This window comes from Mesocricetus auratus, unplaced genomic scaffold, assembly GCF_017639785.1.
Source record: "Mesocricetus auratus isolate SY011 unplaced genomic scaffold, BCM_Maur_2.0 Super-Scaffold_100676, whole genome shotgun sequence".
In the NCBI taxonomy this organism is placed as follows: Eukaryota; Metazoa; Chordata; class Mammalia; order Rodentia; family Cricetidae; genus Mesocricetus; species Mesocricetus auratus.
In genome coordinates, this window is record NW_024429266.1 from 9,682,277 (window position 1) to 9,754,365 (window position 72,089).

A 72,089-nucleotide genomic window follows, 5' to 3' on the forward strand; every position below is an offset into this window, starting at 1 on the left:
GCATCAACCGTCTTTAGGAGGAAAATTGAAACAATAACAACAACAATAACAACAAAAAGATGTCCCCAACCATTTTTGTCACAGAGTAGTTCCTCTTAGAAATACAACATCTAATTCCTGGAACTTCTCCCGCCGAGCTGAGGAAGGGAGAAGTGCTTCAGTTTGGGATCCTCGGAGACACTCTTCTTCTGGAAGAATGACAGAGACTGGGCTGCTCAGCTCAGGTCTTGCTTATCTTCTTTTCCTCCGCTTCAGCATTCCCTGGAGCTGGTTCCTGGATTCTCTGGATCTGTGGTTCAGGGCTGGAAGACGATAGATACTTTCTTTCTTTTTTCTTTCTTTCTTTCTTTCTTTCTTTCTTTCTTTCTTTCTTTCTTTTTTGAGAAAGATCATAGAGAAAACAGTTGAGGAAAAGTAAGAATAAATCAAAACAGAACGTCTCCACTAGGGACCCAAATTTAAAGGGGAATGGTGAAGTATCTATTGTTCCTAGTTACTCACAAGAGTCGGGGGCCACAGGTAGCCACTACAGCAGCCCCGGGGCTTCAAGTGGGGGTGTGACAGTGCCCCCAAGTTTCCCATTGGGGTGTACTTCTTAGTATTTGCCCCTGTACCTCAAGTTTTCAGCCATTGCCTAGATTTCTCTTTTCTAACTCCAAAAATATTTAAAACCTGGAATCCAAACACTCGAAAGACATGGATTTGGGACATGCATACACCTAATTCTGGCTTTAAAGAGAGCGGAGCCCGGGTTTACCGGAGGAGTGGGGCCTGTCTGGGGAGAGACGGGGAGGGGCCGGTGCTCTATGCTTCTTCGGCTCGGCTCGCGGTGCCCCTGCCCCTGCTCTCTCCTAACCCCAAAGGCAGCAGCTTTTCTTCCAGGCTTCTAGATTTCGTAAGTAACCATTGTTGGGGTAAGGTAATTGTGTGCGTTTTCAGGTAGAATTTCGACTCTTCTTCTTCTTCTTCTTCTTCTTCTTCTTCTTCTTCTTCTTCTTCTTCTTCTTCTTCTTCTTCTTCTTCTTCTTCTTCTTCTTCTTCTTCTTCTTTTCTTTTCTGTTAGATTGGGCGGCACCCGCGGGAGCTGGGGACGGAATTACCCAGGCGCCCATCACCTGGAGGAGGTTGCATGGAAGCCGAGAGTGCCCCATCTGGAGTGTGTAGTCTGAAAGTCGGGTGGTGCTCTAGGGTGGTCTAAGGCTCCTTTGTCTTCGCTACCCTCTCCCTCTAGTTTCTGACCATTTATCTCGTGAAACTCTCGCTTCCACCAGCAGCCATAATGTCACAAGCCCTGTGAAGTTTCGTTTATGTGGAAAGAGCAGCTGCAGAGAGAAGCCCCCACCCCCCTCGTCCCTGGCATGCCCTTGGACCTAAGGCTGCCTTTCGGGGCGGAGCGCGTGGTTTTGTGCTGGGGGCTGCTTTTGGGCTACTGGGGTCTTTCTGGGAGCGCTTGATGCTAGCCAGGGAAGCTCGGGGGCTGAGGTTTCTGAGGCGCAGAGAAGGGTAAGAGTGGAAGATTAGTGGACCTCTGGCCTGGCTGGAGTCTGGAGGGGTAGGCGAACGAGGGTCGCAGGCTCGCACAGCCAAATGCAGATGAACCGAGCCTTTTCTGGGGCTTGCTCACCCGAGTGCCTCTTCTAAGGCTTGCGCCCCAGTTCCAAAGCTTGCAGTGCGTGGACTCCAAGCACTAGGTGCTCTTTGAACAGATCCAGGCTTTTCTTTACCCCTTGCAGGAGTCCCCTCAGTGAGGAGCCCACTGAACAACAGTACCAAAGCCTCCGAAAAACATAGGCAGAGGTGACTATCACTAGGCAGGAGTAGGCATCTGACGCTTAACCCCCCACACACACCAGGGACAGAAACACAGATGGGCACAGAAACACTGCTGTCTGTTTTAAATCTCTCTGTCTCTGTCTCTCCCTCCCTCCCTCCCTCCCTCCCTCCCTCCATCCCCCTTCTGTGTGTGTGTGTGTGTGTGTGTGTGTGTGTGTGTGTGTGTGTTCCATTCTCTGTGTGACAAAAGGCAAAACCGGCTAGGAGCCTGCACCACCTTATTCTGCGGGTGGGACACTTGTCTCCCTCGCATTTGTCTGGCGCCACTTTCTGCAGACAGAAACCACTGAAAACCGGATCCACCTTCGGTGTTTGCTATCCTCTGCAGAAAGGGGGGAGGACTGAATTCGAGGAGTATGCCACCCCACTCCCCACCCCACTTTCCAACCCCACTGGGGCCAAAGCTCTCAGGTTCTGAATGACATCAAGGCCAAGTCTTTAAGGAAGATTCTAGCAGACTCAGCCAAGGAAATCACTCCCTACCTTCATGCACTCCTCACCCCTACAAGGGTTGGAGGAAGCTGTAGCTCCAGCCCTCACAAATCCCTGAGGCCCTCCAAACCCCAGAAGGGACCAAAAGAAAACCCAGGAACTGTAGAATTTTTTCTCTGGCTATTGTCCCTCCCCAGCCCCTTGGCAGGGATGGTGGCTGGGCCAAACTGCACCAATGGAAAAGGCAAGGTAATAGTGTTAGTCCCATGCAGGCTTTCTTCTAGATAGGTAGCAGAGATCCAAGAACCCTGGAACTGGGCCTAAGCTCCTCTGAGCAGCCTCCTCGCTGCCTTTTGATGCTGGAAAGTCCTCAGAGGCAAAGTAGGAACCTTGGTCTTCAGCAGGGGATGTTCTACAAGCCCCTACCCCACGTACATTAGAATTGAACATTACACTTTATGGCACTTTAACCAGGTCAGGAATCCGACCTCCTTTCCAAGCTATGACATCCTTAAGCAGACTGCTGGGATAGGCTTGAGCAGACTGCTGGGATAGGCTTGGGGCAAGCAACAAAAGAGGTGGAGAGTGGACATCCCTCCTTCCATCGAAGTTCCTTCCTAGCTCCCCCCTCTTTGAGGAACAGGTTTTCCCTGCCATATAGTGACACTGCGCTGGAGAAGGCCAAGGGGGCCCTAAACATGCAAGACATTGCCTTCTCCCTTCCTTAGCCTCAGGGCGTTAGAGTAGGCAACACACGACCTCAACAATGGTCTTCATGGAGAACAAGAGTCGGGCTCTAAGACCTTTACCTGAAGGTGCTATGTTAGGGAGGGGAGATGAAGACCTGGGTTCAACAGATCTTCATCACCATGGCGTTTCCAAATGTCTTGATATTGGTTCAGGGTCCCCAAGGCAAACGGAGGTTCTTTTACAAGGCATTACCTAATCCTCTGGAGAGTCCAGGCCACTTTTCCAGAGTGGGATGCACTTGGTAAGGTACCCTCTCACCTGGGTTCACACAGAATGACAGGCTGGCCCCTTACAGGCACGCTCAGGAGTGTTGGCTCCTGGAACCCTTTGCTTCCCCATCCTCCATCATTTTAGAAAACAAAGATGGACGTTTCCATACTATGATTACTTCTGATGCCCCCATTCTAGGGATGAGGCAGGGTGCAGGGCAGAGTCCCTTGGGTGAAGCAGGGGTGGAGGCGGTGGTGGAGTGTGTCCCAGAGGTGGCTGGTCACCACCCTGGTCCCCTACTTGTGATGTCCCACGCTGTGCAGCAGCTGGATTCTGAGAGTCCTGTTTGTCTTTCAGCTTGGTCATCTCTGTTATTCTGGGCAGGAAACAGAACTGCAATGGTACTTGGGGATACTGAGGTACCAACGCACTCTCCCCCTTTCCTTCTCTCCCTTCCTCTCTAACCTCAGGTTTAACTTCAGCAGTGACAGATAACAGGCTGAAATCTTTGCTGTGGTTTGTGGAAGACCTCAGGGTTGTTCTACCGATTTTCTCACCTTCCTTTTAGTGTGATGGTAGTTAGGGTAAGTGGTTAGAGCGTGTAGCTGGGAGCCAGTGCTCTTGATCCCAGGGCAGTATAGAAGGATCCAAATTAGCCCCAGAAGCATTCATTCACTCATAGGTTCAGCAATTAGCTGCAAAGACCTTGAGAAATTCATCTAACCCTTTAGCGTCAAGTTCCCCCAGCTCTACATACAAGTAAATGAACCTAAGTCATAGATTGCCACGAAGACCAGTTGCATTAAAAAAAAACTTCAAAGAGGGAAGTAGCCAGTATACAATTAGACACAACCCATTCTTTTATTGTTTACTTATTACAGCATTTGTTGAGATATCTGTTAGTGTTTGCATAGTAGTCAAAAAAGAAATGGAGGTAATTCTTGCTCACCCAGAAACAAAATCATCTGGAGCTAACAAAGCTTATGAGTACCAGGCTACTTTGTCTGATGTTCCCTGGAAATCTTCTAAGAGTTCCAGTGAATGCAGGGGTGGGGGGTGGGTCATCTGTCCCCATGGACAGATCTCACTGACACTTCCCATACTCCAGGAACAGCACCTGGTGCCTCACAGAGGACAGGCATTCGGTACAACCCTTGCCGGTGTGATCCAGAGTTTGAAGGGGAAGATGCTGGAGTTTGCTGACACATGATTTGAGGGATGTTAAAGCTAGAATGGAGTCCCTGGAGGGAAAATTACATGCCTGCTGTTGAAATATATCAGGACAAATGACACTTTGGGAGTTTTGAGATCTTAACTAATTGCAAGGAGGGAGTCAGGAAATTAATTATATGGCTTTCAAGGGTGAAAACACCCTCAGATGGTTATGATAGTGATGGTAATGATTTGTGATGTTGGGATTTGAACCTAGTACTTCATGCTTGTTAGGCAAAAGGTCTACCCTAGATAGCCCCATGGGGTCTCTGCTAAGTGGTTGAAGAGTCTAACACTTAACAGAGTACTTGGTGCCCCGGAGGTGTTTACTGGAGAAATTAATGTAATTATTGTGGCTCTTGTCTTTAGTATGAACGAGTTGCATGCACAAGAGCAAGCCAAGCGACTTGGCAAGGAGCTGGAAGGGAGTTGGAACAGCACGATGCTAGGGACCTTGGGTTCCTGAGGCCGCCGCAGTGCAGCCATGGGAGAGCACACAGGCTGGGTTCTGGGTGCTCTGAACTGGCTCCTTGCACATCCTTGGTCTCGCCGTGGAGGTGGAAGCTGACTGTGGAGGTGTTAAATGATGTCCGAGGCCAACCTTCTTTTAGATGACCAAAATAAGAGCCAGGACGGAAACCTAAAAGCTTTGGTTCTTTTCTTCTGGTTCGAGAGCACTGGACCCCGAGGGAGAACTCTATCTTCAAACAGGGGAGTAGAGCACGGAGTCTTGAGAGCTGGGAGCCTTGTTGGTCACCCTCAACTAGATAAACCCAGAGTGGTGGACCAAGCCTGTAAGCACGCAGGAGATGAAGGTGCAGGGAGCAAGCAGTTCAAGGTCCGGTCCGGGCTAAATGCAGGCGATTCTGTCATATTCGTTCCCCCTACCGCCCCGTTTTCTGGTCTGGAAGTTTCAGCCTCACATTGATTTGACAGGGCTGTTTATTTTTGTTTCTCTGAATCTGGGAGAGGTGCTAGGCTCCCGGCCAGCGCAGTTCTCAGCGCGTTTTGGAAGCGGGAGAAGCTGAGCACATGAACTAAGCGGGAACCGGGCTCTTCTGGGAACCGGGCTCTTCTTCTGGCAAAGCCTACGTGCATCTATACTCAAGATTATTCACCAAGCTACAGGCGGCCCCAAGCTGTCTCCAAAGGAGCAGAGGCGCGCAGACTTCATCGCCGAACAGGTTCTCTGTTTTTGACTGGTTTGTCAGCGGTTCCACACCAGGGGGATAGTTCCAGATCCTCCACAGTCCCGGATTCTCAGCCCTGGAGCAAGGCTTCTTCTAGTCCCTAGCAAGCTGGCTCCTGACCACGGTGGGGAGGAGTTGTGCACCCCACCTTGGACGCACTCAACAATCTAAATCCTGTCCCCTTTGGCTCCTTTTCTGTTTGTAGGGTAGTCTGTCTTCTTTGAGGCAGTCAACGTGGCACTCCACAATTCACACCCCTTCCCCCTTCTCAGCAGCTCCTGAAGCTTCTCCTATAACTCTCTTAGACCTAGATTCTCCTTTAAGGCCGGGGTGGGGGGGCACCTTAATAAAAGTATTAGGCTAAAGATGCATTTCGTGCAATCTTGAAATAAAGATTTCACAGCACAGTTTAGACTTTGCCAACTCTCCTTTCTTCCCTCTCCTCTGTTTTTCCAACCTGTTCATGTCTCCAGCTCCTTCCTCTTCCCCATTTACTCCCAGCGTTCTGGACTTCCTTCCCTTCTGAAGTGGTTCAAAGCCCCTCCCTATTGAGATTGCAGGAGGCACCTCACCTCCTTCTGCTGAGGAAGCATGTGAGTGAAGGAGCATCCTGGGATAACTCCCAGGGTGGTGCAGGATAGCCTGTGACCAACAGACATGGGAAAGTGGGCTTTTCAGAAAGCTTATTTAGAAACTAACGGGTGTGCACAATTCCTAAGGGAGTCCCTCTGCAGCATTCCATTCTCCCCAGAGGTATTGTTGGAAAGGTCTAGATACCTGGGCAACCTGCACTCTCGGCACCATCCATACTCCAGCACCGACTCTATTACACACCAACCTCTTCTGGGTTGGGAGCAATTGGTGTCTGGGAATGGACAAATGTGTGGATGTTTGAGGTCTCTTTGCTTAGCCCAAGCTTTTACCAGCTAGAAACTGGAAGCTTCTTACCCATTTCCCTGCATCCTGGTCCCCTGCCTTTTCCCTGTGAAAAAGAAATGTCATAAGAAAAGCAATCTCACCTTTCCCCTGCCCATTAACCTTTCTGTTCCAGCTCCATTGCTACCTGTCCCCTCAGTTGACTCTGTAACCTGAAGGCAGATGGATGAGAGATTCGAACCAGATACTGAGTAGGATCATAAACCACACACAGCTCTCATGGCAACCAGAGGGCACGGCATCTGGGAATCTGCAAACTGTTTAATTAAGCTGTTATCCCTAGTGCGCCATCACACTGAATGTTTGAAGTCACCAATGGGATGTGAGTGTAAAGAACTAAGGAGAGAGGTTGGGGGGCGGGGCAAGACGTGGGGGCGGGGCAAGCCTGCAATCCAGCAACCATGGTGGTGAGTCGGGAGATTTGGGCATTGAGACAACCCTGGTCTACATTGTAAGACACCCCCTCTCAACAACAACAAAACAAAACATTAATCTCCCTGTATCTAAGTTTCTTGTCCCAATCCCAGAACAAGGGAACTCAACGATTCTCCCTTCAGAGGAGGAGAAAGAAAAGCCCGAGTCAAGCTTTGTTTTCTCTTTTTGAATTATTTTGGTTATTATTTCAAACACACACTTTATAAACCCAAGTGCAGATTCAATGCGACTATAGGAAGAACTTCCTTTTGATGGCAGTAGTGTGTGTGTGTGTGTGTGTGTGTGTGTGTGTGTGTGTTGTAACCCAGAGACACTTATGCTTACTCTCCATCACTAAGCAACATTCCCAGTCCTTAATGAACGGTGAGCTGTGGCATCCCTTGGGAAAGTGACCTCTAGCTGTGTCCCGTACAATGGAGTGAGGAAAGAGCCCACAGCAAGGACATCTTTTAGCAAAGGGTTGTTTACTGTGTGCATGTGTGGATTTACAGCATAGGAACTCGCATGGAAGACCTTCCAGACTTCTTCCCCGCCCCCCTTCCTCTCTCATATGATCTTCACCTCCTGTCTTCCATCTCCTTTCCACTCCACTGAATTCTCCAAATCTTCCCTCCTAGGTAGGTAGTGTCTGGGAGCTTCCTGGAGGTGATATCCGGAGCCTCAAAGCTGCTAGAAAAGCAGCGGAGACTTCTGCACGGCCCGCTCAGGGTTGCTGGGAGGACCTGAAGCGCTTGACCACAGGCTGCAGTTAACTAGTGCTGGAGGGGGTGGTGGAGCTGAGAGACCTCTGAGCGCCACGCCGGGTGGGGCGGGGAAATTTATGGTGTGTATACACTTTCTGGCTCCAGAGCCCCGAGCACCAAAAAGCCCGAGGCCCTGGGAGTTCCAGGCCCTAAGTTGAGGCTGTGGAGGGAGCCACCACCACCTATAGTGTCCAACCAGAATTTTCCATTCTGTCGTTGCTTTGCAATCACCCTCTTGGAGGGAACAGCTGCAAACTCCATTCCAGGTCATGGACTGCACAGCCCTGCTGCCGCGGAACAAGCCTAGGTAGCCGGAACAGTGGCCCTCCCTGGGAGAGGGGCTTGTCGGTACTGGCTGCAGTTGGGTGATCCAAAGTGAAGACAGTGAAGACTGGTTACCAGGCCTGGAATGTGAGGCCCTTTGCTGTTTTCCTATTAGGATAGTGTTGAGACCTAGACTTGAGAGGCTGCCTGGACCACACAGATGCGATTCTCATTCGTGCCTCCTGTAAAGAATAACCCAAAAAGTCAGGGAAGGTGCGAAAACTCCATGGGTCTTCGGTGACAGAGGCTGGAGAATCGGTCTGGGACAGAAGCCCGTTTGAGACCAGGGAGGTCCCATTTCATTTGGCCGGGCTGATTTTGGAAAGCCAGCCCAGCGGCACAGGAGCTAGCTGCACGCACTAAGTTGGGCTGTCAGCTCTCGGTAGACTTCTTCATCCACACTGCCCTAAAGATGGTGTAACGGTTGAATTCACAGGACCAGTCACGGCTTTCAATTTGTACACAGTGAAGTGTTGCTTGCCTATGTGCTGGGCACTGTTCTAAACCTATATTTCAATGATGTTATTACTTTTATTGCCCTCGTTTAACTGATAGGTAATTAGATTAAGACAGTTAAATGAACTGGGGAACAGACGCAATGTAAATGGCACCCGGAAGAGATTATCTCTGTCTCTCCGGCTCTGTCTACCTCTGTGTCTGTCTCTCTCCAGTCCAGGTTACCTAAGTCTTCGACAGTAATAATGAAACAACTATTTCTGCCAACTCTAAGACTCAAGCAGGCGACAAGGAGCTGAATTACAGGAGCGCTAGGGTCGTTTTAGCAGCTCACGTCACTCAGCTCAGGGGGCATCCAGCTGCTCGGCCCTGGCGCAGGGAGTTCTGAGCTTAGAGGGTCAGCCAACGCAGGTGGTCCTGCAGATAAAGCGGAGCTGTTTAGCAATTACCCCCGGGGCGTGCTAATTGAGTCTGCCTGACACCAGCTTTGCGCTCTCCCCTGGCTTTGATTTACTGTCGGGGTCAGGTCTTCGCGTCCAATTACGCTGCTGGAAACCGGCTTGCTTGAAGCCAGCGCTCAGGATGCCCATGGCCACACAGTCCAGGATGTCATTTATTTTTTTCCGTGTAGCCTGGGCTGGCCTCGGACTTGTTTTGCATTCAAGGGTTGGCTTAGAACTTTTGATCACCACTCACTGCAGTGCTGGGGTTTCAGGCAAGCCAGGTTTGTGCTGTGCCGAGAGTGGAACCCAGGACTTGCCCGTGAGCACAGTCTCTACTTAATTTCTTAATGCCTTTTCTCTGCACGAGGCAGGTGGGCAGTCGTCTACCTGTTTGGCTACTCCTGGAAACTTTTCTTGGGGTAACAGGGTACGACTTGGAGCTGACGACTTATTTGGATCAAGTGCTAGGGGAATAGGGTGAAACTTATGAAGGAATGGTGGGGAAAAAAAAGGAAGGGAAATTAGGGAGGAGGAAATCATAACGATAGGTGGAATTTGAATCGTTTCTCAGAGAGTGGGCGGAGTTGACACACTGTTCGGCTGGACCATAAATTAATAGATTTATCCCTCAATCAGGGAGAAGCGATTAAGATATTCTTGGCTTCGCCTGTGGGAAAAGAATTCCTTTGATTAAGTTGCCCCAGAAGACACCGTGAAACCGTCACTGGGCCCTGAAAGGTCTTCCCTTTCCTGTCTGCTGGAAGGAGAGCAAGGTTGACTCTAGGGAGAATGCTTTTCCTTGTTGCCCAACAGTTTGAATTTGGCTTGAGGAGCTTCTTTCTATTTCTGTTTGATCTCCTCCCCTGGGGTTTGGGGACTTAGTGGGCTGAATCTCCACAGCCAGCCCAGCCACTGCTGTCACTGCCCTCCAGCAGACTGCAAGGACCCAGAGGGAACACTTGGCCTCTCTGTGTTCCACCATGCTGAGTACCTGGCACTGGGGAGCCAGGGTAGCAGTGGCAAAAGGAGGAAAAGTGGAAGGAGGCATCCCCTACAGGGAGGACGGCTGAGTCCCCCAGAGCTTGGCAGAGAAAAGCTCTGTCAGGCCCCCAAGACTCTTACAGTGTGGTCCCTGGCCCCTGAAGGATCCATTCAGGAGATCCCGGAGGTCAAAATTATTTTCACAATAAAAGGTTACTGCCTTTCCCACAAGTCTCCCAGGGGCCACGTTTGTGGTGGTGACATCATAATGTGCATTTAAAATGTTTTACAAACATTTCAGGTTTTTTTAAATTTTACTTTGGTAAAATGATTTTCAGAAATAGGTTTCCATATTGCAGTATACCTGTTGCAGGACTGTTACTTTAACACAAAATGAAAACTAGATTTTTGTCAACTGCAGCTGCCATATTTGAATTGCATCATAGACTCATGCTATGGATATAGACCTTGCTATCATAGTAGTCTGCTGCTCACAGACAATGTACAAAAGTAGATACAAGCACACAGACACCAGGTACAATCTCACACTGTGAGGCAGAGGCAGTCGGTTGAGGAATTTGAGATCTGGTCTACATTGTTAGTCTGAGGTTAACCTGGGCTACCTGAGACTTGGTTTCAGACGAGCATATCATGATAAAAACGGCAAAACAAACACCTCTTAGTATCCACTGTCACTTTTATAGACATTCTGAGGTCAGTGAAGTCTGAGACCCTCACTTGCCGGCTTCCTTCCAGAGGAGAAAAGAGACTGTGTGGATTGTTATAAACTTGCTGTTTTTGTAATCTTGGACTGCTTTTGTTACTTTGTAATCTTGGACTGCTTTTGTTACTTTGTAATCTTGGACTACTTTTGTTACTTTGTAATCTTGGACTGCTTTGTTACTTTGTAATTTTGGACTGCTTTTGTTACTTTGTAATCTTGGGCTGCTATTTGTTACTTTGAATTCTAAGTTTTGGTCTAGTCTTATTTTAAAATTGAAAATAAATCTTTTTCATACAATATATTCTGATCACAATTTCTCCCCCCTCCTCCCAGATCATCCCCACTAATCCAATTCCACCCACTCCCTCTCTCACTTTTTAGAAAGCAAAAAATCCAAACCAGAATAGAACAAAACAGAGAAAACAAAACAAAACAAAAATGAAGAAAAATATGAGAAGCACATATACAGGCTCTAGAGATACATGCCCACACAGAAAACCCTTACAAACATAATATCCAAAACCATATATATATATGTGTATATATATATATATATGTATATATATATATATATATATATATATACAAAAGACCAGTAAAGTTTAAAAAAACTTTCTCAAAATACCACTGGACTCGTTTTTTGGGGCTTGGCCATTTATTGCTGGGCATGGGGCCTGTTATTGAGTGTGGATTGTGTACCCAGGGAGATGCCATTGGAGAAAACCAATGTTTTCTTTTCAAGAGGTTGTCAATTGGGGATAACCAAGCTTCTGTAAATATGAGCAAAATAGGGGGCTGGGGAAATGACTGAGTGGCTAGGGGCATCTACTTCTCTTCCCAAGGACCCAAGTTTTAGTTCTTAGACTATGCCAGACAATTTACAGCCCCAGGGACTCCAATACTCTCTTCTGGCCCCTGAGGGCACTGTGCTCATACCTACACATAAATACATAACCATAATTTTTAAAAAGTCTCTAAAATGGGGAAATAGGAATAGTAGTAATAATAATACCACCTTCTTTTGGGTTGTTGTGCAGGACACATTACATAGTTAAGTTAAACAGTAACCATTCCTTTGTTTAAACAGAAACCTCTATTGGCATTAGCTGTTACTACATACATAAAGGGTGACAATAAGGTGTGTGTATATAGTTTAGTATTGTTAAGGGAGTCACATTATAGGATAACAATATTCAGAACATTTTTTATTTGGCAAAGCTGGAAGTCTACCATTAAAAAACGTCCTCATAAGCCAGGTGTGATGGTGCCCAGAGCAGGCAGATGCCTATGAGTTTGAGGCCAGCTTGGTCTACAAAGTGAGTTCCTGGACAGCTAGGAACCCAAAACAAAACAAAACAAATAAACAAACAAAAATCCCAAAACAAAACAACTAACTAAACAAACAAACAAAACTACCTATATGGGAGGCTCATGAGGACCCACCCCTCACAGGGGGACTGTGGATGGTTAATGAGTGTGTGTGGGGGGGAGTCATTTTCTCCAGTAATATAGCCACTGTAAGTTGTCAGTAAGTAGTCCTCTATGCATACCCATGTCAGCAGCCACCATTAAACTCAGAGGGGGACATCAAAATGGGGGTCTTGCTGAGAAGAAGAAAGCCTTGAGAGAGAGTTGGGGGGAGAGGGTAATGGAGGTGAAAATGCCTCCAGTTAAGAATACAGGTGAATAAAATTGTCAAAGAATGAAAAGACCTCCCCACAAACAGCATTTTTATGGATGGGAGTCAAACCCCAGGCTTTTCTTACAAACTAACCATCCTGGCTGGAACAGGGAAATTCCCAGGAATCCACAAAGATTCCAGCTAAGACCAGGAGAGGGTGCGTGAACTGGCCTTCCCCTCTAATCAGATTGATGACTACCTTAATCATCATCATAGACCCTTCATCCAGCAAGTGAGGGGAGCAGAGGCAGAGATCCACAGCTAAGCACTGGGCTGAGCTCCCAGAGTCCAGTTGAAGAGAGGATGATGATATGCGCAAACTGGTCAAGACCATTTTGGGGATACTCACACAAACACCTGACCTGAGCTAGTGGGAGCTCACTGACTCTGCACTGACAGTGGGGGTGGGAGTGGAGTGGGGGGATGGGAGCTGGGGGACCCTACATAGTACCAACTAGGTACTCTGACTGCTGGTGATAGTTGTGAGGCTTGGGCAATCTGTGGGGGTCACTGACAGTAGGACCAGGATTTATCCTTAGTTCTTGAATGGGCTTTTTGGAGCCCATTCCCTACAGAGAGAGAACTTGCTCAGCCTAGATACAGGGGGAGGGGCCTTGGTCCTGCCCCAAATGATGTGACAGACTTTGTTGACTCCTCATGGGAAGCCTCACCCTCTCTGAGGAATGGATAGTGGATGGGGTGGGGAGGAGGTAGGGGGAGCGAGAGGAGGGGAGGGAGTGGGAACTGGGATTGGTATGTAAAACGAGAGAGATCATTTTAAAATTAAAAAATGCTGAAAAAAAGAATCAAAGTTATCTCTCAAAGTAGCTGGAGTAGTTGGGAAAGAGCAGTTATATGCTAATGATGTGATGTAATCAGGTCTCATCCATTCCTTGAAGTGCTGAACATACCCTTGGGTGGTTCTGGGGTGACCACTAATCCTGGATCTAGGGAGGAGGGGATGGATGATGAAGTGGGTCACTGTGTGGTCCATGAGTGCTTGAAACTCCTGCTGAAGGGTCTCCTATACCCTCTTCTTCAGAGAAGAAGGGTGGGGAGAGAGGCAGGGGCTAGTTCAGGAGATAGTAAATTAGCTGTGGTGGAAGATGGGAAATGTCGCCACAGGCTCAGGGCTTTGAGCATTTGGTTCCCAGTAGGTGGCGCTGTTTCAGGACGTCATGGAACCTTTAGGTGGTACAGCCTGGCAGGAGGAAGTACGTCACCGAGGATGGGCTTTGAGGGATCATATCCTCACTGCACTGTCTGTTCACTCTGCTTTGTGTTAGCAGGGAAAGATCTGATTTCTCCCAGCTTTCTGCTTCCTGATCACCGTGTTTAACACAACAGAAAAGTAACAAATACTCTAATTCCTTTGCTGTGGCTGCTGGAGAGCTTGATGATCCTCTCCGCTGGATAACTTGCTGCAAATGTCCAGGGGTAAGACATGGATTTGGGGTACTACAATCAATTTTGACTTTGCATTCTCTCTCCCTTCTTCCGTCCCACCCTCCTCCTCTTCTTCCTTGCTCCCACTCCTCTTGTTTTATTTTAAATCATGTGTCTTTGTGACCTCATGTGGTTCCTAGCGAGGCAAGAAGAGGGTATCCAGTAACCCAGAATCCGAGCTACAGGTGGTTGGGAGCTGTCTGATGTGGGTGCTGGCAACTGAACTCAGGTCCTCTGCAGGAGCAGCACTGGCTTTTAAACCATGGGGGCTACCTCTCCAGTCCTAGCTCTCTCCTGCCTCCCTCCCCCTTCCTCTCCCCTCCCTCCCCTTCTCTTCTGGTTTCTGTGGTTCCAGATAGCTCAGGCTGGTCTGGAACTCACTTTGTAGCTAAGGCTGTCCTGGAACTCCACAACCCAAAGACTGGAATTACTGGCATGCACCAACATGCTCAGCTTCTCATTTTCCTTTTCTCACTGGGCACATTTTATCATACCATTTAAGTATCAGACCGCAAATTCTGTCTACAAACAAAATAGAATATAATAGATGCAATTCTTCCAGGAAGTAGAAGACATACTCTGTGGGTCATTTTGGAGGAACTTCGATGGACTATTTCTGGAAGTGCAGAAGCCACCAAGAGATGTTCCCACTAGTAAGAGCAGGCTGGGGAGGGGTATTAGTTCCTTTCTTGGGCTACTGTCCCAAATTAGCATCGACCTAGTGACTTAAAACTTCATAGTATTATTTGCTCAGCATTCTGGAGGCCAGAAGGCTGAAATGAATTTCTGGGTAAAGACATGGTTTTGACAGGGACAGATCCTTCCGGATGTACCAAGGGGAGAAAGGTGCTGTGTAGCTTCAGGCTGCTGCTGGCATTCCTTGGTTTATATCCTTGTCACTCCAATCCTGGTTTCTCTGGTGACACTGACTTCTGTTCTTCATCGAAGTTCCTTATGCCCTCCTCTTGTGTGTGTGCGTACATGCGCGTACATACACGTGTGCACATGGAAGTCAGAAGTGAACCTCGGGTGTTAGCCTTAGGAACTTACATTATCATTTATTAATTTTTGTTATGTATGTGGTATATGTGTGCACAGTGTATGCATTTGTTTGTGTGTGTGTGTGTGTACATGTACATGTACCTGTGTATGCTTGGCATGCATTATTCTCTTGAGACAGGGTGTCTCACTGAACCCAGAGCTACACCAGCAGCCAGTAAGCTGCAGGGACCCTCTTGTCTCCATGCCTCACAGTGCCACATCTGGATTTTTTATTTGTATTTTTTAGTATGGATACCTGGGATCTGAATTCAGGTACTGATGTTTGCATAGCAGGTGTTCTTACCCATTGAGCCATTTTCCCAGTCTTCTTCATATTGGGAAAAGGTCTCTCATTGGCCTGGGGTTCACCCATTAGGACAGGCTGACTGGTCAACAAACCTCAAAGATCCTCTTGCCTTCCCCTCCCCAGTGCTGGGGTCATGGGTGTGTGCCAGCACACTTAGTTTCTAACATGGATTTCGAGACCCAAATTTAGGCCCACATGCTCACAGCAGGCGCCCACTATCTTATCTCCCCAGTCCCATGCCTTCTGTAAGTAGATTTGTGTTTCATTTAGCGCCAACATACTATTCCAGCATCAGTTCCTATCTTTAACTTGACTACGTCTGCACTCTCTTTTGCCACATAAAATTACTGGGATTAGGAATGTGCTAATTAGTTCTGTCAGCTTGACAGAGTCTAGAGATGCCTCAGAAGAGGGAATCTCAGTTGAGAAATTGCCTCCATCAGATGGGCCTGTGGGCAAGCCTGTGGAGCATTTTCTTGATGGCTGATTGATGCGGGAGGGCCCAGCCTATTGTGGGCGGGGCCATCGCTGTGGGTTTGAATTGTGTAAAGAAGGTAGCTGAACAGGCGAGAGGGAAGACTAGTAAACAGTGTTTCTCCATGGTGTCTGCATCAGTTCCTGCCTCCAGGTTCCTGCTCGAGTTCCTGACCTGGCTGTTCTTGGAGATATAGCCTGTAAGCCAAGCAAACTTTTTCCCCTCTCAAACCATGTTCGGTCAGTGTTGATCTTCATTTTGGTCATGCTCCCTGAGGCTTCCCTTCTTCCAGTTAACAGGCTGTGGGATGAGAGATGGAGACACGTTTCAGTCCAGGCTTTGGGTTTCTCTTTCTTATCCTCAGTGGCTTAGCCTAAAGTGAAGAAGAGCTGTTTGACTGACTTGAACGGGAGTGAAGAGGGACGGATCTCTAAGCGACGCAGCAATCAGCGCTCTGAAATCAGCACCAGCCCTGGGTCTCCATGAGAAGGCTACAGTACTAAGCAATTTCACTCCCCACCCCCATCTCGTCTTCAGCTAGCCCACGCTGTTCCTGAGACTTGCATTGGATTTTGATATTTTGACAGCTTGCACAGCTTATCTGTCATTTCAACAGTGACAGTTAAAATCACGCTTGGATCAACAGGGGACCGGAACCTGGCTCGGTAGGTAAGTGAGCCTACCGGGCTGCTGCAGCCCCAGCTACCCACAATCCTCAGCCTTTCTTCCTTTCTGTCACTTCCTACCAGGTGTCCTTCTTCTTCCATCCCCAGGCCGCAGCTCTGCATTCCCTCCAGCCCCTCCCCCCAGCTTCTGTCTTTAGTCCAGTCTTGAGTGTCTTTTCCTAGCAAAATGGCCGAGATTGACCTCAGGTGTTTTGGCTAATACCCACGTCCAAATTCTTACCTTCTAATGATGGCTCCGACATATTGTTTTATTGACATTTGAAACTGAAGACAAAACCAGCTGCTTCTCAAGGGAGGTGGGAAGCAAAACATGAAAAGAATCTTCCAAATAACCAGTGCTCCTACCCCGCCCAAACCCAAACCAATAAAAATGAGTCTAGCCAATAATTCAACCTCCATGCCTCCCACTCCCTGTGACTAAAGACTGCAGGGGCAGCACAGCGGGGACTCCTCATTGCCGAGGAATTTATCATCAGGGGTTTTATTAGGTTTAATGTAGCCAACCGGGCTTCTGAGAGCATTCTTTCTCCCCCAGGGACATTTTCCCCTCTAAGGACAAATGTTCTACAGAACTGACACCTAACTGTCTTTATAATCCAGTGTAACTTGGTTGAATGGCATCCCTTTCACGAATGCCATCACAGGAGAAGGATCCCACAGTCTGCAGGAATTTGTCACTTGTACCTTTCTTTTAGAAATGCTCCAGGGCTTAAAGCATAGCAGCTCTAATTATTGTAATAACCCTCCAGAGGGGGACACTCATCTGTCATGGTTGAAAGTGACTTCTTTTTTTTTAGTGGGAAAGCTTTAAAAATGTCTTGTTTGGACCCAAATTGTCATCCATTAATTGGTAATTTAAGCAAGTTACTTAAAGCCAGGCAATTAGGTTAACGAGAGCGCAGGCCGTTTGAAGTTGAGCAGGCATGGAGATGAGCTCAGTGCTCTTTAGAAAGACATTAAATCAATTTGGTGTGAAAGGCAGAGGGGCATAGTCCTCTCCTACAGTTTCAGGGAAAGATCATGCGCATGCAAATTTCTCCTGAAGCATGGAAATTACAATGGTGGGCCCCTCAGGCGTCCTGGCAGCCGCCCTACCATCGAGGAAGAAGCAGCAGCTGTCCCAGCTCCATCACCGGGAAGGATGACAGGCCTGGATTAGGCCTTGCACAGAGGCCAGGGACTCTTGAAGAAGCCAGGCAGACACAACGGAACCACAGACACACAGAACCCCTTGAACCTGGACAGATGGCATTGCTGATGAATGGGTTGGAATGGTAGAGGTCCCTCCAGTGGGAGCCAGCTGGATCTACCTAGAGCTGCTACATGGAGGGACAATTTCAGAGTAGCCAGGCTGCCTTTGGATGTTAGTCAGAGATATTCATAGCGCCATCAGTCACCCTTCAGAGGACAGTGTCAGATATCTTCATGACGTATTTCCCTGCTTGCCCAGACACCAGGAGTCAGCCATCTTGTTGACGAATGACTCAGGTTGAATTGATAGAGTGGGATCAGGCTGGCCAGACTTGTGTTCATGGGGCAAGAGTAATTATATTGTAAGTAGGCTATGCAGCAGAGCCTATATGCACAGGCTCACACGGCCATGGTCTAGTTTTGAAGGCAATTATCTGGAGGTGGAAAAGGATGGAGGCAAGTAAGTGATGAGGGCTCCAGAGGCCTTATCCAAGTTCACTTATGGAAGTCCTCCAGCACTACCTGTGGATGTATACTAGTCAGAAACACGTAGACGTGAAAGGGACAAGTGATCTAATGGTTTGGGATGTCTTCTAGCAGAAATTTTGGTCAGGTTGGGTTGTAGGTATGTCTCTCTCAGCAATGCATAATGAGTGAGTTCACATCATTGTATTTAAGGGAACTATTATTGCTATTCAAAACAAGCTTGATTTTGAAGTCTGATGTTGGGATAATGTCGAGTCAAGCTGGGCTTCTGCTTTGGGGGAATCTTGTGCTGCTTAGTAGATTGTACTAGAAATGCTATACTGATGTTCCTCCTCAAGATGCCTGTGCTTTTTCTTTTGTATTCTGGGGTTTTGTTGGGTGTCCCAATGGACATCTGCATCTGATGAGGTAGGTTAGTTAGGCCTGCCTTTTGTTGTTGTTGTCGTCAGAAAATCAGTGAATTGAGCCTCTCATTTCAAGCCATTGGGTTTATGATACAATTGTGTGTTGTCTTGGTCTTCCCTGGACAGCTTGCTATTAAAGCAGACAGTTGAGTTGTGGAGGCTGTCCAGCAATGTGTGGAGTATATCACATCCAGGATCTCTATAATTTCAGAGGAGGTACAGATGTAATTGGCCAATGTTAGGCATGAATAACACCCTACCAGGTATCAGTGTATTCAACAACTGGCCTGGCCAGAGACAAAGACATGTCAGAGCCAAGATGGATACCCCCTCTTTGAAATTCCTTCATTTCTAGGCCACTTAGAACCATTTGGACCAGGATTGGGGGGTATTCCACTATGTTTACATTATGGACCATTCATACATGTTGATTACATGTGGTGTCTAGGAAGCAAAGATTGATAAAATAATTTGTGTGGCCTCAGAGAACCTGACCAGACTCTGAGGCAGGTAAGGGGCAGGATTATAATATACCAGCATTATAATGTACCTTGCCTGACACTTATGCAGTTGCGAGACCCACATGCCAGGCTGTGGTTGTCTTCCTACACTCCGATTACACATTCTTTTTTTTTTTTTTTTGGGGTTTTTATGAGACAGGGTTTCTCTGTATTGTTTTGGAGGCTGTTGGTCCAGCCCGGCCTCGAACTCACAGAGATCCTCCTGCCTCTGCCTCCCGAGTGCTGGGATTAAAGGCGTGCACCACCACCGCCCGGCCCCGATTACACATTCTAATTGGGTCATGGAGGAGGAAAAATGAGAAGAGCTGGTTTTTCTTCAGGTGCCTTGGAACAGCAGCTGATTTAGTCATCAGCTATCACCTACAGGAGGCTGATGTCACAGTGTCACTTGTCGACTTGACACATCTGGGGGACCCTTCTGCCCACTGAGGAATGGTCTCCATCAGATTGGCTTGTGGGCGTGTCTGTGGGGCATTTTCTTGATTTCTAATTAATGTAGGTGGGCCTAGCTCACTGTGAGCAGGTAAATCCCTAAGCTGGTGGGTATGAAAAGGCTAGGAAGCCAGTATGCAGCTTTCCTCCATGCTCTGTGTTCCAGCTCCTGTCTCCAGGTTCCTGCCTTGGCATCATTGAGGTCTTCAGGAATGAATCGTAACCTGCAAGCTAAACAAACCCTTTCTTCCTCAAGCTATTTCTGGTCACAGTATTTCAGCACAGCGACAAAGAAGCAAATGGATACACAGATAGATGTTCACTATTTTCGTTTTATAGTCGAGGAAGGTGAATGTGGAGTGTGTGACAGTAACTCCCACCCTTACCAGCCTTCGTGACAAGGCTGGAGTTGGAATCAGGCCCAAGCCCTTTAGATTCGTGTTGATGGTGAAGGCAATGCATGTTGTTCCACGGGACTAAAGACAATAATGAGCTCAGCCATCACTCCAGAGTCACCACCCTTGCCTCAGCCAGAATTTAGTGTCTTCCTCTTCTTCACTGATTATTGCACTGCAATAATTAAGAGATTTGCATATTTGAAAATCCATACCAGAAGGCTTTTGGAAGAAAAAAATTGAGATTTTTAAGAACCAGGCATTCAACAATTGTATCTATATTTCCCAACTCACAAGTTCTCTATAATTTTTGTTGTTAGCTATTTTTCCACATTGATTTACTTTGAGGGAGAAATTAATTTTTTTCCTTCCAATGGCTTGGGAGCTGGGATCTGGGTTGCAGAGCTAGTCTAGTACTGTGATATTTCTTTAAAGCGTGTCTTTTCTCTCCTCTACTGTCCCTTATGGGACACTGGCATAACGGTTGCTTGCATCCTAATTTATAATCTGGCTGGTTACTTGGCAATTGAGTGGCTGCCATTCAGCTCACTCAACAAACATGGAGACAGGGCAACACGGGGCACTGGCCTGATGGGGGTTTGCTTATGCCATGTTTTCACCATCGGAGGCGTGGCCTAGTGAAGCTCACTTCTTCCTCATAGATATTTCCCTTGTGTGGATATTTTCCATTGGTTTCTCTCACCCGGTTTGTTTGACTTTGTTTCCATGTGTTGGGGAAGTCCTGTGTATTTGTCAATAAAGCACTGTTGGCCAATAGGGAACCAAGATAGGTGGGACTAGGAGTCCAAGAGGACTCTGGGAAGGAGAAACACAGGAGAGTCAACATGTAACCGCCATGGGGTAGGAAGCCCGGAAATATTCTCCAGTAAGAGAAATACTTAGATTAACAATTATGGGGTAATTACTTAAGTCTGAGCTAGCCAGTAAGAAACAAGCAAGGCCAACAGCTTCATAATGTGTGTTTATTTGGGACTGATGCGGCTCTAGAACCAGGCTGGCGGGAAGGCATTCTCTCAAACAAAAGGCTTCTCTTTACATCCGTGGACACAGGATTTCTCTTGTGAAGGTCTCCCTCAAATCTGTGGTCCTTTTTATTTTATATTTATTTATTTATTTATTTATTTTTGGTTTTATGAGACAGGGTTTCTCTGTATTGTTTTGGAGGCTGTTGGTTCAGCCTGGCCTCGAACTCACAGAGATCCTCCTGCCTCTGCCTCTGGAGTGCTGGGATTAAAGGTGTGCACCACCACCACCTGGCCTGTGGTCCTTTTTAAAGCAGGGACTTTAGGTGCTGGTGCTGCACTCCTTTGTAGCCACGCCCTTCATCTTGCTGTGGAGTCTGTCACCCCGATTTCGTCTTTCGGCGAGTGGCAGTTCTCTGGCTTTTTCATAGGTGCTTCTGGGAGGATCAAGGAGGATGGATCATCACATTGAAGCATGGCACCGACTATATGCCAGGAGCCCGATCTTCACAGCGGAGCAGAGGCAGAAGCAGAGAACAGATCATGACACCGTCGTTGGTGAGTGCGGCAACATGGGGGCCATGGGTGAATGCCTGTGCCACGGAACACCATGGCTTCTGCTTGGGCTGTGGGGAAGCAGGCAGGACAAGGGTAGCCTGAGGGAGGTAATGTCAGTGCTAAGCCTCAGAGGATGGGGAGCATTCCCGACAGGTGCATAAAATGGGGGGAGGGTTTTAGGTCGCTTGGGAAGTCTGAATGAAGCCTGGGTCTTTCTGTCATGAGAGACGGTGGAGCAAAAGTACATGTAGATTATAAATTTGCTTTATTTTCTCTCAGAAGGAGTTAGACCATTATGCAGCAAGGTATCAACCAGAGAGGAACTATCCTGCATGAAATAGCTGGGGCTTCAAGTCCCCCTGGTTGGTTCTTGGCACAATGTTCAGGGGACACTTTTAGTCGATGAAGCACGGGAGACTAATTTGGCAGTTCTGGCTGAGCTGCAGCTTCCTCCTTGACCAAACTTCTCCCCAAGGCTTGACCTTCCTCAACCCTTATAGGTTCTTGCTGCCCTCTTAGGAAAGATGTGGAAGGTACCAGTGAGAGTTCCTTTCTGTAGCTGAAGGGACAGCTGTGAGTGCCACTGTCCTTCAGCCAGAGCACAGAACGTCTTCAGAGACAACAAACCCAGGTCTTGGCATTGTGTGGGTCTCCGAGAAACAGGACACAAAGAGCGGACATGCTAGAAAAGCCAGGTGATCCTTCCTTCCTTCCTCCCTCCCTCTCCCCCTCCCTCCCTCCCTCCCTCCCTCCCTCCATTTCTTCTTTCCTTCCTTCCTCCTCCCTCCCTCTCTCCCTCCCTCCCTCTCTCCCTCCCTCTCTCCCTCCCTCCCTCCATTTCTTCTTTCCTTCCTTTCTTCCTCTCTCCCTCTCTCCCTCCCTCCCTCCATTTCTTCTTTCCTTCCTTCCTCCTCCCTCCCTCCCTTCCTCCCTCTCTCCCTTCCTCCTTTCCTTCTTTCCTCCCTCCGTCCCTGTTCCCTCCCTCCCTTCTCCTCCCTCCCTCTCTTCCTTCCTTTCTTCCTCCCTCCCTCCCTCTCTCCCTTCCCCCTTTCTTCCTCCCTCCCTTTCTTCCTTACTCTTGTTCTCTTTCCTTCCTTCCTTCCTTCTTTCGAGAGAAGGTGGCTTCACTATGTAGTCCAGGCTACCCTTAAAGCCACATTCCTCCTGTCTCAGCTTCCAGTGCTAGGATTGCAGGTTTGTGACACTACACCTTGGTTTTGTAAGGTTCTACAAGAATATTTTCACAGGGCAATGGAGGTATAGGTTTTTTCTATCAGTTTTATGAACAAGATTTATCCAGAAAGGTTATTGATGATGCACTGAGAGTATGACTTTAATATATGTATATATATGTATATGTATATATGATATTACAATGTGTGTGAGTTGGCATGTACACATGCCATGGACCATGTGTGGAAGTCAGAGGACAACTTTCTGGAACTATTTTCCTTCCACCTTGCTGATGTGGGATGCAGGGTCCCTCTTGTTTTTGCTCCCTGCCGTGTGTTCTCCTGGCTAACTAGCCTGTGTGTTTCTGGTGACTCTGCCACCTCCCATCTTGAAGTAGGAATGCTGGGATTACAGAAGTGTGCTACCATACTTAGCATTATGCAACCATTTGTTTATTTATTATTTGTGTGTAGAGCAGTATCATCGTGTGTGTGTGTGTGTGTGTGTGTGTGTGTGTGTGTGTGTGTGTAGGTCAGATGAGAACTTGTGGGGGTTATTTATCTCCTTCCAGGACTCATGGGGATAAACTCAGGCCATCAAGCTTGGCAGCAGGTGATTTGTTTGTTCACATCTGGCTGTTTTGTTTCTTTTACATGAGGTTTGGCTCTTGAATGCAGGTTGTCAAGCTTTCAAAGCAAGTGCTTTTACTGACTGAAGAGTATTGCTGACAGTTTTGAAGAGTATGTGAATGTGTGCCAGTCTATAATGTGACTGGAAGTCCTCTTATGTCACCAGTCTTATGACACTCAGACAAGAAGGAGTCTGATTGTTTTTTTCTGACACAAAATCATTGGTTTTGATTATAAAAACAATGCATGTAGTGATGGGAGCGTTTGGAAACTGCAGAGCGGAGTTTATAGTAACATGTTTGAGTTCCTTCCTGCCTCATCTGTCCTGCTTCTTCATATTCGCCACAGGGGGTCGATTTGCTCTGCGAGAACACTGGATAGATGAGCTGTCATTGGTGACATAAGGTTAGGTTCATTCCTCTCTTTTTTTTTTTTTTCCAATTGGAGTATTAGGGACCAAACCCAGGGCTTTGGGTATGGCATGCAGATACCTTATCACTGGGCTGTATCTCTAGCCAATAGTTTTCTGAGACAAGACCACCATCCAATAGGCCAGGCTGGCCTGGCCCTCACAGTTCTCCCACCCCTGTGAAATTCCTAAGTGCTAAGATAATTGTGAGCCCACCATGCCTGGCTGGGTTAATTTGTTCTGCAGTTCTCCTATGTAATGTTGCAATAGTCACATTTAGAGATAAATCTTTGTATTCCTATTAGAAGTGTGGCCCTCGGGTGGGTTCTAGGAATAAGATATGATGGCTCAAAGACTTCTGGGGTTGCTTTGAATTTGTCTTCTCTCACTGGAGCTTATGTTGATTGACAGCTTGCTGGGGCTGAGAAGCTGGTTTCTGGGTGCGTCCATGAGATCCTTTCAAAGAGGACTATTTAAGGGGAGGGGACGCACAGACTGTTGGTGGCCTCTCTGGTAGGCTGGGGACCTGGATGGGACGGAGGAGCGGGAGAAGGACAAAGCCACTGGGCCAGGCATCTGCTTGCTCCTTCCCTCCTGGCTACCACAATGTGAGGTGCTGCACCTCATGGGGCTCCTACCTCCAGGGGCTGTGGAAGGGGCGCCCGGGACTCCCCTCTTCTTCAGATGGTTTCTCTCAGGTGTGTGTGGCCAGGTGATGGGACAGCTGGCATGCCCAAAGGAACCCTCATTTCAATTCTTTCTGTGGTTGGCACCGAGGGCTAGCCTCAGACCCTCCTCCCCGTCACCCTCCCTGCCATTGAGCTGCACTCCCAGCTCCCTCATTTCAGTCTGAATGTCTTTGTCAGCAGCAGGGTGTCTGTATTGTTTTTTAATGTTCTTTTTTTTAAATTTTATTTTCCAGTTTAAATTTAGATAAGAAACAAGGTTGCTTCACAAGTCAGTTCCAGGTCCCTCTCCCTTTCCCTCCCCTCCTCCCGTGCCCTCCCCCAAACCCTCCTCATTCCCCCAGGGAGGGTGAGGCCCTCCATGGGGGTGTCCATAGTCTGTCATTTCATATAGGGCAGGGCCTAGACCCTTCCCCAAGAGTTCAGGGTGAGAGTGCACCTCACATTGTTCTATGGGAGTCCAAAGTCCGTGTGTATACTTGGGATGGGTACTGATCTGCTGCCCAAGGCTCAATAGATTCCCTAGGCCTCCTCACTGACACCCAGATTCAGGGGGTCTTGATCAGTCCCATGCTGGATTCCCAGGCTGATGCCTGGGATTCAAGAGTTAACCTTTGTCTGGTCAGCTGTTTCTGGGGTTAAACCAGCCCAGTCTTAATCCCTTTGATCATCAGTCCTCCCTCTCTGTTACTGGCTTTCTTGAGTTCAGCTCAGTACTTAACCGAGGGAGTCTGCCTCTTCTTTGATCAGCCACTAAATGAAGTTTCTGTTTCCCAGACTTTCTGGCCATAGGATTGTAGGCTGGCACTCCCCAGATCTATGTCTAAAATCCATATATGAGAGAGTACATGCCATGTTTCTCTTTTTGTGACTGGGTTACCTCACTCAGGATGGTTTCTTCTAGTGTCATCCATTTGCCTGCGAATCTCATGATTCCATTATTTTTTTCTGCTGAATAGTATTCCATTGTGTAGATGTACCACATTTTCTCTATCCACTCTTCGGTTGAGGGGCATCTAGGTTGCTTCCAAGTTCTGGCTATTACAAATAAAGCTGCTATGAACATAGTGGAACAGACATCTTTGTTGTATGAATGGGCATCTTTTGGATATATGCCTAAGAGTGGAGTTGCTGGGTGTGTCTGTATTTTTGTGTTGACTGAATTTTGTGTTTTCCTTGGGTCAATTAAAAAATTTAAATACATTTCATTTTGTGTGTGTGTGTGTGTGTGTGTGTAAGTGTGGGCACGCGTGAGCGCATGCACACGCGTGTACATGCGCAAGTATGTGTATGTGCATGTTTGCCAGTGTGTGGAGGTCAGAGAACAACTTGTGGTTGTTGGTTCTCTCTAACCACTATGTGGGTCCTAGGGATTGAACTCAGGTTTTGAGACTTGGCGGCAGGCTCCCTTACTGGTTAAGCCATATTGCTGGCCCCTTTTAGTCAGTTTTGAGCTAAAATGTTCTCATCCGAGAAAAAAGATTTATTAGATTTATTCTCTGTGTATGAATGTTTTACCTATATGTTTGTATGTAGGCTGTATGGGTACCCAGTGCCCACGGGGGCCAGATCTCTGGAAACTGGAGCCTTGAACTAATAGAGATCCATCTGCCTCTGTCTTCTGACTACTGGGATTAAATGTGTATACCACCACTGCCTGGTCTCTGTGGCTGGCTAGTGTGGCTAGCTATGCACTCTGATCTTCAGGCGAGCTTTATTTGTTAGATCACGAACAAAGTGTCGCCACAAGTGCTCTTAGCCTTCGGCTGTCTCTCCAGCCATCTTTGCACTTTAAAAGAATTCAATAATCATTTACTTCACTATATAGTTACATTGCATTCATCTTGGACGTAAGTGATTGAGCTCTTATTTAATTATTCATACAATTATCTGAATATCCCATCATTTATGGGGGGAATGGTCTCCCCCTCACTGATTGCAGATGTCACTCTCAGTGACTTTTTTGTAAGCAGGAAGATACATGCATTGCTGACTAATCTAACTTTATGAAAAAATGCTATAGCCGGCGAGGTATATAACACACAGTTAGAAGGAAATCAGACAGTAGGAGTGCAGAACCAAGCAGCAACTCAAATATTAACAAACACACACTCTCATTTGCTTTCCTTCTTTTGAGATGCCCTCACTGGGCTCTGCTAGGAGTATAGTCCTTTTTTTCATTTACTCTATAAATTATTCATTTATTTATTTTTGGTACAGGGGCTGAACCCAGGCCCTGTGTACACTAAACCTCTGCTATGGAGGCATAGCCTCAGCTCCTGGAAATGTATTTATTCAAGGGCCTTTCTGGATCAAATCCCAGAAAGGACTCACACAAAAATAAGGTGTGGTGTCTGCCCTTGGGTTTCTCAGCATGTTAGATGGGAATGACTGAGCTTCATCAACGCACTGAACAACTGGTCTTACCTATAAGTATGCATTTGCACTAATTCAGAAGCTTGAAGATTACAAGGCTCTCAGCTGTTGCGGTTCGTGTCATTTTCTTTCATTGTTGCAGAAAGACTTTGTTTGCTACAGTTTTCATATCTTCAGATACACATGCATGCAGATACACACACAGATACGTACACATATATATAGATACATATACAGACACATATATGTATATACACATACAGATAAACACACATACAGATACACATACCGATATACACACTTACAGATACACACACAGAAACACACATACAGACACACACACAGGTACACACACACAGATACACACATACAGATACACACACATACAGATAACACACATACAGATAACACACACAGATAACACACACAGATATACACATACAGACACACATATACAGATACACATACACAGATACACACACAGACACACACAGGTACACACACAGACACACACACAGGTACACACACATGCAGTGAACGCGAGGGCAGTGGGCAGTGCAGAGCAAGAAAGTTTCCTCTCATGGCATCCTCCTTTTATCCTGGAGGAAAATCTCCCTGGAAACTATGTGGTGGACATTCTTTTTTGTCTCATAGGTCAGAAGTGAGTCACACCCATCTTTGGATCAGAGACAGCTCATTTTCTGAGACTGAGGCACCTCTGATTCACTCTGAGCAAAAATGGTTTCTGAATAAGGAAAGGGGATCTGTAACTTTTAATTTTAGTTAGTTTATGTGTATATCTTCATGTGTGTATCTGTGTCTGTGTATAAGTGTGTGTTATCTGTGTGTGTATCTCTGTATATCTGTATCTCTGTATCTGTCTATGTATATTTCTATGTGTGTATCTCTCTGTGTATCTCTGTGTGTGTGTATCTCTGTGTTATCTCTATGTGTGTATCAGTGTGTGTGTATCTCTGTGCATCAGTGTGTATCTGTATGTGTATATTTCTCTCTGTGTATCAGTGTGTGTGTATCTCTATGTGTGTATTTCTCTCTGTGTATCAGTGTGTGTGTGTGTATCTCTGTGTATCAGTGTGTATCTGTATGTGTATATTTCTCTCTGTGTATCAGTGTGTGTGTATCTCTATGTGTGTATCTCTCTCTCTGTGTACCTGTATGTGTATGTATTTGTGTGGTAGTCAGAAGCCAACCTTAAGTGTCATTCTTTAGACTACTCACTTTACTTTTTTTGAGATTGGGTCTCTCACTGACTGTAACATGAAAAATAAGAGACCCAGGGACAGATATTGGGGTTCAAGCTTCAAGCTGAAGATCAGTAAAGCAAAGTAGCTGGCCACCAGCTCTTACCTCTAGCTCAGGCTGAAAGGGCTGATCCTGTTTCTATGAGCTCTCACCAAGATTCAGACTGTAACCTCTCCTCAGTGTGGCTGGAGAATCAATGCTTGAGACTGATTCCTGAAGACCCTGCTTCTATCTTTCATACCCATCTAGTTGTGGGATCAAGGTGTGAGCTCGGTTACTCTTTTAGACATTCAATCTCATGAAGCCCTGGGAGGCCTTGAACTCAGAGAGATCCATCTGTCTTTGTCTCCTGAGTCCTGGGATTAAAGGTGTGTGCTACCACCACTGCCTGACTAACTAGTATGGCTGCTTTGCTGTTTTGATCTCCAGTGGCTTTAGTAAATCATAAACAATATATCACCATAACTGACGTGGAACTCATGAGTTTGGTTAGTCCAGTTGGCCACTGTGCCCCAGGGATACATCTGTCTCTGCCTCCCCAGGTTATGGATTACAAACCTGAGCTACCACGTTCAGCCTTTTTAAGGTGAGCTCTGCTGGCTGAACTGTCTCCCTGGGTTGACCAGTGACTTTTGAGCAGGTATGCACTAGAGATCTATTACCAAGAGATATACGCATATCATATGAGAATGAGTCAAGTACTTACGAGGGACTCTAAGGTGTGTCCGACTTCCTATGACCTCAGCAGGAACCAACTTTTGTTAGTTTCTGGTTTCTCTCTTGTAAACTGGAGATCTTAATACTTGCTCTGTCCCCACTGACAGCTGAAAGGATCTTTTTCAAAACCCGAGTCATCAAACATGGGTACCTCTCAGTTTTATCATGTTTGGGATGGTGTATAAGGTTTGCCCTGTTCAGCGTGGGCGTCAGAACCCTTCTGGCATGAGGCAGGCCATGGAAAGCACATGGAGTCCTGTGCATGGGTCCTGAACAAGACCAGGAGTTGGGACAGAGGGTGGCTTTCTTGTCTTACTGTGCTTTGTGCTTGGGAACAAGAGTCGTTCCCAAGAGTTTTACTGTTGAAATTTGTCAAATCAATTTTACTTTATTTTTATTAGTGTGTGTGGGGGGCATGTACATGCCAAGGCTTCCTATGGGGGTTGGTTTTTCTCCTTCCAGCTTGTCTGAGGCGGGATCTCTCCCTTCTGTCTCTATCTGCCCTGCACACTTCCATCTGTGTGGCCGGGGAGCTTCCAGGTGATGCTCGGGGAGCTTCCAGGCCAGGCTCAGACCTCTTCCCACTCTAGGACAGCCAGGGTTACATATGTTTGCTTCCAAATCTGACTCTTACGTGGATTCCAGGGATTGAACTCAGGTTATCAGGCTTGCAAGGCAATTGTTTACTGAGCCATCTCACTGACACTGCCGATGGGATTTCTCACACAGGTACCTAGGTCCTACCAAGGGTATCTGTGGAGGATGCTGGCAACCAGGAATGATGAAGTCTCGTTTTTTACCTGATGGTGTTGTGTTTCCTGGGGAGTAGGTGGGTACCCTGGACGTTTCCATAGAGCATGAGGTGGTACCCAGTTCTTCCTCAGATTAGTTTTTAAAATTACTTTTCTTATCTCTTATTTTTATGTGTATGTGTATGTGTGAGCTTACATGCCCCACATACATGCAGGATCCTGTGAAGTGACAGAGAGCATCCAAGTCTCTGGAACTGGAGTTACAAACAGCTGTGAGCCCCTATGTGGGTGCTGGGAATTGAACCTGGGTCCTCTGGAAGAGCACACAATGTTCTTAACCCCTAAGCTATCTCTCCAGCCCCATCTTCCTCAGATTCGTGGGGTGTAGGTGGAAGACTTTCTTCCCTTGAAAGCAAAGAGCTGTAGCTCACCCAGTCTTTACAAACACGTTGAGTTGGACAGGAGGGAAAACTGACTTTGCTGAAATGGGAGGTAGGTTGGTAAGGGCAGGACTCGAAGGGAGACCTCAGTGATTAAGCTCAACCGTTTCCTTTTTGTGGGCATAGAAGAGAAGTATTTCTGACTTTGCCCTGACCTTTTCAACTTTAGCCTGCTTGCTTAGCCGGTCACAGCTCCAGTTCCTCTTCTGCCCACAGAAGTCGCTTTGCTTTCTCCTGGAGATGTAAAGCCCCAACGTCACCCACTTCTGGCAGAAACCCCTCCGTAAACTTTGCTCGAACCTGGGTCCACGTTGGCCCAACTTGCTTCCACGAATGAAGCGGCTCGGTAAACAGCGGGCTCTGGTGCAGTTACTAAACTTGTCATTTTACCTTGTGGCCTTTTCTATATGCCTCACCCGTCCATTTCAATGAAGTCACCCTCGGTCTCTTCCCCACTGGGGGAAGATTAACGAGCCTTCATCTGTCCCCTTCGAACACGTGCAATCGTCACGTCCTGAAGAAAGAGGTGGCAGCAGATAAATTATGGGCTGTCATCGTAGAGGATGGTGGGGCAGGCAGCTCCAGCTCTTCTCTATTCACAGGCTCTGAGCTGGGCAGGAGAGGGGTTGACATCATGGAGGTGGTGTCTCTGAGAGGCCGGGACCATGGGAAGTGTAGCATTTAGTAAGTCAGTCTCCAGGGAGTCTGCTCCCAGAATGGACAGCTTCGGACTCGGTTCAGTTATTTTGTTTCTCACGCATAAATCCATAACTAGCATCCTAAAGCTATAGCAGTTTGGATAGAATGTGCATAACACCATGTTCTGGGGGGTTTCCGGCCTTTAATAAGCCATTTCTCTTGATTTGACCTCTAGTTCTTTTTCCATATCTACAATAAAGATACAGCCGGGCAGTGGTGGCACACGCCTTTGATCCCAGCACTTAGGAGGGGGAGACAGGCAGATCTATGTAAATTCAAGGCCAGCCTGGTCTACAGAGTGAGATCCAGGACAGCCAAGGCTATACAGGGAAACCCTGTCTCAAAAACAAAAACAAAAACAAACATATACAAAGGACTCACCAGATTCCTTCACAGGAGACTGGACACTCATGACTCCCATTGCCTCAGTGTCTGGGAGAACAGTTACAGGTGCGCCAAAGACTTGCATTCTGATTCCCTGAAGGCCCATCCCCTCTGTCTACTACATGGAGAGTTCTAGAACATATTAATTCAGTGGGTCTTAGGGGCCAGTGAAATAGCTCAGTGGGTAAAGATGCTTGCAGCTAAGCCCAAAGACCTGAGTTCAATTCCTGGGACACACATGGAATGAGAGAACTGACTCCTGAAAATTATACCCTGATCTCCACACAGGTGCTGTGGCACATGTACCCATGCACGTGTGCACACGCATGCACGCACACACACACAAATAAACAAAATATAAAAATGAAAAAATGCATCTTGGGTTTGTAACATCTTTGGGTTTCTAGGACTTTGAAAATATCATCATGTCTTTTTTTTCTGATTTTTGATTTTTACAAGTCAGGGTTTCTCTGTATTGTTTTGGAGGCTGTCGGTCCAGCCCGGCCTTGAACTCACAGAGATCCACCTGCCTCTGCCTCCCGAGTGCTGGGATTAAAGGCGTGCGCCACCAAGGCCTGGCTCAAAATATCATCATGTCATATGCTCTTCCCAAGGTCACAAAATGTAAGGGGTCCCAATATCCATGTCCTGACAATAATCACGTACTCCTCCTTCTGGCTCATGTTGGGAGAGCATGCAAAATCACCAGTGGAAACAAACGCGGTTCTATTTTCAGAGTGGATTCTCTTTGCAGTGGTTCAATTTCCTGTGGATGGATTGAGTTCTTAAACAATATAAGACGTTTTAAAATAGAAAATTTCCTTTGATGTCTCCAAGCAGTAAAACTGAGAGCACAGTTGGTAATGCGATTCCCTGAGTGCAGCCTCTGCCCTCAAGTGTTTTTCCTCGTCTCTGTCCTTGGTAGCCAAATCTCATGGAATCACTGCCGTGAGCTGGCCTGGGAACCTTTTCTCTGCCGGTCGATTGCACTGATGGGAAACTGCTTCCTACAGGGAAGCAGCCTGTACAAAACTGTAAGGACCACTGATGAGTCTTTCATCCCTTACTCATCAATCCACAAGTAACATCCTAAAGCTATAGCACTTTAGTTAGAAGGAACGCCATACTATACAGGGGCTTATGGGACTATGACTACATCATTTCCTTCTTTGGCCTTCAGTTTTGTGTGTGAGACAGTGTGCGTGCGTGCGTGCGTGTATGTGTGTGTGTGTGTGTGTGAGAGAGAGAGACCGTGCGTGTGTGTGTGTGTGTGTGTGTGTGTGTGTGTGTGTGTGTGTGTGTGTAGAGGTGATGGAGAACACCACAGAATCAAGGCCCACTAGCCACACTAGGGCTGATGCCTGATGCAGTAAGAACTCACAGGGCTGTGGCAGCACTCACATGGTCTGCACAGGTCCAAACATGAGGTCCTAGCGCAGAGATGGGAAGTGGACGCAGGCTCCCAACCCTAGCAGAGATGATGCTATCTCCAACTGACAACTGCTTGCAAAGGAAAAATCAGTTCCTCCACTGGAGTCTCACTGGGTGCACAAACCGCACTTACGGGTAAGTTCCATGCCCAGCCGTAGATGGCAAACACAAAGCAAACTCAATGGTATTTTTGGAATTTTTTTCTCCTCCATATTGCTTTGTTTGGACATGTCTTAAAATCTTACTCATCTTTTGTTTGTAGATTATGGGTTCTGATTTTGTGGGTTTGTGTGTATGTGTTTCTCATGCCTTTTCTTTTATAAAGTTTTTGAAGTTTTAAAATTTGCCTGTTTGTTTTTAGGAAAGAAAGAAGGCATGGAGTTAGATGGGTAGGAGGGTGAGGATCTGGGAGGAGATGAAGGAAGGAAAACCGTTACCAGAATCTATTGTATGGGAACCTTATTCAAACATTATGAAAAGCTATGGATTCATAGAGCTCAGTTTTAGTGATAACACGGAGTCCTTGGGAAAGCTGTCCTAATTCAGTAGTCCACTGGCATGGGGGTGGCATGCCACATGAGGCCAGAGGTTTCTATGTATTTTTTAATGTAAATCACTATGCAATTTGTTGAAGATACAATAGTTATTTTCCGCCTTTGCAGAGGGTATGGATATTATTTCTGTGTGCTAAGCCTTAGCTTTATCCTTCAGTCCATTGACTGGTCATGTCAATATCATGAAATACCATTAGTGTGCCTTTTCACAGGCATAGTACCAAGGCCCAGAGGGCTGAAGCATTCTGCCCAAAATGAAAAAGCAAAGAAGTAGAGCAGCAGGCCAGCCGGTGAAGGGTGTCTTGCTCCTGAGTTCGTTGCTAAATTGTAGAATTACGCTAACCCAACCAGTGCATGTAAAGCTCAGATCTTATCTCCCATCCCAAGCCTTTTCCCTTCTACCTGTGCCCCCTTGTTTACCCACTATCTAGGCATTTATAAATAGTTTTAGAAATCGTTATGGAAACTCTACATTCTCTTGGTACATAAACACATGCTTATCTCTGGGTATTTAGACAATGTCCCTCAAATATGTTTACAATGAGTACCCAGCATACACTCCCCATTCTGATTAGACCAAGAGAACAGTGATAAAGTACTGTCAACCGGAGACCTCGCCATCCTGACAGTTACATTCATGCTGAAGAGTGCACTGTTTTTGGCAAGAAGTATGGGTGCCATTTTCAAAGGTCAAATAAATCACCTTTAAAGTCGTGAAAAGGTAAACAGACTGATGCCTGGGCAGCTTTCCTGGGTTTATGAGGTCTTCTGGCAGCAGGGGGACACAGGCCTCATCCATCACCCCACCCCCAGCTCACAGGCACTTATTCTTTGGAGCGATCACTCCATCACCCAGGGTCATTTCCCCTCAAACCGTTATTAGGAGATATGCAGGCACATGCGATGGAGCCCTTCCCATCAGCTGGCCCTTTTCCAAGGTTCGCTTTCTCTCTAGGTAGGATGGAAAGTTGTTGCAATGACACAAAGCAGGCTAGGAGGATGATCCAGGTACAGGGAGGTAGTAGGAGAGCAAATAGGGGACCATAGCAGAAGTGACAGGGAGACAGCAGGGCAGGCCAGCATGACATGACATAAACAAAAGAGTTGCCACTGATGAAAAATAATTGCTCAGTGCATAGAGAGTGTGACGGCCTGCCAATCATGGCCTGCTCTGCTTAGATCAGTTTTTTTAAAGCTCTCTGAAGTGCCTCTGCACACCTTCTTTCAGAACATTCTTAAGTTATACGTCTATGGTGAAAGCTCCCTGTGAATCTCTAAGTCGTCTTGGAAATGACTTACAAGACTTAAATTCCATACAAGAAAATGAGGTGTCTTCTAAAGACTCTATCTTCAGAGCACTTCAAATGTGTGCTGTTATTTCAGAGAGCCGGACTGGTGTAAAACAAAAAGGCCCCCAAAGAAGGGTTGCAAGCCTTCCAGTGACTCCTTATACCTTGTAGTTGCCCTGAAGTTATGGTGATGTAATCTGGCCTCTGACTTTCCTTCTGCATGTCAACAGAAGGAAATAGCACAGGTTAGGCCCTCGCTACTAGAAGAAGCTTCTCTGAACTCAGACATCCAGTAATATTTTGTACCAGTGTGCGTTTCATGAGGGTGAATGTAGACACAGGAGGCATTGCAAACGCTTTTATGATCTGAATGCATCTGACTTTGGGCTTTTGTTTTCTTACATTCTTTGAGATCGAAGAAGGGTGAGGAAAGAGGGAACGGAAATGAAACCATTTAACTCTTCATCCGAAAACAGCGGTATTCTATTGAGTCAATGTCACGTAAATTTGACTTTTGTTGCTTTCATTTCTCTCCAGCCCAAGCTAGCCTGGGATTTGTCTCCGCTAGACTGCAGAGACCACCGAGTGTTCTCATCAACCAGAGACCTAATTGCAGCCATTTATTATAGTCACTTATCTGATAGTGGCTTCATTATCTGTGATAGTTTTACAGGGACAAAGTCCACCAGGCATTCGGTGGAACACATAAACATGTTATCCTCTGACAGGGTGTCTGTTACTTACTGTCAACACTAACTGGCCCTTGCCACATATCTACAGCTTATATGAAGTAACGATGAGTTTAATAAGCCCCAGTGAAAGCTACAGTGTAAACAGCATATCAGGAGTGTCACCCTCTTAAACAAACAGAGGTGATGGAGAAGTACAAACAGAACTGGATAGGAACCCAAGGAGATGAACATCAGGTGGGGAGAGAAATTCCACTGGTGATCCCCCGACTGGGTTAAGATCACAGAGGAGGCATTGTGTGTAAGGGTGACACCCACACAGTCCTTTCTATTGAAATTCCACAAATTCTGATTTGTTTTTTGTTAACCACCACTGAGGAGGAGAAATAGGTGAAAAGTAAGCACCAGTTTCTCATGATTATTATCTTTAGAAAATGTCTAGTAAATAAGTTTTGAGAGACGTATGCATTCTACAGCTAGTATCCCATGGATATATGTCTTGTGTGTGGTGTGTGGTGGTTGTTTTTTTTCTCAGTCTTATTGGAATAAAACCATAAACCAAGCTTTTAACACAGAGTAAAGTATGTGACCTACACAAGCCAGAGTACTGCAATCAATATGCAGGCAGTTTGTATTTGCATTAAATAGGCGTCTATTTGCGTATCCTGGAGGATGATGGGAGTTTCCTTTGCACAAACAGGAAGAACTCTTCTTGCACGCACAGGGAGTCCCAGCTGAGGTCCGGGATACAGAAAGGAAGAGTCATCTCCCTACACCCTCTCTCCCCTGGTTTCTTTCACATCCTCCATTATTCTTCCATTATTCTTGTTGGTCGTGATTCATCTCACTCTTCTGGATTAAGACTTTTTTTTGCCTCTTTTGACTTTGAAATTTAAACTGCTCTGGAACGGGAAACATATGAGACCTTTATTGACAGACTTGTTGGTATCAAGGATGTCGTAAAGACCTGGGCTCAAATCCCCTGTACAAATTGTTTCTCTGACTGTAAAATGAGGATGCCGCGGCCCCTCCTCAGTATTTTAGAGAGTGGAGACTAACAGGAAGCAGACTACCCAAAAATCATGGTAGCCATCGCCTCAGCATGTCGAGCATCCGCATAGCTCAGTTATGCCTGAGGCCTGCAGGAATGAGCCACGGGTGGGGAAGGCTGGAGCAGAAGGAACGAGAGAGAAGGTTTGCCGCAAAGGCTTCCAACATTAGAAATACCAATCCGGTCTGCCCTTGCCAGCTGTTGTTCCACAGGAAGGCTCTGGTCAAATGCACTCAAGAAAGTAAGGGTTGGCAAGTTTCTCTAGCACAGGGTTTCTCTAAAACCTTCCCCAACAAACGCGTGGTGTAAATACCTAAAGACAGCTGGGTGTGGTGGTGCACATTGGAGGCAGGAGGACCATGAGTTCCAATTCAGTCTGTCTACAAACAAGCTGAGAAACAAACCCTTCAGACTGGAACAAGCAATAAAACAAATTGGTAAACCTCGTGAGAAGGATCAAGTCTGGATTATGAAAAGCTACCCACCTCTGAGTGTTTTGGCTTACTTAGTTTGGGTCTCTCTTTGAGCTGTCTCTGTCTCTTTAACACAGTCAAGGATTTCTGAGAGTTCATGATATGAAACTCACACTTGGATGGGTTTGCTTTGTTTGGGAAACACAGGGCCTGGTGGTCTGCTGTGTGTTCACAGGTCGAGGAGAAGACCCCGGACTGAAGGGGGCAAAGGGTGGGTGAGGATCGAGTTGATGCACAGTGGATGTTAAAAGTGAGGAAAAGTATCTGGAAGGTTAGGTGAGAGAGCCCGAGAGCAAACACAGTCTTCCTTCGAGGTATGATGAGGGCACTCCCGTGATCTGGCTGAGTCTTTGTAAAAGTTCAGCTGCCCCTGGAGACCACCCACATTGCTATGGACCACTTCAGTTGAGAACAACATTTGGGACAAAATGGGGTTGGATGAGTTTCTTGTTTGCTGGGTTTCTTGCCACTTTGGACTGTGGCTCTCCAAGCCAGGTCTGTGAACCTGTAAGGTACAAGGAGGTGACAGACAACACAGGGAGGAAACAGGAGGAGAAAGAGGAGGGAACATGAAGAATGCGGCTTGGGAAAGATGATGGAGACCATGGAAGGCTTTAGAGGCACCATCCCCAACATGTCCCCTGATTGGACTCTGCTACCCACGTGCGAGCTTTGTTTTGCCATTCCAAGTAGCTGGCCTCAGTGGGGCTCTGCGGGTATATCATGTCCTCTGTTCATTGTGGAAAAGCCCTTGACAAAAGCCATGAAGCGCAGAAGGGCTGTTTTGGCTCAGAGTTTGCGGATCAGTATGACGGTCGGGTTGGTATGGTGGCAGACGCTTGAGGCCGCAACAGAGATGGATGCTGGTGCTGGCTTGCTTCCTTTTATGTGGCCTGGGACCCCAGCCCATGGGGAAGGGCTGCCCACATAAAGACCCGATCTGAAAACTCCCTTGTGAATGTGCCAAGAGGCGTGTCTCCTAGGTGATTCCAGACCTTGTCAAATTGACATTGTTAGACATACAGCAGCAACAGGACATGGGAATAAAAACAGATCTAAACAGCAGCAATAATAAAAGCAGAGGATGTCTGTGACCACAGGGAAGGGGAGAGAAGGAAAAAATTGAATGAAAAACTTTTATTGGCCTGGAGCCTGGGTCACTGTATCTTGGAGCACATAATTAATTGGTAGTAAGGATGGCTATAGTAGGTTTGTCCAACTCACTGCCTGCAGGCTGCGTGTGTCCAAGGCTAGCTCTGAATGCAGTCAAACAGAAAATTATAAACTTACTTAAAACATAACATCTATTTGCAAGTTTTTGGTAACTCTTTTTTTCTTAGATTTTTGTTTGTGAGCATAGCCTTTAATGGCTGAGCCATCTCTCTAACCAAGGACCTTTTTTCCTTAATATTTATTTATTTATTTATTTAGAGTGTGTGTATGCATGTGTGCACACTCCACATACACACATACACTTGAACATCTGCCATGTGTGTTTGAGTGTCCTTGGACCAGAAGAAAGCATTAGGTCCCCTAGAGCTGGAGTTAAAGGAAGTTATGAGCTGTCTGATGTGGGTACCAGTCACCCAGCTTGGGTCCTCCATGTGAGAAGCGAATGCTCTTAGCCACTGATGGTGTTTAGCCTCTGATGGTGAGGTTTTAGAGAATGGACTTGTGTGACAATGTCAATAGATTGGGCACACCAGGTAGGTATGGGAAGGGCTTTCAGAGATGAGCCAACTATGTCCCCTGCAAAGTCGTATGATGGCGTATTGATCCCTGTAATGAGGTCATTAGGGTTGAAGAAGGTTGAAAGGCTAGGGCCCCCATATGACAGGATGTGTGTCCATAGAAGAAGAGACACTGGAGAGGGAGCCGTGCAGTGTCCCTTTCGCTCACCGCAGGAAGACACTGAAAGGCAGAGGAAGGCGGAGAAAGGTGCTGAGTTAGCCACTGCTCCTGTCCTGGACACCCCTGTCTCCAGAAGTCTGCGACTCCTCACTGAGACTGCCTACACTGGGTGAGACAGTGCAAGCTGGCGCTGGATTCTGGAGTTTAGCACGAAACCACTGACCTTGGAGAAACTTCTGACCACCCACGCTGGTCCTGAGCGACAAGGGGCAGCGCCAGGTTACTCTCTGCTCAAATACTCTCTTGCCTTGTCCTTTCTTTCCCCACTCAAGAAGACGTCTCACTTTCTTGGGAGATGGCTCAGTCAGTAAAAAGTTTGCCCAGCAAGCGTGAGCAGAGACCCCAGAGCCCATGCGTAAAAGCTGGGTGAGGCAGCCCACATCTATAACCCCAGCATTGGATGGCAGAGACTGGAGGGGCTCTGGATCTTGCTGATCTATTTGAATCCCTGGGCCCCAGGTCTAGTGAGAACCGATGTCTCAAAGAAAGAGGTAGAATGTGAACAGGGAGGACACCTGACGTGTGAACCTCTGGCCGCCACAGCTATGCGTGCATGTGCACTCCCCCATGCCTGCAAGGTGTGTACACACAGACAGACAGACAGACACACACATGGATGCACACACGCAGGCAGGCAGGCACACACACACACACACGCACACACACACACGCATGCACGCACACCTCCATGGACAATGTCCTCCTTTTGGGCTGTGAAGAGAGTGTTTTTCTCTCCCTTTCTTTCCCTCCATTTTCGTCTGTTTCTTGTCCATGGCTCTAGTCCCCGTCTATTAGATGCACAGGTGAGTGTTTGCCCACAGACACACCAGTGTTTTGTTTGTTGTGTGGCTAACATGCCCTGGCTTTGGACTGGAAAATTTAAAAACAGGTGCTGTGGCTCTTCTGAGACAAGTGTCAAACTAGCCACATTTCCTAGCAGGAAGCCTAGGCCCAGGCTGTGGTTTAATTCAGGAAGGACATCTGTGAGGACAGACCTCGGGAAGGCAGATGGCTTTCATGAGTTTCTGTGAGATGTAGCTGCTTATTCAGAAAAAAAACCAAAGCATGTATTTATGTGTGAAGGAGAGCTCAGTTATTCAAAGTACTTATTTTAAAAATATTTATTTTATTTTAATTTACCTGTGGATATGTCTCTCTCTCTCTCTCTCTCTCTCTCGTGTGCTGGAGGACAGAAGAGGGCATCTGAGCCCCTGGAGCTGGAATCACAGGCAGTCACAAACCAGCTGATGTGGGTGCTGGGAGCAGAGCTCAGGTCCCCACAAGACCAGCAAGTGCTCTTCCCCACAAGACCAGCAAGTGCTCTTCCCCACAAGACCAGCAAGTGCTCTTCCCCACAAGACCAGCAAGTGCTCTTCCCCACAAGACCAGCAAGTGCTCTTCCCCACAAGACCAGCAAGTGCTCTTCCCCACAAGACCAGCAAGTGCTCTTCCCCACAAGACCAGCAAGTGCTCTTCCCCACAAGACCAGCAAGTGCTCTTCCCCACAAGACCAGCAAGTGCTCTTCCCCACTGACCAGCAAGTGCTCTTCCCCACTGACCAGCAAGTGCTCTTCCCCACAAGACCAGCAAGTGCTCTTCCCCACAAGACCAGCAAGTGCTCTTCCCCACTGACCAGCAAGTGCTCTTCCCCACAAGACCAGCAAGTGCTCTTCCCCACAAGACCAGCAAGTGCTCTTCCCACAAGACCAGCAAGTGCTCTTCCCACAAGACCAGCAAGTGCTCTTCCCCACAAGACCAGCAAGTGCTCTTCCCCACAAGACCAGCAAGTGCTCTTCCCACAAGACCAGCAAGTGCTCTTCCCACAAGACCAGCAAGTGCTCTTCCCCACAAGACCAGCAAGTGCTCTTCCCCACAAGACCAGCAAGTGCTCTTCCCCACAAGACCAGCAAGTGCTCTTCCCCACTGACCAGCAAGTGCTCTTCCCCACTGACCAGCAAGTGCTCTTCCCCACAAGACCAGCAAGTGCTCTTCCCCACAAGACCAGCAAGTGCTCTTCCCCACTGACCAGCAAGTGCTCTTCCCCACAAGACCAGCAAGTGCTCTTCCCCACAAGACCAGCAAGTGCTCTTTCCCACTGACCAGCAAGTGCTCTTCCCCACAAGACCAGCAAGTGCTCTTCCCCACAAGACCAGCAAGTGCTCTTCCCCACAAGACCAGCAAGTGCTCTTCCCCACAAGACCAGCAAGTGCTCTTCCCCACAAGACCAGCAAGTGCTCTTCCCCACAAGACCAGCAAGTGCTCTTCCCCACAAGACCAGCAAGTGCTCTTCCCCACAAGACCAGCAAGTGCTCTTCCCCACAAGACCAGCAAGTGCTCTTCCCCACAAGACCAGCAAGTGCTCTTCCCCACAAGACCAGCAAGTGCTCTTCCCCACAAGACCAGCAAGTGCTCTTCCCCACAAGACCAGCAAGTGCTCTTCCCCACAAGACCAGCAAGTGCTCTTCCCCACAAGACCAGCAAGTGCTCTTCCCCACAAGACCAGCAAGTGCTCTTCCCCACAAGACCAGCAAGTGCTCTTCCCCACAAGACCAGCAAGTGCTCTTCCCCACAAGACCAGCAAGTGCTCTTCCCCACAAGACCAGCAAGTGCTCTTCCCCACAAGACCAGCAAGTGCTCTTTCCCACATGACCAGCAAGTGCTCTTTCCCACTGACCAGCAAGTGCTCTTTCCCACAAGACCAGCAAGTGCTCTTCCCACAAGACCAGCAAGTGCTCTTCCCCACAAGACCAGCAAGTGCTCTTCCCCACAAGACCAGCAAGTGCTCTTCCCCACAAGACCAGCAAGTGCTCTTCCCCACAAGACCAGCAAGTGCTCTTCCCCACAAGACCAGCAAGTGCTCTTCCCCACAAGACCAGCAAGTGCTCTTCCCCACAAGACCAGCAAGTGCTCTTCCCCACAAGACCAGCAAGTGCTCTTCCCCACAAGACCAGCAAGTGCTCTTCCCCACAAGACCAGCAAGTGCTCTTCCCCACAAGACCAGCAAGTGCTCTTTCCCACAAGACCAGCAAGTGCTCTTCCCCACAAGACCAGCAAGTGCTCTTCCCCACAAGACCAGCAAGTGCTCTTCCCCACAAGACCAGCAAGTGCTCTTCCCCACAAGACCAGCAAGTGCTCTTCCCCACAAGACCAGCAAGTGCTCTTCCCCACAAGACCAGCAAGTGCTCTTTCCCACTGACCGCGTCTTCAGCCCCTAAAGCTGCCACTGATTTGTAGCAACATGTCTTTGCTTTCCTTTGTCATGAAGTAGGACCAAGCTTCCCATCTATGTAAGTAATTAGTCAGGACTCACCATATGTTAGGGGAGGAGCTTGGGCTCTTGATTCTCCTGCCTCCACCTCTCAAAAGCTGGGGTTTCAGGTGCACATCACCACACTTGGTTTTCGTGGTACTGGGGATCAAACCCAGGACTTCATATATGCTGGGCAGATACTCTAGAAACTGAGCTAGATCTCTAGTCCTTTGTTTGTAAGAAAACTTCCATTTTGAGATGGAGTCTTGCCATGTAGCCCAGACTGGTCTCAAACTTCCAATTTCCCCATCTCAGCTTCCTGACTAAGGGTACCCAGTGTAAACGTGACTTCTTAAAAAAATTGAGGTTCATTACATTTTCTTGGGCCCTCTGATCACCTCTGACTGATCAGGGAGTAGTCTGGGTAAAAATCAAATGCTAAAAAGATGGGAAAGCTGTCAAAATTGACATAGATTTTAAAAATTATTATTATTTTACTGTTTGGCTGGCATAAAGAAATCAAAGAGGACACTAGGAACTTTTTCCACACAGGTGTCGGATCAGGGTCCAGATGAATTATTGTATTTATTTATTTATTTATTTATTTATTTATTTATTGTTTTTTCGAGACAGGGTTTCTCTGTATTGTTTTGGAGGCTGTCCTGGAACTCGCTCTGTAGACCAGGCTGGCCTCGAACTCACAGAAATCCACCTGCCTTTGCCTCCCAAGTGCTGGGATTAAAGGCATGCGCCACCAATGCCCGGCTTCCAGATGAATTATTTTTAACAGTACAAACCACTGATCTGCATCCAGAGAAGCAGGGTTGTCCTTGGAAATTCTCAGGAGTGGGGTTTGATCAAGCAGAGTGGAAGGCAGCTGGCCTCCCACACCAACTTAGATTTGGAAGGCTCCAGCAATTAGCAGACCACATGGCATCTTCAGCATTCACTGGCCTTCCAGCTGCCTGCTGCGTAGGTCTTGCTTTATTTGGCAAATGGTTGATGAGAGGCAAAGGTTAAAGAGGAAGGGAGACTATGGGGAGTTTCTGTTTAGGGAGTCGACCCCGAGCCAGCGAGCCCTTGTCTGTCCTGTGCAAGCTTTTACCGTGTTACTGTAGTGTTGCAGAACAGTAGTGTTGCTGTCCTCATGCCCATTTCCAGATGCACACACTGAGGCCCAGAAGTGTCTGGCCCAAGGACTATGTGGCTAATTGGTAACAAAACCCAGGTGAGTTCATGATGCGAAGTTTCCTTTAACTTTTAAAAATTAAAATGAAAACTGTGTGTGTGTGTGTGTGCGTGTGTGTGTGTGTGTGTGTGCGTGTGTGTGTGTGTGCGTGTGTGTGTGTATGCGTGTGTGTGTGCGTGTGTGTGTATGCGTGTGTGTGTGCGTGTGTGTGCGTGTGTGTGTGTGTGCGTGTGTGTGTGTGTGCGTGTGTGTGTGTATGCGTGTGTGTGTGCGTGTGTGTGTATGCGTGTGTGTGTGCGTGTGTGTGTGCGTGTGTGTGTATGCGTGTGTGTGTGTATGCGTGTGTGTGTATGCGTGTGTGTGTGTGTGTGCGTGTGTGTATGTGTGTGTGTGTGTGCGTGTGTGTGTGTGTGTGTGTGTGTGTGTATGCAGGTGTGAACATCTTTGAGCGTACTTGTGAATCCAGAGGAGGGGTTAGGTATTTCCTGTATTGATCTCTGTTTCATTTGATTAAGAGAGGGTCGATTGGCTGGGCGGTGGTGGCGCACGCCTTTAATCCCAGCACTCGGGAGGCAGAGGCAGGCGGATCTCTGTGAGTTCGAGGCCAGGCTGGACTGACAGCCTCCAAAACAATACAGAGAAACCCTGTCTCAAAAAAAAAACCAAAAAAAAAAAAAAAAAAAAAAAAGAAAGGGTCGATTGACTGAAGGTGGAGCTCACTGTTTTAGTGAAGTCTGATTGGCTTCCCAGTGAAGTCCCAGGACCCACCTGTTTGTGCCAGCCAGTGCTAGGGTCACAGGCACATGCCACCCAGCTTGCTCTCATGTGGGTAGTGGGGATTCTGAGTGGGGTCTTTCTTCTTGCTCTAACCCATGCGACTCTCCCTACAGCCTCCCTCCTTTTAGTAGCAAATCTACTTTGTCCAAAACAGTGGGATCACTAGCACACTTCTGTACAAGTATACCATGTACATTAACTACACTCACCCCCCCCATTCCCTTCTCTTACCCTCCCCTGACATGTGGCATTCTCAACAGCAGAGTGACCTACACGTTGTTAGGTATTTGAAGAGAGGATAAAATACCAGGGAGTCCTGTCTTCTCCAAAAATTTCAGACATGATGGAAACAACACACAAAAAGAGTCGGTTTTCTTATGATAATAAACACAATCTTCCACAGTAGAAAGTATTTAAATAGTTACGAGGGTCTGAGAAGACAGTTCAGCCGGGAAAGTGCAGTCAGAGAGGAAACCCGAGTTTCGCCCCCCAGAACCCATGTGAAAATTTAGGTGCAGCATGTGTGCTTTAATGCCAGCCCTGGGGAGGCAGAGGGAGGAGGATCCCTGGGGCTTCTGGCCAGCTTGCCTAGCCTACTTGGTGAGCTCTAGGCCAGTGAGGGACTTTGTCTCAAAGGAAGGGTGGTCAGTACCTTAGGAGAAATGACACTCAGGATTGTCCGCTGGCCTTTACACACACATGCCCTGTGTGCACACACCTGCCCACACATGTACACCTGCACATACATGCACACCACACACAAATAACTAAGTAAGAAAAAATACAAGCTATAGGTTTGGTTTCTGAGCGGAAAACAGCAGAGTCTAGCAGGATTATCCGGTGTTGGGAATTAAAGATGTGTGTGGTGTATGTGCATGTGCGCACGCTCGCACGCACACACGTACACACCCCCCACACAATTTAAGCTGTATGTGGCCAGGGTCTTGAATTGGTCATGACGTAAACGTTGTGGGTAGTGACTGCATGGATGAATGCACCTGCTCGCTGATTCTCCCCTTCACAGCATCTCTTTCGCATTGTTAGCAGTTATTACAGTGTAGTGCACTCAGGTGCAGTCAATATTTCTATGTTTGTGATCCATTTTGAAACATCACCCTGTTTTTTTGTTTGTTTGTTTTTTTATGAGACAGGGTTTCTCTGTATTGTTTTGGAGGCTGTCAGTCCAGCCTGGCCTCGAACTCACAGAGATCCGCCTGCCTCTGCCTCCCCAGTGCTGGGATTAAAGGCGTGCGCCACCACTACCCGGCAAAACATCACCCTGTTTGTCTAGAGTCAAACACCTTTAAAACACATTTGATGAGTTAACAATGATCGGTACACATTTACTGCTGCAATACAACAAAACTTACAGTTTAACTTAACATCAAATCTCTAGGTACTTCATTTATTCACGCTACAGACCATGGTCACACAGTCCTCTTGTGCAGCTTCTCTCTCATTGCAGAGTATAAAGCACCACATACTTGCTTTTCCCAGAGCCATTTGCAGCCAGGGCACGACCATGTGGTTCAATGTTGGCAATCAGTCCTTGTGGGGAATTGTCTGTAAAGAGAGATGCATGGACAATTCTTTGCTGAGTAGCATCATGTTTACCTGGGAAGACTGCAGTGATAACAGCCATTCTGCATCTGCTTGTATCTACACAGATGCTTCAAAACGACAAGCTTAGATTTGAAGACTGGAAAGATGGGGGGAACCTGGGATTTAACAACATGCTTGGCCTCCCCATGGACCTGCCTTCTTCCAGACTTTGTTATGCAAGATAATATTTCTCCTATTTTATTCATTTCAGGCGGTCTTTGTGTTAACAACAGACAAAAGATACCTCCAGTCCCTCTTCCTCTTTGCAAAGAACTGCCTGTGGTCCATGAACACCTTCTGATGCACTCACAAAAGCACTCCTTGCATTTTCTATTAGGGTGTGATTTTCCTTTTGGTGAGCTTCATACTGTCCTCCTTACTCAATATTGTCACCCAGCTCAGCACAATGAGACAGCATTCATTCTTTCCATCTGCAATGAAACAAGGTATCTAGGAAGTGTTGTGACTGTGTCCTCTCTCTCTCTTTAATATATTAGCATAGATTAACTATACACCACAATGGGTTTCATTGTGACATTTTCATTCTTTTGATCATATTCACCCTTGTTATTCTCTCTTATCTTCTATACCCATTCATCACCCTACTTTTCTGGTTTTTTTTTGTTTTGTACTGTGTGACCCATTGAGTTTCTTTAGGGTTGTAAACAGGTACACAGATAAAGAGATGTTTACAGGAACATAGACAACTTACTAGTGGCTGCACCATTGAAAAATCATTTCCCCTTCCCCCATCTATGATTAACTGCCTACAAATGCCATGTCTCCTCTTTCCTAGAGGGTGGAAATAACTTACTGATCATTGGGTCTAGCTATGATCGCAAAAATGGCTGATGTCTGTTAAGTGATTCACTGTGTCTGACATAGTTTTGAATTATATTGGGTATGTTAGCCTATTAACTCAGTTGACGGCGACTCAGGCTGTGGGCCATGCAGTAGCTCAGGCCTCATCCTGAACCCATGCACCCCATCTATCACAAATTAAAGCTCCCCAAGAAGCCTGTGGTGAGTTGGACAGAACTGAAATGGATCCGTGACATCATGCTCTCCGTGTAATAGGCACTTGGTAAATATTTGTTGAGTTGAGTCCAGTGCCTGCTCAGTTACGCAAGATAAGCAGGCACAGCGTCTCTGGAGAGCCTCTGGGCTGGGCTCGAAGGAGACAGCTGCTTCTGGGACACTGCAGCTAGGATCCTCCAGGGTCACCAGCTCAGGTTCAGCCCAGGTCCTGACTCAGCACACAAGGATATTTGTGGCAGGCCAAGGGAATGAGTGGTGACCTTAGCCTAGAGCCTAGTAGAAAAAGGCTTTGGCAAGTCTAATGTCTTTGCTGTTCTCCTAAAGTCACTTCTCTTGGTTGTGTCAAGAGACTGCGAGGCAGGTGGCAGAGTATCTGATGGGCTGAGTTAGGGATAGGGGAGTGCAGGTTTCACCCATTTAGTAGAAAGTGATATGTATAATTTATAATATAATATATTAATATAATATAACCCATATTTTATTATATAATGTTTTATTTATATAGTATATATATTCATTGACAATTTTATTTGTACATACAATGTGACATAGTTTCTACTCTCTCTGGGCCTCCTTGACAAATTCCCCCTTCATGTATCTTTATTTGTTTATTTATTCGCTTACCTTTTGAGACTAGATGGCTTGGAACTCACTGTGTAGACAGACACAGCTGGCTGCAAATTCACAGAGGTTCATCTGTGTCTGCCTCCCGAGTCCCGAGATTATAGTCGTGTGCCACCACAGATAGCTTTATTTCTTTTTGTATAACTCAGTGAGTCTAGGTAGTGCTGCCCACATTCACATGGGTGTGGGGACATCCATTAGAGTGTGTCACCCTGCCAGTGGCCATATCTCTGAAGGAGGTTGACTCTTCCTTCCCCTGTAGTTGTCCACTGCCAATAGCCCGTCAGCTACTGGCTGAGCCTCCTGAGCTCCTCCAGGGGTAATACGTATTTTATATAATATTCACTAATGCCCTGTGTAGGTGCTGACTTTTATGATTTCACAACTCTGCATACACAGTAATCTAAGGGGATATATAGTGTTTGTTTATAGGAAAGAATACTATCTATTTAGCTGGAGAGCACTATGAATCGAACATGTCCCTGAAAATAATTTTACTGGACATTTAATTCCCAATACAACAGTGTTGAGAGGCTAGACATATAAGAGATGATTGCCTGCAGGGACTCTCTCTTCAGAAATGGATGCCATTCTACTGGGAGCAGAGTTATCAAGAGAGTGGAGTCTTTATAAAGCAAAGCAAGAGCCTCTCACGTCTGCTGCCAGTGCTGTGTCTCCTGCGGTGTCATGCCACAGAAAGAAGACCTCCACAGAGTGGCCAGATGTGGCCCTTTATGGACTTAAACGGGAACTGTGAGTCAATAACGTTTTTTTTTTCTTTTTTGTTTTCTCGAGCCAAGGACTCATTAGTTCAGCCTGGCCTCAAACCAGCCTTGTAACTGAGCATAATTTTGACTTTATGATCCATTTGCCTCCCCACCTCCTGAGTGCTAAGATTATAGGTCCTGAAGAAAGGTGAGCTGTGATTGGCTACAATTACCCAGAAGACAGAAGACAGATGACATAAAGCAAATGTCTTGACCAGCAAATTTTTATTACATTTATGTAGTATGGGATTGTTTGTGCATTCATTGTGTGTGTGTGTGAGTGTGTATGTGTGCGTGAGTGTGTGCATGTGAATGTGTGCATGTGTGAGTGTGTGTGAGTGTGCATGTACGTGGGTGCATGTGAATGTGTGCATGTGTGTGTGCGAGTGTGTGCGTGTGTGAGTGTGTGCACGCACACGCGTGCACGCGTGTGAGTGTGTGCGTGTGTGCATATGCGTGTGTGCATGTGAATGTGTGCATGTGCGTGTGTGTGTGTGTGTGTGTGTGTGTGTGTGTAAAGTTGGAGGACAACTTGTGGGAGGCACTTCTCCCTTTCTACCATATAAACCCAGGTACCCAGCTCAGGATGTCAAGCTTGGCAACAAGGTCCTTTACTCGCTGAGCCATCTTGCTGACCCATAGGCTAACACATTTTAATCATTATAAACTACTTGCTGTGGACCAAGAAGAGAGTGTTTGTTAGAAACGAGGATGGTTTGGCTTACAATGCAGTAGGCAACAGACAGAGCAGGAGGAACTCATGGTTGCTATAATAGTGACAAACAGAAATCGTCTCATTTCGGTCCTCAGTGGGTGGGCACCTCGCATCTGTCATGTGGTCACACAAGCCAACAGGATGCTCGTTTTGTGGTTTGAACATCAGCATGAGTAAGCTCTGAAGGGTCCCCATTTGTCCCTATCTCTTTATCTTGACCTCTCTAGTTCCAAACAGCTGTGCTGGGTTTTCCATACATCACTGAAGTGATTTAGTATTTCTGAAATATGTGATGAGAGTGAATTTAGCCTTGAGTGACAGCTCTGTGTAAGTAAGTGAGGGACTCAAGGCAGTCAGAATGGATGGTACTGATTTCCCAGGACATGGCTATTTCTGTCACCCAGTCCTGTCCACCCGAGGAGGGGGTCTGTGTGAGCACAGGTGGTTCCAGGTGCTGGGCTTCAGCTCTGCCGGTGGCCCACCTTGCTGGGCTATTGTTTCCTCCCTGCTGCACGACCACAGCCTCTGGCTGTCTGGGGTTGATAACAGAACCATAAATCTCCCTTCTGGCTGCCCCCATGGCACCTGAAACCTCAGCCCAGGCTTGATGTGAGAAAACAAGATAAGACATCATGACTGGTATTTTGAAGTTATCCGAGGAGATGCTGGGAAGTCTCAGTGGGTGGGTCATAGGCTGCTGGAGGTCTGGGCAGCAGCACAGCTTTTCCTCCAGGCACTGTCTATCCTGCCAGGTGAGATGAATGGTATTACCTGCTGATAGCATCTACAGGTCTCTGCTCGGGCTTCTAGACTTGTCAACAGCGGGGTGGCTGTGTATCCCTGAAATAAAATGGCATCCAGCAGAACCTGAGAAGGTGATTGGGTTGCTGCTGGTCCTGAAGGTGGGTTGGTGAGGGAGTTAGTCAGAGTCCGGATAGATAGGCAGACAGAGAGAAAGGGGAGTTAGTCAGAGTCCCGACAGATAGGCAGACAGAGAGAAAGAGGGGTTACAGGTAGATAACAAAGATGGGAAACTCTGGCTTCTTCCTTGTGCTCAAGGCCCAAGACAAAGGCCTAACAGCTTGCTGGTCTTTTTCTCCCACTAGTAGAGTCCACATCCCCACCCTGAGGTGGGCCGTGCTGACAAGGAAAAGGCTAGGACTAGGACTTGCTTCCCCCCAAGTGTGGGCTTCCTAGCCTCGCCATTTTTATGCAAATTTACCAATCCTAAATTAGGAAGGACACCTCACAGAAGGTTAAAACACCCAGCCATCAAGGAGAGCCTGGGTCTTGGGCTCTGAAGTGGCTTCTCCTGTTTTTCAGGGGGTGTTTCTCCTCGTGCCTTGTTGTGTGTGTCTGTTTCCTCACCTTAGGAACAGCCTTTCCCCAGCAGCTGATTCTGTCTGCCATGTCTGAATTTCCCCCTCAGCTACACGATGCACTTGGGATTTCTCCTGCCTTTCAATTCCTTAACAGGTAGAGAAAACCAACTCAGTTAAGACTCCCAGATGCTAACAGTGGAACTCAGTGGGTTCCAACTATGTAGAGAATGTACAGCAAATGTCTTGATTAGCTTTTGGGGATCCCACAACCCATTCCTTGCCTACCCCTTTCAGAGCAAGCTATTATAACATCAAGGGCTTATTGAATGGAAGGCATTTGCTGCTTCTGACTGCTGAGTTACTCAAGGACGCACTGGTTAGCTGCCTTACAGAGCATCTCTGGATATTCACACTTAGGACGGTGATGCGGAAGCGAATAGATTGTGAAGGATCTTGTGTTGTGAGATGTTAGACTTGGTTCTCCAGCTGCATCGACATGCCCTAATGAGCCCTTCTCATGTGCCTGCAGGAACAGTGAACACTCAAGTGAAAGGCACCCATTGCATGGAACGACAGAACTTCTTGTCTAGTTTACACCTCTGCCTTTGTACTTACTATGGCCCATCTTTGGGAGACAGAAAGAGCCACTCGGAGCATTTTATGTGTTGCATGATCTAGAAGAGGGACATAATTGGAAACACTAAGCATTAAGGGAAAGGCAAAACCTTTTTCAGAGGGGGAGTTGCTACCATGGACTGAGCTGCTGTAGATCACCCGTAGATAGCATCTATAGGTGAGGTCCTGGCTGCTGTAGATCACCTGTAGACAGAATCTATAGGTGAGGTCCTGGCTGCTGTAGATCACCTGTAGACAGAATCTATAGGTGAGGTCCTGGCTGCTGTAGATCACCTGTAGATAGAATCTATAGGAGAGGTCCTGGCTGCTGTAGATCACCCGTAGATAGAATCTATAGGTGAGGTCCTGGCTGCTGTAGATCACCTGTAGACAGAATCTATAGGTGAGGTCCTGGCTGCTGTAGATCACCTGTAGACAGAATCTATGGGTGAGGTCCTGGCTGCTGTAGATCACCCATAGATAGCATCTATAGGAGAGGTCCTGGCTGCTGTAGATCACCCATAGATAGCATCTATAGGTGAGGTCCTGGCTGCTGTAGATCACCCATAGATAGCATCTATAGGAGAGGTCCTGGCTGCTGTAGATCACCTGTAGACAGAATCTATAGGTGAGGTCCTGGCTGCTGTAGATCACCCATAGATAGCATCTATAGGAGAGGTCCTGGCTGCTGTAGATCACCTGTAGACAGAATCTATAGGTGAGGTCCTGGCTGCTGTAGATCACCCATAGATAGCATCTATAGGTGAGGTCCTGGCTGCTGTAGATCACCTGTAGACAGAATCTATGGGTGAGGTCCTGGCTGCTGTAGATCACCTGTAGATAGCATCTATAGGTGAGGTCCTGGCTGCTGTAGATCACCTGTAGACAGAATCTATAGGTGAGGTCCTGGCTGCTGTAGATCACCTGTAGACAGAATCTATAGGTGAGGTCCTGGCTGCTGTAGATCACCTGTAGACAGAATCTATAGGTGAGGTCCTGGCTGCTGTAGATCACCTGTAGACAGAATCTATAGGTGAGGTCCTGGCTGCTGTAGATCACCTGTAGATAGAATCTATAGGAGAGGTCCTGGCTGCTTGGGGTGGGGGACCACTCTCTGAAATATAAACATGTACATGTAGGTAGAATTTGACAGTCTTCTTTAGAAACAAAGCAGCACACCCTGTGTCTGCTGCTGAAGCTGTTGAGTTCAGATGTGACCAGCACAGCAGGTTCAGAGACTGTCCTCTTGAGTTAATACTACTGCTTCCTTCTTCTAGATCACCACAACACATGGTGAGAGACTCAAGGTCACCGTAAGCTGCACCTTGTGGTGGTTTTGATGTCTTCATCTTAGCCAAGTTAAACCTACAAACACTGTCAGGGAGCGTATACCCAGAATGCTTTGGGAAACCATGATAACCACTACTGATGCTTTGCAATAGGGACCATTATCTGTGTATTTCACAATAAAGCTTTGTGGTGCACCCAGACACTCAGCTGCTTGTGTTCCTGAGGACAGCATCTCCTCTGCCGCACCATCTAGATTCCGCCCCACTAGCTTTTTATAAATGACAATGAGATCTCATTGTCACACAGCTCCGAGGAGAGAAATGGAGTGATGTCATAGCTGGGAAAGTGTTCTAGAGGGACAACTTAATTACATTAGACATGGCGAGGCTGTCCCATGGCACTCAACAAACGGCAGGGCTAATTGCAACATCCAGAAGTATTTTGCAAAGAGTCACCAATCCCTTTGGTGAGCATGAGGCTCCCAAGCCATTCCCAGTGGGCAGGGTCCTCTGTTTCTCTTACAGTAGAACATGGTGGGTAAGAGAGTAGTTTTGACGAGAGACAGGCACAGCGTTACGTTTTATCTCACTATTAATTCCGAACTTGGTTTCTCCCCTAGGACAGAATAGAAGTAACTCTGGGTGTCTTCAGGGTCATAATTGGTGGAGGAGGCTGTATATTATTCACTCAATGCAGCTCTGGGCACATAACAAATGTTTGGCAGATTGTGACTGCTGTTACCACAAATTTGGCTCACTAAACCATCTTTAATAATCGCACAGTTGGGGGTGGATAGATAGCTCAGTGGTTCAGAGAATGGTTTGCTCTACCAGAAGACCCAAGGTTTGACTTCCATGTCAGTGCCCACATGGAAGCTCACAACCATGTGTAACTCCAGTTCCATGGCATTTAATGTCCTCTTCTGGCCCCCACTGCTACCAGGCATGTAAGTGGTGTACATATGTACATGCAGGCAAAATACCCATGCATACTAAAAAGACAAAAGGAATTACAAACTAAAGGTTATAGAGCCTCGCTTTATCTCATGCAGGACATCAATGCCCAGTGAAGAATTCTCACAGTGGTAGTCTTATGTTTCTCCAACGGGACAGTACATAACGGACCTTCTTAATCCATTCTAACTTTGCTCATATAAAGGGACTATTCTACCTCAGTTAATTTCCCATTTCATCAACTCCAACATCTAGAGGCTTCCCCAAGGAAGCAGACAATTTTTCTCTTTTTCTTTTACTAATTAATTTTTTTAAAAAGAAGAGTGTGGTTATATAGCCCAGGCAGGTCTAGAACTCTCCATCCTCCTACCTCAGCATCTAGACTGCTCAGACTGCAAGTGTATACTACCACCGGATCCAGCTAATTATTTTGCCTTTTAAAAAACTGTAATGATATAAAACACACATTGTTGCGTGTCCAGTATGTGCTTGGTGGTGGCCTGGATATGAGCTAATTTCACCTTTACAACAACGGTGCAAAAAGGAACTGCTATTGAGCGGTTCTGTGGATGCAGAAACTGAGCGTCAGAGGCCGAGCAGCAGTTCCCGTGCTGTGGTCGTAAGAGTCAGGCGATGAATATGAAGGACTAGTGAACCATGGGTACCCTGGAGATGTGAAATGTGTGCTTTCATCTGCGAGCTCCGTGCTGGGGAGCCAGGGCGGAGAAAAGAGGATTCTGACCGCAGGCACGCTTGCTTTCTCAGCCAACTGGCAAACTAGGAGGAGGGCCCAGCTCAGCACTCTGTCTTTGCTTATATTTTTCACAGGATTCAAAAAGTTATTCTGCATTTTATGTGTATGTGTGCATGTGGGCCTGAGGATTTGCTCATCACCTGTGTGTTTGTGTCTGTAGGTCAGAAGAGGGCTTTTAATCCCCACACGGGTGCTGGGAACCAAACTCAGGTCCTCTGCATGAGAAGTCGGCTCTCTTCTGAGCCATCTCTTCAGCCCCTGGTCTTACATTTTAATTGTTTTAGAGTACACAAGCTTTCTGATTTTGTTGTTTCATCCTGTTTGGCCCAGCACAGGATGGATCTAATGGATGCTTACCCGGTTCTCTAGATAATCCTGAGTTTTGGTTGCCAGTGAGAAACAATCACAGATAAATCCTTGCAAGACAGATCTGTTCTCCCTTGAGACATCTGAAAAAGCATTCTTAAGATGGGGATGGGGGCAGGGAAAGTGAGGCACCATCACCACTAGAAAGACTATGTGGCTTCATTAAGGAAAAAATCCACGGCAGCGCTGGAGAGTTTGCTCAGTGGTTGAGAGTGCTTGCTGCTCTTCCAGAGACTGGCTTTCAGTCCCCAACCCATCCAGGTGGCCCACAACTGCCTGTGTAACTCTAGCTCCTGACATCCAAGGGTACCTGCATTCATGTATACACAGACACACACACATGCATGTAAAAATAAAATAAAGGTTCAAGTATGTGCACACATACACATACACTGACATCTACATACACGTATGTATGTAAATAGTCTTAAGAAATCATACTAAAGGAAGGGAACTCATTTGTGTGCTGGGTTTAAGTACATTAGGAAGATGGTCAAATTACTGATTTCACAATTAATACTTAGTGGTTTGCATTTAGTTATTGACAGTCTGATTTTCTATGTTTGGGGGTTCCATGTTAAGAAGTGATAGCTTTGGGTTCCCTGTTGGCAAATTGAGTTCCTGGGTCTACATGCTGGACCCTCCAATCCAAGGACTGGGAATCTGGGCTAAGTGGCTGAGGGTCTTTGGGCTCCTAGTCCCCTCAATAACCCTCAGGTCTGTACTTCCCTCATCTCTCAAGTGGCCTCACTATTTCAATCCTCTGATAATGAAAACTACTCTCCCCTCTTCAGCCAGGATGAGCTATGCAAGGAATAAATATTAGGAAGTTGCTTTCTTGCTTAAAGGCTCTTTCTAAGTCTCTGAGTTAGCCTGTTCCAAAGCTAGGCCCCTGTTTACCCATGCAGGCAGCGTGCTGGTTTTGTTTAGGACTGAGGCAGGCAGCATCATTTAGGGAAATGAGCCTCTGTTCCTGACTCTGATGCCCTGAACCGTGGAAATCCTGTTAGCCATGCCAGTGCTCTACTAAGAAGTGTGACAGGGAGCCAGTTTTGGTCAAAGCAAGTGGTGTGATGAGGGGTCGGAGACAGGGGGATGGTAATGGAGGCAGGGTATGGACAAAATACAATGATAGAGATGCATGGAAAAAGTCATACCACGCTAACAAAAATGTAATAAAATAGAAAACACATTCTCTGTGTGACTATGGTAATGTTGCTGTTTGGGGACACTTGTTGCATTTAAGCTGAACAATACAATAGGCTGTTGGTACCTTTACAGTTTGGATCCCTTGAGGGTGGCCTTTCATTTTTACTTGTAGTCAAATATGTATTTTCTATAGCCTTTAAGAAAAACATTACATTTATTTTCAAGAAAACATAGGGCTCTTCAAGATCAGGCATCTGGCTATTTTTTTCTGTCTCTTGTCAGCTACTTCATGCATTCTGTGCTCTGGTAATACTGAGTTATTGGTAATTGTTCTTTTATGCTCCCATAGCCATGCATGAATCAGACTCTACGTGCTGAATGCCATTTCCCATTTCCCCTGTTTTCATGCATAATTCCTTTTTATGTTTCAGAACTAACATGCATCACCTCCTTGGATCAGGTTGTTCTTTCTAGAGAGATGCCTCTCCCAGAGCTCGTGCAAATAGTCATATACACAACTGGTCAAAGATTTGCTGACCACAGGAATCACTCCCTACTTCCTCCCTTCAATCTTTGTATGGGATTGGATACGACCTGCATATGTCAACAGGGATCAGAGGCACCTGTCACACTGGTGCTTTTGTAGAAAATTCAGCTTGACTCCCTCTGTGCTGTCCGACTTTTTGTAGTTGTAGAAGGGGCTCACAAAGATGCTACAAAGAAATTGAGTTCAATGACAAAAATGCCTGTACTCGAGTTTGTGATCTGGGCTGAATGGAGGGATTCTAGAATCTAGGAAGCAGATAGTTCTGAAAGGACCTTGTCCAATCTGTGTCACAAGTCCCTGGCCTGGTGATGCTGCCTCCTTCATCCTTTTCCCTTGATCAGATCTCTGGGTCCTGAGCCCTCAAGTCATGTTCCTGCACTGTTCTCCTTAGCTCGGTGTTTGCTGGGCTCAGAAACATAACCTACCTTACCTTGGGCTCTGATAGTTTCTCTTAAGATTAAAACAGATCCTCAGACACAAAGTTTTGTTTATCCTTTTTTTTGTTTCATTGCATTTAGAGAGTGATTGCTTGGGGGCATATGGATGCTGCTTTCCCACATATGTTTGCTTCATTTAATTTCTTGCCAAACATGTGTATGCTAACATGGTTCTAATGTGCAGAACCGAAGCCGCAGTATCCTTTCACTCAAGCTGGCTCAGCTTCATGGCACTCACTTTCCACTGCCCCGTCTGCATGCCCTGCCACTCAAGCCTCATCTAAGGCCTTATTATTGCAGTCTGCAGAGAAAACCATTTTCAGATTTTTTTTCTGGGATTAAAGGAAAGCCAATGAACTCAAGAAGTCCAGACTTGATTTTCTTCTTGAACTTGATTACTTTGAAGATTTTTTTTAGAGCCAGTTCTAAAATTCTGGGGAATCAAAACTATCTTTAAGCACCTTCCTCTCTTCTTTATACTACCTGAGATTACCAGGATCCTCATACCAGAGCACAAAGAGATTTATCATTCTCATCTGGTCCCCACCAAATTCCCAAAGTTTCATCTTCTACAGCCACACCTCCAGGATCTATAAAGTGCCAGCAAATACTGGGAAATCCTGGTAGTTTGTCAGCATCTGTGGTAAAACAGAATCCAATGCAAAGGCCAGCAACTTCAGCTAAGCATTCTTTAAAAAATAATTCCATAAGTATTTGCTAGTTGTCAGCCATGCTACCAGGAATGGGGCAGCAATGCCTCTTTTGGGGCTGTCCCTGGGGAGCCTTCACCTTACTTAGTCCCTTCAACCTGGCCAAATGGGTATAGACTCAGGCATGCTAAGTTCTCAACTTGAGGAGCTGGTGCAAAGACAGAAGTCTTGAGCTGGAGAACTGGTCTACCTCAAGACCTTGAGTTCAGCAAGAACATGAGGAGGTCCAAACCCAACATGCACTGGAATGTCAGGTGCAGGATGATTTTTTTTTGAGACAGGGTTTTCCCTGTGTAGCTTTGTAGAACTAGGCTGGCCTCAAACTCATAGAGATCTGCCTGCCTCTGCCTTCTGAGTGCTGGGATCAAAGGCGTGCACTACCACCTCCTGGCTGTGCAGGATGATTTTTGTCCACAGTTGGTTGGGTGGGTGATACAACTCCAGGCACGTTAATGTCCTGGCCCTGCCTGGATCAAAGGATGCTGGACAGGCTGGAAAGATGACTCAGTGCTTGCCACACAAGCATGAATACCTAACTTCAACCCACAACACCCAGAGCAAAGTCGAATGTAGAGGCACCAGGAAGGTGAAACAAATGAATTGGTGAGCTCCAGGTTCAATGAGAGCTCCTGTCTCAAAAGATAATGTGGACAGTGATTGAGGAGGACATCAAACTTTGATCGCTGGTTGCTACACTTACACACCACACACACACACACACAGAGAGAAGAGGGGGGGGGTAATGGGGATCCAACGACTGAATCTTGGGTCTTCTGAGTGATTGGCCCTTTACATCAGGAATTTAGCCAGACTGTCTATGCACACACATTTTGGAAGAGATGTAGGAGGGATGATTTCCCACCAGGGGCAGGGAATTGGTATGGGCAGGAGTTTGGTGGCCATGGCAGTGAGGATAGGGCGCGGTGAGTCCATTCACTTCAGGAACTGGGAAACTGGCTTCGGTGAAATTCTTCACAGAGTGGTTGTTCCAAAAGCAGAAATGAAGAAACACTGAAGAATACTTGGTGTACTTTACATAATCATTTTCCTGATTGCAAAACTAAAATCAGAATGCAAGTAGTGGATGCAACTGGGAAAGAGCCAGCAGGAAAGTACAAAGAGGAAGCCTGCCAACCAAGGCTGAGCACCGCCCACAGAGCTAAGCACCACCCACAGAGCTAAACACCGCCCACAGAGCTAAGTGCTGCCCACAGATGAAGCGCATCTGCAGAGTATCACTGTTTCTGTGATTTAAAGATTATTTGTGCAAGCACATCAACAATTTTGAGATCTCTTTTTACTTCATACTATTTCATATTCAACCATCTATTTATTTATTTTTAGGTTTTTCAAGACAAGGTTTCTCTGGCTATTCTGGAACTAGCTATGAAGATGGGGCTTGCTTCAAACTCAGCGATCTGCCGGCTTCTGCCTGTAATTAGAGGCGCGTGCCACCATTGCCTGCCACCCAATCACTTATTTATACGTAAATTATTTATAGATTTAGTTTTCCTCTTTATATATTTATTCATATATTAAATTGTTTATTTATATGTTTAAATTTTTCTCGAGACAAGGTCTCACACTATAGTCCAGGCTGGCCTGTCATTTTTACTATGTAACCCAGCTGGCCTCAAACTCCTGCCTCATTTTATTGAGTGCTGGGGCTTCAGGACAGAGCCACCAAACTTTGCAAGAGAAAGGAAACCAATGCAGATGCCAAATATCCAGAGTTAACTTGGTGCACTTTATCCTTTGGAAGATACCTGGCCTCATAGAGGAAAGATAGCCTTTGTGGCCTAGAAAGCGCAGCCCGTGTTGCCTGCCTCTGTCCTCGATACCAAGAAAGGGTCCCACCAGCGGCTACACTTCCAAGGACAAATTACAGAATAGTCACTTTCTTTTTGCTCATAGTACAGATGAACAGTAGATATTTACTTACCGGAATGCATTTATAAGGTCTCTTATGTTTTCCTCTTATATGGCTGTCTCATATAAACAGATGGGCAAAACACAGAAACAGTAGAGAGTAAAGGAAGAATCATAAATATGAAAACACAAAAGCAGAATTTCACAGATAAATCCAGGGTAGGCTGTGCAAGGCTATGGGAAGTGTTAACTGCGGAAGGCTCCCAGAGTACTGGAGATGCCCTTGTGCCTCAGTCTTTCCCAGGGCTGGCCTCTGACTCTCATTCTGATGCTAAAGTTGTCGCTTGTTGTTTTAGTTTGCTTTCTGCAGAAAAGGGCTCGTTATGCAGTGTGGTAATTGAATCAGTGGCTCCTGCCTGATTGAGCCAGCAGATGAACACTGACCGGCTGGTTTTCTCCTGGTGCAGTTGAGTTACTGGTCAAATCTGCACAAAAACACGCCTAACAAGGCAGAATGCTTTCAAAACCAGCCGGAGCCTGGTGGGAAGGCATTCATACACATGGCTCATTTATTTCAAATCACACCCAGGAAATCCAGTTTATTTAAACAAATAGCCTAGTTTGGGAGGGAGGGCTGAGGAAGAGCAACTGGGGGTAGCCATAAAATGTTAAGTATTGCATAGCTGGATAAAGCGGGATCAGGAGGTCTGATGACTGTTTAAATTATGATAGAATGTAAACTCATGGGTGACATCTAATCCGGCCATATTTCCCGCAATTATTCCACCCCAGCAGGGTTTACTTTCCCATCAGTACTGGATCACAGAGCTGTCAGCTGGCGTTTTTGAAGGGTGATTTGTTGCCCTAATGATGATACTGAAATCTGTTTATGGTTGTTTATCTAAGGGTCATCTTTCTTCCAAAGCAGTCTTCTTCTCTGGGGATTCTATCTGGGCAGCTTTCTTTAATTCCCCAAACAGAACAACTGTCAATATTACACGAAGGGCAAGGATCTTGTCCATGTTAATTTTATGACTGATGACTGCATCATAGTCACCAAGCCAACTATGCTAAGAATCATGCCTTATGCATTCAAGATGCTTTAAGTATCCAGAGACCATAAGCAAGCATCGTTTCCTATGCTGGTTCTGGAGAAGAGAGCGATTACACATATCAATCATGTGACTGTTATAAACAGTAATTATATATGTTGGACACGCTACAATATGCCAGCCACTGTTGTCAGTGATGACCCCAGGATGTTGGTGCTGTTAGCGTCCTGTTTAATAGTGAGGAAATCAAGGAATAGGAAGCTTAGGCAACTTGACCAAAGCCATTTAGTTGGCATGCTTTGTACCATCTTACGGAGGGTGGGAGGAGAGCAGCATGATGTAGTACTGGGCTTCACAGTATCTAACTGAAGTCTCAATCAGGGACATGGGAATGGGTACAAACTGCTTGAGCTACGGTCAGCAGTGGCTCCCACCGGGCTCTGCACTCCCTTTAAGTTATGTGGATTTTTGGAAATAGTTTCGTGCAAAGCTCGCATTCTATTCTGTAAGAGAGTTGGTTTTATTCCAAATCTGAACCAATTTTCTAGAACTAATGACCCCCCCACGTGCCTTGTTTATCTTGGACTCTATGGTGGCCCTGACATCCTCCTCTCGCTCCTGCTGTTAGTATGTATCTTCCTGTTGGAGAATTCCAGGTGTCACAGGAAGATACTAAAGGTGCTTTGTAAGCACTGAGGGAGACAGCAGTGTTGCTGTTGGGTGGCTCAGAGACATGGATGAATCATCTGTGGTGCAGGGCTTGGAATTTATCACACGCAAAATAGGGCATTGGGTCTCGTGGAACTCTTCAGGCTCTAGAAGGCTCTCAGAAGGTGAAGGCCGCCCAGATGCCTCAGTTGCACACTGAACATTTTGAACTATGGGACCCATGAGTTTTACTTATTTCTAATGTACAATGTTTGAGAAAAGCTAATAGTGGAGGGAGATGTCCTCCGAAGGTAGTCCAGGCAAGAGCTGAAATGGCAGGGCAAGCTCTTTCCCTCCTCAGAATTCTACCTGCCTCTGCCTGGCGTGGGCTCATTTGAGAAATGGCTTCAGTGTACAGACATTCACTTTGTCTTTTGTTACATCCAGTTTTAAGCAATTTCTCCTGGATTTTCTTAGTATAGGTATCATGAGGCTATGTATATCTGCTTTCTGAATTGGGACAGGGGTTTTTCCTATCCATCTGTCTACCTACCTATCTACCTACCTATCTGTCTGTCTGTCTATATATCTATCCATCTATCTCTATCTAATCTATTATCTAATCTATCTTCTATCAACATTATCTATCTGCCACTCTATCATCTATCTTATATCATCCCAATCATTTTTCATTTGAAATAGCCCCATCCAGTAAAGATGTTATTGGGAAGTGGAGTTTACTTGAGGAGACACGGGTGCCAGGATTATGTTGTTTGTCCACTACAGGCACGTATACTTCCTATCTAAGGACTATGTAAGGGACCATGACATCCAGTGCTTTAAACTAGCCTAGGGTCAAGAGAAACAGGGGAGGGTGGGTTCAGAATTCAGACTGATTTCCTCCAATCCTTTGTGGAAAGGTTTTTCAGTGTTTGCTGTCTGCCAACTTCTGCCAAGTGGGAAAACCATCTGTTCTCCCAGGACAGTCCTGGCTAATCCTATTTTTCAGAATGGCTATTAACATCACCATGTTTTTTTCAATATGGGCGCCCAAAGGACACCACCAAGAAACACGTGGAAAGAGGAAATCTCATGGGCCCCATGCCTAAAGAAAACCCCCAAGGAACTAAGGAAGGCAAAGATCAGGAGAAATTGTCTTCCCCAGGGATGGCCTCTCTGGGTGTCCAATATCAATTGGTCAGTCCTGAAATCATATACATAAAAGTAACAGTAAATGGACCGAACAATTTGTGTTTATATATTCAATGCATGTATGTGTAAGTATGTATCAAAAACAAAGAGGGGGGCATAGATTTGAGGGAGAGCAAGTGGGGGGTTGAAAAGATGGGAGGAATTAGAGGAAGAAACCAAAGGGGGAAATGATATAATTATATTTTAATTCACATTTTTAAAAATTGAAGAACATGGTCATTGGAATGCAAAGAGCAGTGGCAGGAGGGTATCAGAACCGGCATTGGTGTCAAGACTTCCAACTCTACAACTCTCTCTTTTAGCCACTAACAGACAATGTAAACTACTCGCCAGTCTCAAGTGAACATTTTGTGCCATAAATCTTTTGATAAAGTACTGAAAACTATGGATAGCCCCAGAAATTACACAATATACTTACAACAAAATTTTGTTAAATTTCCATGGTTTGTATGAGCCCTAACAGCCATGTGAAACACAGATACTTGGTTATTATACACAGACCTTCAGCCAATAGAAAAGCAAATGGCCCAATCAGGAGTCAACCCTCCTTTTGTGCAATGTTCTCTGAGCCTTGGAGGGGTTGATATAGGTGTTCCATTTAGGGCCAACTGTACAGCATTTATACATACTATACTATAAATCAGCACTTAAACCAATTGGAAATTTCCGCATTAACCATCATTCACTTCAAGTAGAAGTCTCTGAGGAAGGTTGAAAGGAGAACCAGTCCATGGGTATAAACAAATATTTAGAAGGTTGTTTGATATTATGCCCATATAATAAAACAAGAGTTGTAGGTTTTCCTGTTGGGCCTATGATGTTCTCAGCCATGGGTTTAGGGTACTAGGTATGAATTCCCTCCTGTGGAGTGGGTCTCAAGTGCAAACAGAGACCAGTTAATTACTCTCATACCAGTTTTTCCACTATTGTACCACTAGGCACATCTTGCCTGGCACGTTGGCATGCAGTTCATATGGTTCATAGCTGGGTAAGACTATTGACCCTAGGAATGGATGTACCAGTTTTCATTGCTGGATATTGCTAATGCTGGCAAAAGTGCTTCAGTGATTCTTCACACTCCTGTAAATTTACCTTCGTGAGATACTTCTGCACGGCTGTGATTAGTATACTTGACAATAACAAGAAGGGAGGGATTGCTTTTTCTGGCTCACATTTCAGTCAGGCATGGTGGGAAAGGCAAGGCAGAGCATCTGAGCTCACAGAGGTGAGGGTCTGGTGCGGACTCTGCATCATGGCTAGCAGAAGACAAATGAGGAACCAGGGGCCAGCCATAACCTTTACAACCTTACCCCCTCGATCTACTTCCACCTTTCAAAGGTTTCACAGTCTCTCAAAATAGCATAACCAGCTGAGAGCCAAACCTCCCAAACCAGAGTCTGTGGGGTTATTCCAGATTCAAACCTCAACACCACCCTTTTGTTAGGAGATTTGCCAATTATCCTATCAGAAGGATACAGTAAGGTGTTTTTTTCTCTTTAGGGGGACTGCCACTCAGCTCCCAAATGAATCACATACGGAGGCTTATTCTTAATTATGAATTCCTGACCTCAGCTTGACTTGTTTCTTGCCAACTTTTCTTAACTTTAATTATCCCGTTTACTTTTTGCCTCTGGGCTTTTCCTGTATACCTGTCTCTGTTTCCTACTCCATGGCTGGCTGTGTGGATGTGTGGCTGTGTGGCTGTGTGGCTGTGTGGCTGTGTGGCTGGCTGTGTGGCTGTGTGGCTGGGTGGCTGGGTGGCTGGGTGGCTGGGTGGCTGGGTGGCTGGCCCCTGATGTCTTCCTCTCCTTGTTCTCTCATTCCTCTCCCTTCCTTGGGTCTCCTACTCTCTGCCTATCCTTGCTCCTACCTCGCTACTGGCCAGCTGTTCAGCTCTTTATTAGACCATCAGGTGTTGGACAGGCACAGTAACTGAGCTTCACAGAGTTAAACAAATGCAGCATACACAAAAGTCACACACCTTAAAGTAATAATCTACTACTTGAATCTGGGCTTGGGAATGGAAATCACGTTAGTCAATGGGTCATTAGCAAACGTGATGTGGGCAGAGTATTGATATCTGGCATGTTGGGGTTTGTGTTACCTGTTGCTAGAGCCGGCCTGCAGATGTCTGAGCAAGCCTGGGCTCGCCTGCTTCTGGATGAGGAGTCAGTAGTACAGAGGTCTCGAATGTCTCAGGGAAATCCACAAGTATGCAGATAAAGCTAGCTCAGATGTTTCAGTCTTAAACCCAAAGAGTTTTCCAATACATCTGGAGAATCATAGAAACAGTGTGGCCTGAGGCCTTTGCTTTTGAGAGATGAGTTGGACAGCAGAGGTCAGTTAATGTAGAGTGTCATCTGGACTCAACTCTGTCCCACTCAAATGAACTGAGACTCCAGAACGTCGTTATCCATTTCTTCCCCTGATCTCCAGGGAGTGTCCAAGTGACACACATTTAGTGATGTGGAAAACAAATACACAAATCTGAAACCAGAAGTAGCCACAAAATATTGGTAAGGAGTATATTACTATTCTTTGAAAGCTCTAGCAAGCTGTCTGGAAAGGATACGGAGATGCCGTGTTGACATGTATGACCCCAGCAGAGGCCCACGTAGGGAACACTAAGACTGCTGTAACAGACTGCTAAGATGGAGGTGAGGATCAAGTAAAGCTGAGACTTCTACCTGCAGAAGTCTTTGGTGTCACTGACGTGCTCATGGTGCCTTAGGAGTCAGCGAATGGGACTCCAGGAAAGACTCACTGAAGGCAAATGAAAATACCCTAGGTCCTGATTGTGGGCCATCACAGCAACAAATGACAACCTGTGATCCACTTCTCATTCTTGCATGTGGTTATAGCCCGAATGCAGTCCCTTGGCTTATGTGAAGAGAGGGGTCCCTGGGAGGACACACTGGTCTTGTCACGAAGTTTGTGTTGTAGATATTTTCTTGGTCTTCCTCACGGGGAGTTTTATCCTTTTAACAGGTGGCTTCACAGAAGGAAAAAGAGTGTGAATCTTGAGACATTGCTGACCACCTGATTTCTAGCTGAGCTGACGTTAGTTGCTGGATAGCTTGTCAACTGCTATTGTATATAAGTGGAGCCAAATTAGCTATTAGCTATTGACTTAGTTATTGGCTTGGCTATTGGCTAAGTCTGTCCCACAATGACATCAGCATTATTTTTTCAGTTCTTTTTTTTTTTTTTTGGTTTTATGAGACAGGGTTTCTCTGTATTGTTTTGGAGGCTGTCGGTCCAGCCTGGCCTCGAACTCACAGAGATCCGCCTGCCTCTGCCTCCTGAGTGCTGGGATTAAAGGTGTGCGCCACTACCACCCGGCTATTGCTTCATTTCTTTTTTTAAAAAAATATGTTCATACCTGAGTGTACATACATACATAATCTTACCTTGTTTAGATCTTCCCTCTGTCCTCTCAATGGTTCCTTTCCTTCCCTCAAATAGTTCTCTTTTTGCTTTCATCACACACACACATACTCTCTCTCTCTCTCTCTCTCTCTCTCTCTCTCTCTCTCTCTCTCTCTCTCTCTCCTTAAATTTAGATTCTGCATATGAAAGAAAACATGTGCTATTTGATATTCTGTTTTTGGCTTATTTCACTTAACATGATATTCTTCAGTTCTTGGGAACATAATTAGAAGAGATGTCGTTGGTGTAACCCCCACACTGGCTTTTCGAGTAACGGAGTCAGGGCTGAAACCTTAGAAAAGGACTAAATGGGAGCCTGATGTAGAAGTTGGCACACAACGAGGTGACTAGAGCTGCCACCCTGGAAGAGTAGACATCGGTACCACACTCAGATACTTCAGTGATTCTGAGAGGATGTGTCTATGGCATTCTTTTAGCTTTTCTGTTTAGTCAACATGGAAGATAAATAGATTTTAAAAAAGGAGTGGGTAACTGAGTTTGATAATGTGTTGATCAATTTTCAAGCATTATTATGTTTTTTCTCTATATTATATCATTTTCACATCCCACTGGGTGCCGCACACGTCCACTTTATTAATGGCATCCTTTGGCTTGGGTGTGTTTGGTGTGTACATGTACACATTTCTCTGGTGGGATATACATCAGTGACTGTCCTGGAGCTTGATATTTGGTAAAGCTTTTGAGTCAGTTGATCTGAGAAGTCAGAAGAAATCCCTTGAGGAATTAAAAAAGAAAAAAAAACTATCTGCACCTTCAATTCCCTCTTGCTATAAAGAAAAAAAACCCATAATTTTTGGTGGATTTTTGTGGACTTTAGCGAGAACACATGGTATGTTTGAGTGCACCCCTGTGACTCAGTGAGTAACAGAAATGCTATCCCTTTGAAACATGTTGAAGAAGTAAAAGGCTTATAGGTTTAGCCTGGGATAAACATCAGCTGACTCAGCAGGTCAAGTGCTGGCCATCAGGTGGGAAGTGCTGCTGTGAGCAGTCTCCGGGAAGCTATGATAGAAACAGCTACAGTAAGAAAATGGCAGGAAAGGTCTCTACGATTTTGGAGTGATGTCATGGGTTTTTAAGTATATTCAGTTCTCCTTCTGACAAATACATGTTTCTTGCTACTGGGCCATGACAGGGATTTAAGACCTGAGCATGATTGTAAATAGCCATGTAACCCGAGCTGCTCTATGTGACTTTGGAATTATCTGATTCCCAATGTCGAATGTAGCAGGATTAGTGTCAACTTAAGGTATTTGGGAAGATTTAAGAAGTTTGGGTTCTAAGGCAGGGTCTCAGGAGTTAGCCTTGAGTAGCCTGAAACTCACTATGTAGATCAGGCTGGTCTCAAACTCACAGAGATCTACCTGCCTCTTGCCTCCCAAGTCTTGGGATTAGAGATGTGTGCTACTACTCATGGCTGGTTAAGAAGTTCTAAGTCAACTGAGTGCATTGCATGGGCATTACTGCAGTGCCTCCTCCTGCTGCAGAGACTCCTCCTGCTGCAGAGACTCTTCCTGCTGCATTGGCCCTTCTCTCTGGGTCAATGCCTATGGAAGCTCATACAGATGTTCAGGAGCAATTATTTGGTATTAATTGAGGAAGCAGAGTCCATCTTGCCTTACATGTGCTTTCCCATGAGGTAGGTACTATCAAGAAGTGGGTTTTGGTAGCGTAGTTTCACTCTCTTGTTGGCCACGATGGAGTAAGTATATAAGGATAGGTTTAGTGAGTGTAACAATACCTGATGTCTCCTTTGGCTATGGGGAAGGGTTAAGTCACCATGACTGCAACGATGCAGGTTAAGCATGGGCTCAGCAGCATGAATTTGCCCTTACCATAAACCTAACTTGTGCTGCTGCTGGATCCTCAGCTTGCTGGTGTCAGGAGCTGTGTTCAAGTCATCCCAACTGGACTCCTGCCAGTAGGTTGATGACATCAGACCACTTACATCAAGAGGAGCACAGAATTTTGCCTTTCCTGGGGGAGACACTATTCTAGACACACATTTGCTGTCCCTGCCTACAGAATTCGCCAGACTCAGCATCTGTGGACTTAACAAATGCCTTATTGGCCACATGGCATTCCACATAATGTTGTTTCTAATGGAGGAACTAATTTTACAATGACAAAGTATGGTAATACTGTCATGCTTATGAGATCCACTGGCCTTCTGTGCCGCAGCTCACGGAAGCATGTGTTTTATAGGACGGCACCAGGCTCAGCATCAGCAAGTGTGTGCAGGAAGAGTGAATCTGAGTGAATGAAGAGCTGTCTTACAGAGTGCATCACACTCTTTGACCCAATGGCCAACCCACAATGCGTGTTTCCCTCTAGCTAGATTATACTTGTGCAGGAGCTAAGAGGGGACAAGGAATGGTGGCTTCTTGCAAGGTTTGTCCTGATCACTATGTTCCTCACAGACAGCCGTGAACACTTGCTTTCAATGCTATCAGCCTTTGGGTTCTGTCGCTTTACTGACCCATTTTCCAGTGGAAAGTGTTTCTTTTGATGAACACTGCAGTGCATGAATGTTCTTATGTTCTCCTGTTGTCTCCGGATGTTAAGGGCAGTTGCTGTGCTGTCTAGAACGGCCTCTCTTCTGGTAGCTTTGTTGCTTTAAAATAGGGTTGGTAAAGTGTATGTGCGACCCATGGGAACCTTTGAGGATTCTGGTGGTAATTCCATGCTAGTGAAACACCAGGTAGAAAATATTCATACTTCTAACAGTCAGGGATGCTAAGGCCTTGTTCAGACCTCTCCTAAGTAAAGTTTCAGTTTTTAGTTTGAGGTCAAAAGAATGGCCATTTGCAAAGACAGTTGAGGACAAAGGGCATGCAGAGGTAAAACATCAGCTGATTTTGGGATCAGTTGTAGAATGATAACTGCAGTAGCCATTCCCACTTTCTTATGGCTATGCATACATGTCTTCATTCATCTATATGACACAGTGTACAATTTCCACTCCCCTTTCTAAAGTACACTTCTGGCAGTGGTATTAACCAGGGTTACATCACCATAATGAAACACCTGAAGCAACTGACCCATAGAAAGTCAATGTTTGATTAATGTTTCTGGAACTTCCAGCCCCTAACTGGGTAGCCCCATTGCTTTGAGCCAGTGGTCGGGGCAGCCTACCATGGCATGAGTGCATGGTGAGGCAAACCATCTACGTCATGAGTCAGTAAAGAGACAACCAAGAGAACAATACAGTTCCCTTCAAGGCACACACCCAGTGACCTAAGGATATGATATTAGATTCTATCTCCCAATAGAGCCAGTATGGACACTATCAGTCAGACTTCTCTAAAGGAATGGAACACACATATGTACACACACACACACACACACACACACACACACACACACACCTGTGTCTACATCTATATACTAAAGAAAAAGGAACAGGCATAAGCCTTCTCTAGTCCTGTCATTATCAAATGAAGGCTTAGAGGAATTCAGTATTTTCCTTAAGTTCATTATCAAAGGATCTGTGATGGGGGAAGTCCTTCTGTGTATATGTTTGTCTTATTGGTTGTTGAATAAAACACTGTTGGCCAAAAGGCAAGCAAGATAGGTGGGACTAGGAGTGGAGGAGGATTCTAGGAAATGTAGTCAAGAGGAGTCGCCATGTGATCCAGGGAGGAGAGGATGCAAGTTTGGCATTCTTGGTAAGATAAGACCTTATAAAAATATGTATTAGTAATTGTGGGTTAACAATTAAGTCAGAGCTAGACAACAAGAAACCGTAGCTAACAGCCAACAGCTTCATAAATAACATCATGTCTTGTGTGTTATTTGGGGGCAGAGACGGTGACGGGACCCAGGCAGGGGAAGAGCACCCGTTACAGATCTGAGCTGGACTCCATGGCTTCAGTGCCTTCTGGCACACCTGTGGTTTCTGAGTTGGTAACTGGCAGATGATCAGAAAGGGGATGAGATACCTGAGAGCACGGGTGGGGGAGAAGAGGGACTCATGAGGCCCCGTGGGGAGGTGGCGGCAGTGGCAGCGGGGGCAAGTGTGGAGGCGGAAGTGGAGGCAGCGCAGCGGGGGTGGGGGAGGGGGGGCACCTTGCTCGCGGATTTCAGCCATAGTCCTTCATTTTCAGCTACATGCTGTTTTCTTTATGTGTCTGTTTCATGGCAGCTGGGTCCCCCACCGCCTTTGGTTGCTAAAAACACATCCCAGAGTTATGCAGTACGTAATAGCAGACCCAGAGCAAACCTCTGGAGGAGGCCAGGCAAAACCTACAGTCCCGGACTCAACCCCCCCCCCCCCAAAGCCCAACAGTGCATCCCAGCAGGGCCAGGGGAGTGTTTCCTAGGGAGAAAGTCAGACCTTGTAGCACAGGCACATTGTCCAGAAAGTGTGGAGAATAGGGTGATCCTTTAGGAAGGGCGGCTTGGGGAATTAATAATTCTGTGAGAGTCAGGCCCTGGAGCCGAGGTCAAAGTAGGGAGGTGGGTAGTTCTGGTAACAGCATCAGTGAGGGTGGCTGAGGGAGTTTCCCTGGGGTGTCCTAGAGGTTAGGAGTTCATCTCTCTACACCACTATCTCTACTTTTTTTTCCTTGAGAAACAGTATAAGGCAGGAGTGTGGCTAATACTTTTTGTGTGTGATCTCATTTAGTGCCTCCATAGTCTGGAGGGATTAAAGGACTCCCACAAAGTCAGAAAAAGCCCCAAGTGATCATAGGACCGGGACTTATCACTTGTCTCTGAGTGACTACAACTCATGCTTCCAACCACCGTTGCATATAATTAGTGACTTCCTCTGCTTCTTAGACACTCACTCCCTAGCAGGAAGGTCCCAATTTTCACTATAAAGCTCAGAATAAGACCATCTGGGGTGTTTTGTGTTAGCTCATGATGGGGGGAGGGGAGTATTTCTCTGGCCTACTAAGGTGTATTTCACTTATTTGGTGCACTTAGTTAAAAAAAGAAAGAAGAAAAGAAGGAAGAAGGAAAAGAAAAAATGGAGAGAGAGACAGAGCACTTTCTCTGAGTGATCATGTGATGGGGAGCATTTTCTCTGGGTGATCATGTGATAGAGGGTGGAGCACTTTGGGTGATCATGTGATGGGAGAGCACTTTCTCTGGGTGATCATGTGATCCAACTTCCCTTGGCTTCTAAGTTTTGAAGGGTTAACTCATCTGTGTAGGTATCTCCCGCCTGACAGGAGAGAGATACAAAACATTAATAGAGTTTTTGAAGTATTAGTGGAAAGGCAGTGTCAAGTTAAGGAGAGGTCTAGAGACCCAAGACATGAAATTGGCGCCCAGTGTACTCACCTAGTGTGTTTGAAGACTTCTGTCAACTCGGATGTGTAAAACAGACGTGCCAGAAAGACCCTCTTGGCCAAGTGAAAGCAAGTGAGGAAAATTGTTCCGCGCTTTCTTTTAAAACTAAGAAAGGTAAGCTAGGTGAAAGGTAATCTAGCTGTAATGGTACACACCTGTAACCACAGCGTGCTGGAGGCTAAGGCAGGAAGATCATGAGTTTGAGGATAGCCTGGGCTACCTAGACAGGCTGAAGATCACATCATAACCAAAAAAAGAAAGAGGAACAACATCCTTATAGAACGGCAGCAACCACCACGCAGAGGTCCGCTGGTGACGTTAAGATGATGTAGGTCGCAAGCCAGCTTTTATTCTTAGTCTGGCCTAACTCCCCCTCTTACTGGACCAACCTTCAGGGTGGAGTGGAATAGGTTACTTTTCAAACTCTTGCCTTGGAGTTTTATGATGCCCTCGAAGTGTGCTGAGTAGCAAAGCAACTTAAAATGTAAGAAGTTTAACCAAAGCTATAAAATACTCCCCTTTTGGTTTCAGCAAAGCTGGAACTATCTCTCCCTAGCTACTCATGTTTTATGTATTTTAAAAGATAAAACAGACGAAAACTAGTAGCGGGCGTCTGTCCCACACATTTCCCTTCCTCTGACATCCTCGGGATATTTTCTTCTCGGTTATTTATTTATTTTTTTGGATCACATACATCTGAGAATTAAAGGATAAATGCTCCATTAACTGCTACACAGCTTTCTGGATGCCTGTGAACAGAGGAAGGTGGGAGGAATGGGGAGCGTGAACCCCCAGATTATAGTTTTTTTGTTCCTAGTGGAGAGTGTTGTCAACAGGGAGCCCCAGCTTTCTCCAAGCTAAAGACTTGTTGAGTCATCAGAACCTAGTCATCGCCCCAGGGAACACTCAGCCTCTGACTCAGCATATTTACTCAGTGTTCATTTTGTGCACGGACAGGGGATTTGGTCTCTGAGAAGACAATTCAAGGGAACCCTGGAGCTGATCTGCAATACAGGGTCATTTGCCTCAAAGAAGTGAGGCAAGAGAGTGTTGAGCGGGCTTGGGGAAGCCTGACAGATTTGTAGCCGAAACTGCCTTTGATGAAGTGTCCCACAGCAGCATTGTGGGCGTTGAGGAGGGAGCTGTTCAACTCTTGATTGCAACCAGACCATTATCTGTGGTTTTCTGTGATAAAGGCAACACACATTCTTCTCCTCTGCTAGTCAGGAGTTGTTAAGATTTTCTTGTAGGGTCATTGAGAAGCAGATAGGGTGGTGCTCCGGGGTCTCCCTGGGGTAGGCAGAGGGCAGCGAGCCTGGCATGTGCATGTTGATCTCACCGTCACCCGCCACGTGCCACTTGCTTTCCATTCTAAGACCCCTGTCTTTTCACCATCCTCCTTGAATGCCCCCCCACACTATTTCTGCCCGTTACAATTTTCCTTCCTTGTTGCTATGTAGCTCAAATACTCCCTGCCTTGCTCTAGGCTATTTAACAAAAAGATTGGATGGCTTTTAAACAATAGAAATCCATTTTTGTTCATTCCAGAGGATGGAAAGTTGCTAGAGTGATAATGTGTCACGAGAGCTTTCTGGGTTGCAGATTGTGAGTTTTGTGTTGTGCCCAATGTGTCAGGAACACGGGAGAGGTCTTTGTAGGGACCCCTTTTATGAGGACACTTATGCCAGGGGTATGGGCTGCACCCTCAATTACCTTCCAAAGGTCCCATCACATCAAATGCAGGAATTTCAACACTTGAATTTTAGGAATATGCAGACATTTGGTTCATTTTACGCCCTTTCTAGGAGCTTTGAAAAAACCATCTCTTAGTGGAAGCGTCTCTCCTGTGAAGTTGCCCAGCAACAAACCTGTAGCGCACTGGGCTCCCCACATCTATGGTCTGCTGACCCTGGCTCTCATTTGTTCTCGTTCCCTTTCCTCCTTGATTCTAAGCGCTAGGGGAATGGGTCAGCATCTTACTGTTAACTCGCTGCTAGACTGCATCCAGCTCTGTCTCGGGGTTGTCACAGACTCAGCCCCATTCCTCATCCTCTCTCATGTGGTGGATGCTGCTGATGCCTTCCCGGTTGACCATGTTTACTCTGAGTGCACCGGTTCCATCAATTGAGCATCCTCGGGAGACAAAGACCTGTTCTTGTTGAAGTTTGGTAAGCTACCTCAGTACAAACGTGCTTCCGTCTGCTGTCTTCCATTCTATACTGCACCCTTCCCATGAGGACCTTCACTGTTTCAT

The 72,089-nt window shown here is 46.4% G+C and overlaps 2 long non-coding RNA genes across 2 annotated transcripts; both read left to right on the forward strand.

The window, feature by feature from the left end:
* The first annotated feature begins 15,684 nt into the window (after nt 1–15,684).
* LOC110343194 lies at nt 15,685–39,444 on the forward strand. The gene is made up of 4 exons (XR_002385398.2): nt 15,685–15,818; nt 15,984–16,288; nt 21,149–21,275; nt 39,395–39,444. It is a non-coding gene; the product is annotated as an uncharacterized LOC110343194 (long non-coding RNA).
* A 2,745-nt stretch (nt 39,445–42,189) lies between these two features.
* On the forward strand, nt 42,190–55,262 carry LOC110343196. The gene is made up of 2 exons (XR_005874479.1): nt 42,190–42,679; nt 55,044–55,262. It is a non-coding gene; the product is annotated as an uncharacterized LOC110343196 (long non-coding RNA).
* Nucleotides 55,263–72,089: the final 16,827 nt, after the last annotated feature.